The following is a 72089-nucleotide window of genomic DNA, read 5'->3' on the forward strand; positions in this document are numbered from 1 at the left end:
AGTAACTCAGTAATTAAATCAGCATGACTGAGGGGAAGAGGAGGCAGAAAGCGGAGGATGAACATAGAGAGACTTGTAGTTTTAATGGAAGAAGTATAGTAGGTAAGGCAGATGACCTTAGGGCTTGGAGTAGTACCTGGGAATATAACGTATTGACATTACTGAGACTTGGTTGAGGGAATGGCGTTATTGGCGACTAAATATCCCAGGACATTAATGCTTCAGGCGGGGTAGAGAGGAAGGGAAAAGGGGTGGATGACAAACATCACTGGTCAAAGAAGATATCACAGCTGTGCTGAAGGAGTGCACCATGAAAGATTCGAGCAATAAGGCAATATGGGCAGAGCTGAGAAATAGAAAGGGTGCAGTGACAATGCTGGGATTGTACTACAGGCCTCCCGACACCGATTGAGGTTCAACTATGTAGATACATCACAGAAAGATGCAGGAGCAACAGGATGGTGGTGATAGGAGATTTCATTTTTCCCAACATTGACTGGGATTCACTTAGTGTTAGAAGTCTAGATGAAGCAGAATTTGTATGGACCATCCAGGAGCGTTTTCTAGAGCAGTGTAGAAATAGTTCAACTCGGGAAGCGGCCATACTAGACCTGGTGTTGGGAACTGAGCCCGCCCAGGCATTGGAAGTATCAGTGGGGGATTACTTTGGGAATAACGATCACAATTCTTTTAGTTTTACAATAGTCATGGAGAAAGATGAGAGTGGTCCTAAAAGAAGAGTGCTAAACTGGGGGAAGGCCAACTATAGCAAAATTCGGCAAGAGCTGGGGAACGTGGAATGGGGACAGCTGTTTGAAGGGAAATCCGCATTTGATATGTGGAAGGTTTTTGAAGAGAGATTACTTCGTGTTCAGGAGAGATATGTTCCTGTGAAAATTATGAAGAGAAATGGCAAAGTTAGGAAACCGTGGATGACAAGTAATATTGTGAGACGAGCTAAGAGGAAACAATATGTGTACATAATGTCGAGGCGAATGAAGATAGAGGAAGTCTTGGAAGAATATTGTGAATGTAGGACCAATCTGAAGTGAGGAATTAAGAGGGCGAAAAGGGGTCATGAGATATCCTTAGAGAGCAGGATTAAGGACAACCTCAAAGCTTTTTGCTCATATATAACGAGCAAGAGGGTAGCTAGAGAAAGGGTTGACCCACTCAAGGACAAAGCAGGAAAGATATGCTTGGAGGCAGAGAAATCGGGTGAGATTCTTAATGAGTACTTTGCATCGGTATTCACCAAGGAGAGGGGCATGGAGAAGGGCATTTTGCTTCATCGTTTGCCACTGGAGTGGTTCCATTGTTTAAGAAAGGTAGCAAAGACAAGCCAGGGAGCTCTTAGTCAGTGAGCATAACATCAGTGTGAGGCAAGTTGTCGGAGAGGATAATGAGAGACAGGATGAACCAACATTTGGAAATTCAAGGTCTGATTAGAAATCGTCAGAATGGATTAGTGTGCGGCAAATCATGTCTGACAAATCTTTTAAATTGTTTCACAGCGGTAACCGCGAGAATAGATAAGCATAGGACAATGGATGATCTGTATATTGACTTTAGTAAGACTATTGACACGGTCCCATACGGGCAGGTTAGCCAGTGAGTTTAGGTGACATGGGATCCAGAGAGAGCTAGCTAATTGGATTCGAAATTGGCTCGATGGTAGGATGCAGAGAGTGATGGAAGAAGATTTTTTTCTCAGACTGAAGGACTATAACTAATGGTGTGCCACAAGTGTCGATGCTGAGACTTTGTTATTTACATAAACGTCCTGGCTATGAATGCATAAGGTATGATGCGGACCATAAAACATAGGTGCAGAAATTGAAATATTTAGTCCATCGAGTCTGCTCCACTATTCAGTCATGGTTGGTATGTTTTTCAACCCCATTCTTCTGCTTTCTCGCCATAGCTCTTGATCCCCTTGAGAATCAAGAACCTGTCCATCTTAGTCTAATATGTACTCAGCAACTTGGCCTCCACAGCGTTCTGTGGCATTTACTTCCATGGATTCACCACTCTCTGGCTGAAGAAATTGCTCTTATCTCCGTTCTAAAAGCTGTTTCTTTTACACTAAGGCTGTGCCCTCGGGTTCTAGTCTATCCTACCAATGGAAACATCTTCACAACATCTATTCTGTCCAGACTATTCAATATTCGGTATGTTTCAATTAGATCTCCCATCATCCTTCTAAAATCCATTGAGTATAGATCCAGAGTCCTCAAAGGTTCCTCATATGCTAAGCTTTTCATTCCTGGGACCATTCTCGTGAAAATCCTCTGAACACGTTCCAAGGCCAGTGCATCTGTTCTGTGATATGGGGCCTAAAACTGCACAACATACTCCAATTAATCCGAAGAAGGTTACTACATTTCCAGATGATACAAAATTAGGAGGTATCGTTGATAGCAATGAATGGTATCAGAAATTATAGAGGGATTTTAATCTGATGGGGAAGTGAGCTGTGGATTGGCAACTGCAATCAAATACTGGATAAGTGGGAGATATTACACTTCGGAAAGTAAAACAAAGATATTGTTTATACAGTAAATCGTCAGGTTCTGAGGAGTGTTGTGAAACAAAGGGACCTAAGACCACAAGTCCATATTTCATTGAAAGCGGCATCACGGGTAGACAGGGAAGTAAAGAAGGTATTTAGTATGCTAGCCTTCATTGTTCAAAGCATTGAATGCAGGAGTTGGGACACTATGCTACCATTCTGTAAGTCGTTGGTGAGGCCACACTTGCAGTATTGTGTACAGTTTTGGTCACCCTGTTAACCTGAAAAGAGGGCATAGATGTTTGAAAAGGTGGTTGTCAGGACTAATAGCCTAGAGTTATAGGGAAGGGGTTGATCAATTTCGTATATCATCCCTTGGATTGTAGGAGAATGAGAGGGTGGCCTTATAGAGATACATATTATCATGAGGGCCATAGATAGGATGAATGCATATAGTCATTTTCCCAACAGATGAGGGATTGGAAACTACAGGGTATAGGTTTAAGGTGAGAGGGGAAAGATTTAAGAAGGACCTGAGGGGCAACTTCTTTATACATAATGTTTTTGAAATGGAATGGGCGAGCAGAAAAAAAAGTGGTTGAGGAAGGTACAATAGCAACATGTAAAAAACATGATTAGATGCATGGATTCGAAGAGTTTAGCGCGATATGGTTCAAATGTGGGGAATTGGAATTAGTTGAGTGGGCAGCATGGTCAGCACAGACCATTTTGGGCTGAAGGGTCAGTTCCCATGCTCGATCACTCTATGACTCAATGACACTCCATTTCATAGTTTACTGTTATTTATCCTTCTGTCAGAAACTTCGCATGACGCATGAAATACTGTTTCTGATGAAAGCTTGCACCAATGACGTTCCCTGTCAGGGTCCCATTGCAAGCTTTCCACCATCACTTAGCATCTTAGTCAATGACTATCTTGGTTATGAACGCACTGAACTCCAATCCAGTCAGTCTCTTTATCTAAAATTATTGACATAGATTGCTAATACTTGATTACCTCACACTGACCCCAGAGGCACTCCACCAATTTTCAGGTTTCCAACCTGAAAACACATGTTTAACCCCTGCTGTCTATTTGCTGACAGTTTTCCAAGACTCCCCTGTTTATGTGTAGCAGACTTGAACGGTTGTATGACTTCATCCTGTGCTCAGTAAGGTCCTCAAAGAGTTGAATGACATAATCCTATTTCTATGTGGATGCGGAGAAGGGCAGAATAGCCTCCTGCTGTCTCAATGCACCGATCCTGACTAGCTGAATGGGATATTCTTCTCCCTCTGTTACCTGCGTTAAGGGTTTGAGTAAAAGAAGAACACATGGCTGAGGAGTAGCGGTTGACCATTCAGCCCTTTGAGCCTGTTGCACCATTCAGAATGCTTATTGTTAATGTGAGTGTGGCTGAACATCGCTTTGCTCTCTGTTTCCTTGTTCATCAATACCATCTGGAAGCCTACCTTGAATGTTTTCAGTAACACACTCCTCACTGCACATTAGGAAAAAGAACACCATGGATCACGCAATCCTAAACAGAAAGGCCATCCTTTATCTCAGTCTGAAGTGGCAATGCCTTATTCTCTAAGTATGTTCACCTCAAACCAATCACTAGTCGTTTGGAACGTAACGCTACAACAATTAGGAAAATATATCGAACATGCAACTGCTCAAATCTGACCACCTTTCTATTAACTCTCTTCAAACAAATACCTACCAAATTCAGCCTCCACTGAACACGCGGGAAGGCAATACCAGACAACACAGGATCATAAGAGCTTAGGAAAATGAACAAAAGGAGACAAATGAGATAATGTCTGCTGTCTTGGTTGAAAACAGCTGAAATATTTCTCAGAACTACTCTCTAGCTTTTTCCAACTGACTATTGGTCGCTTCTTAATGAAAAATGTATCTATCTCTGTTTTAAAGAAACGACTGTGCCTGTCTGTGTGTGGGGTCGACTGGTCGCATTGATTCCGATACATATAAACGTGATTATTTATTGTCAATATAAAATACAGTGAAAAATATGTACAATTACCGAACACAGGCACCTTTCATTTTTACTTAGAATACACCAAAAAAAAAAGAAAAAGCATTCACCTTTTCATTATCCACGGTTACAGTCTCTCTCCAGGCTACACCAGCCCACACCATGTCACTGTCAGGGGTACACTCTGTGCTACACCAGCCCACACCATGTCGCTGTCGGGGGCGGGGGGCACTCTGTTCTACACCAGCCCACACCATGTCACTGTCGGGGGACACTGTTATACACCAGCCCACACCATGTCACTGTCAGGGGGCCACTCTGGGTTACACCAGCCCACACCACGTCACTGTCAAGGGAACATTCTGGGCTATACCATCCCATACCATATTGCTCTCAAGGGGACACTCGTGGATAGAGTAGCCCACATCATCTCACCATGCAGTGCCTTCTATCTTTTGATTGTCGAAGGTGCAGATGTTATCTTCAAAAAGGTGTAGGTTAGGTGAGTTGCCCACGCTAAACTGCCCGTAGTGTTAGGTGAAGGGGTAAATGTAGGTGAATGGGTCTAGGTGGGTTGCGCTTCGGCGGCTCGGTGTGGACTTGTTGGGCCGAAGGGCCTGTTTCCACACTGTAATTAATCTAAAAAAAATCTACCTGCTTGGTAATGTTTTCTGTGAGGTCAGTAACGCCCATCATACACTTGCCCTTTTTTATGGAACAAACACGACCCTCTTTGATGTGTAGGTAGTCGAGGGTATACCGGTTTTGCTGGGAAGATAGATGTAATTCTAAGAGCATGGTCTTACCCCATGCCAAGTCCAAGCGGTCTCCTTACCCAACCGGGTTGGACCACAAATAAGATAATTTCAATTTTGATGGCTAATAATTCCTGCAGATCCTCCTCAGGAAAAGCTACTGAGAAATGTGTAAGCCACAAACTGGGCTTTACTGTTACCCAAAGCCTTATCACCACTCCAATGTGCGCAGAATAAAGGTGAAACTGAACGTTTGGTGGGAAACCCCAGTCCCATTCCCGGTAGTTGGGCAGGGAACAGTAGTTATGAAAACTGCCCCGACAGCTTCAGCAAAGGGATTACCTATTTCATTAAGGACAATGAAGTTAGTCGCTTTGTCTTGGCAGAAAAAAAAATAATATCTGGGTTTAGTATAGCTAATGGATGGGGCTTCCCAATAAGAAACAGGCCTGTCTTTGTGACTACCCTGGAAGTATGGGTAGTCCATAGCTGCAAAATGTGGTCGCACTGGGGACTTAGGGCAAAAGCTGTTCGATAAAAAGTGGTGGGTCTTTCAGTAAGAGATGTGATTATTGTCCCAAACTGGTTCCTTCCATCACATAATTGAGAAGATGGACGTGCCATTAGGGGTCCCATAGTAAAGTGTGTGCCATTACCAATACCACAAAGAGCCTGAATACCCGCAATAACAGAGACACACTCCTTCAGTAGGCAAATGCTTGAGATGCGAGGTGCCACAGGGAAGCAGTAGCGGTTGCTACATTGGATCAAGGCGTATGGAATAAACTTAGTTACATTCACGGAAGTGCATCCCCATCCTGTACAATTGTAACAAATTGGATAGGTTTCCCCGGACTTATTAGAGGAATTCCACAGGCAGCTAACAGGTGGGGATAAGTAATAACCAAAGGAAACGTTATAGCTGGTAATGACCTTACAGATATTCCATACTCCGGAGTTGGGACTCAGGAGGGGGAAAAGGTTCAAAGAGTTCTTTGTTGATGTGAGGGCGTAACAGACCACTCCATGCTGGCCGAATATTTTATGGTGGCTTTGCAAAAACAAATTGTTAGTGAAGGACGATATCTCCCCCTTTCTCTTTTGCAACATGCCAATTTAGGCCTCTTTGAGAAGAGGCGACGCTTACCAGGACCGCCCAAAGCACAACTGAAATCAAACTGGCACAAAACACCCTGACAGGGTAAAGACCATTGAGATTTGTTCTGTAAATGAACTGTACGATCTTCTTGGTGAAGTTGACCATTGCGACAGTCATTCTTGGGAACATTCTATTCAGCGAAGGAATCAGTTTCTCGAGGCACGTAAGGACATCTTTTTGGCATAAACGGTACACAGTTTCTCGTTGCTCAGGATCACACGGGTAAGCAGCCCCCTCTTCAGCACTAATGCCGGCGACAACGACTCCACATAACGGGGTAAGTTCGATCTTCAGCATAATGGTTATTCTGAATCAAGGTTTAGCATATGCAAAACAGAAGAAGAATTGTTATTTGAAACATGCAGTTATTTGAAACATAGTAGTTTGTTACCAACTGATTCCAGTTCCTCTCCCAATTCCTCATCATCTCCATCTCCAACATCACTCCCCCAACCCCCCGGGAAGGGGTTCATCTGATGACCTAGGAATGATGAAGTTGAACCCAGGCGGAATGCCCGGCGACTTTAACAGCAGTCAGGGTGGTGAGGAGACCCTGAAATGGCCCTTGCCATTGCGGTTGGAGGCTGTGGCTTGTCCTATTCTTGATGTGAGTGAAAGAGTCTGGTTCAACAGTTAGAATATAGTGGAGGGAGGGGAGTTTCTCATGAGCAGCACAGTCCTTGGAGTGAACATCTCACAAAACTTTGGTCATAGAAAGAACACAGGATGATATATCCTCAGTCATGTAAACACAGGAATAGGGGAGGAAGCATCATTCCAAGGCAAGAGGACAGCTCGGCCTTGGATGATTTCGGCTGGGGACAAGCGAGTTTTCCTCATAGGAGTGGTGGAACAATACCAGAGGTAGCAACCGAACCCAGGAAAGACCCGTCTCAATAGTCCATTTGGAAAGTTTAATTTTCAGACTCTGGTCACTATGCTCCACGAGCCCTGCAGCCTGTGGACAATAAGCACAATGAAGTTGGTGGTGAAACCCAAAATGAGAGCATGATCCCTCATTAATACTTCCAATAAAAAGAGGGCCGTTGTCAGAAGGTAGACAAACGGGAATACTAAAGCGGGTAATAATCTCCTTGAGTAAAATATTTACAACAATTTATAGCAGTAATGTTGGAAGTGGGGCAAACTTCAACACATCTCAGAAAAAAAAATGACTCAAACATACTTATAGTGCTGATACCTTTGCACCTCAATGAAGTTTTCAAACAGTTTTTGACAGTTGGCATTAGTTTGTCAGTAGTCGTTTCACCCTTGTCAGAGCTTTCAGTCTGGTTCATCATGTTAGGCACAATCATAAGATGGCCGTGAGAAACCGTTGTTATGGCCTCATCAACAGCACAGTTACCAATGTTGACAGGGGATTGGCCAGTGATATGCGAGTACCTGAAGAGGGAAAATCACTGCATTTTTCCAGAATTGAACAAAACATTCACAACTCTGGAAGCTTATCGGAAGTCAGTGTAAATATCAACACGGAGGCCTGTCCCAAAGACGCAGGTACAGATCAGGACAAAAGGGCAGAAAAGGGAATCTGAAAAGAAGCTGTTTCCAGGACGAAGCCATGGTCATCAATTATTGTGTCGCACGAGAAGCGAATACCTATACGGTCAGTAGAAGAACTACCATCAGTGAACATATTGATGCCAGTGTCCGCGATGGGGGCATGGGAAAGTTCTCAATGAATTTGGATGTCCTTATTGATGAGGAGAATTCAGTCATGATCTGGAGTGTGTAAGAGTGATGGGGGATATGCAAGGAAATCGGCAGAAGTAATGGTGGCACAATACCTAAAGCTCAGCTGGGGGTTGTTGAGCAGATAACCCTCCTAATGGTTTGGGCAAACAGCGATCAAATGTAGAGTTTGCAATTGCCTCAGCTGGGCGATCACCAGATTGGAACTGTAGACGACAATATCCTGCTGAAGTGTAAGGGTTTCTGTGGAGTGTAATCTAAGGTAAATAGCAGTGAGAATCTGAGTACAACGGGGATATCCTAAGGCAACAGAGTCAAGTTTAGTAGAGAAATAGGCAACCGGGCAGTGGGGATCTCTATGTAGTTGATTGAGAACTGAGGAAGCACAGTCATCTAGAATCGTGCAGTAAAGGTGAAAAGGTCTGTCATGGGGTGGGAGGTGGCGGACGGGGTCATCCCAGAGCTGGGGGTTATGACAAGGCATGTTTAAGTTCGTAGAGTTTTTGCTATGCCTCTGAGGACAGCTCTAAGGTACTTTCATTGGAAGTAAAGGGGGTCAACATCTGAACGAGGAGGGCAGCGTTAAGGATCCATTGTAGGCAGAATTTGACCATACCCAGCCACGGACGAACCTGTTTCACCGTTATTGGGACCGAGAAGTTGACGATACGAGTAATATGGATCTGCTCAAGGGAGTGCAAAACAGCTGACAGTATGATACCTAGAAACTATACGTGGCATTGTACAACTGAGATGTTTCCGGGAGAGACAACATAACTCAGGCGTTTCAGATAGTTCAGGAGGAGGACAACATCGGAGTGATTAGATCCTTCATCTAGACTGGCAACAAGGAGCTTGTCTAATATTGGATCAGTGCAGAATTACATGTGAGGGTGAGAAACAGCAATTGTTTCTATAATATCTGAGAGAAAATGGTCGGAGAATGTATGAAGCCCTGAGGTATTCGAGTCCACATCAACTGCTGGCCATTAAAAGTAAAGACAAATAGGTGTTGACTGTTTTCATGAAGATGCAGAAAGAAAACAAAATGTTGCGGATCGACAACAGCAAAAAACTTAGCGTCTGAATGTACCAAGGCCAGAATATGAGCTGGATTTGGGGACCAGGGCATGATCAGGCTGTGCAATAGCATTGATAGCTCTTTAATCTTGAACCAGTCGATACTGGTCTGCGTGCCAGAATTTTGGACAACTCCTTGCAGTCCCTGATTCCTTATTATTTCATTTCACAATGTATTCTTATCAGGACCTTTTCGGCTGGACTTGGACAATAGAGAGCGAAGGGTCGAGTCAACCACGTTTGAATGTGAGAAAAACCAAATGGAGAAAATGCTCACGCCTGGCCGGCCAAAACTCTGAATTCAATAAGGGGGACTGAAGGCTCTTACACCATTGTCTGCAAGCTGTCCATACCGAATCCGAATCACGACACCAGATGATGATCTGGACCCCCGACAATGTCCCTTGGTTCCGCGATCTATCAATAAATACCCACAATTGGTCTGGTTGTTAAGACTGTACTCTTTTTTTCATACAGCCGAGTACAGAGTGTGTAGAAACACAGAGTTTATATGCTTCCGTGTTCCTTGGTGTAACTGTGCTTAAAGCTGAAAACAAATACTTTTATATACTTTTATAAAAGAATGGTACAGGCCATGATTGAGTAGGATATCCAGACAATTGCTAATCAATACTCGATATTGCTTTATGTGACAGTTTCTTGGTCCAATGATATTTCCTGGGAACCAACTTTGTTTTCTAACACTCCGGTCACTCTTGTATTACTAACTGAGCCATTGCACCTGAACCCAAAGGCCGGTTAAAACTGTATTATCTAGCTGAGTTATTTCTATGCTTTAAAGGGCATGTTGTCTGCTAATCACGACTGAAGCAGACTGTGTCTAGTCACTTATACAGAATTAGCAGTCAATAACATAAAAGCCAATATCTGTGGCTTTAACAGAATTGTCAATTTGCAGCCTAGAAGCCATTTTGTCATGTTATTTGCACCGAGAAGCCATCTTGTTGCCACGTCGGGTATGAAGAGCATCTGTTAAACAGTTGCCCCTGACTACAACTGGTCACCTCAGCCTGTATTCAGGTGTCAGATTATCACCTGTCCAAGAAGCTGAATGGCCTCCTCCTATCCGTCTGTAATAGGCCTGAGACAATAACTGACACAGCAACCCATGGATTATGAACAGCTGGTAAACTGTATCGAATGAAGATCCCTCCCTTCTCAGTTGAAGAAACACATACAACGTAATGTACTCCAGGTGCCCTCTCAGGAACACCTCATATAGCTCCAGTAACACTTCTGTCTGTCTTGAATAGTTCCCTTTGCAAAACTTACCAAAATACCATCTTTACACTAATTCAAGTGGGAATATGCTAGTGTGAGCTGTTTGGCCTCCTCCTATCCCTCTGTAGCAGGCACTTTGGGAGAGAATTGCTTCCCCCGTTCCTGAGTAGCCGTCCCAATGCTTTGTCTCAACGTTATGAAAGGATGTGATAACCCAGGAGTTGCCTCACACAAAGTCATTTGGCAATAAGTATCGTACCTTTGGTAAAAGTCTCTCGAAATTTCCCCACCAGTCATTTTTGTAGCTGCTTTGTTATTTTATCCCTGCCTCCTCTTACAAACAGGGTGGGACATATGCAACCCTGCAGTGTTTCAGCAATACACCCACATACAAGGAAAAACGATTAAATAAATTGAAAGATTTATGGTCCACCGTCAGTAACGCTCGTCCATTCCATCCAGATGGAGTAAATGCTCACTGTTATTGTGATATGAAAAGGGATGTAACGAAGGGGTTAACTGAGCCTGTTTGTTCAGTAACTGTGATTAATGCCAATCTCCGTGGATTCTAATTATCCCAATGGAGAGTTCCATCTTTTAATGATAAGTGAGCTCCATTCAATGCATTATTCCATTGTATGGGTGGAAGCATCACCAGCGGTACTAACAGCGATTAGCACCTCCAGAGAGAAGGGGAGGAGAGATCAGTACCGGGGAACGTTAGACTGGAATGTTCCAACAATGGATCAGGATCTGCGAAAAGTATTCTTCAACGTTCCAACAATGGAACGGAGTTTATACGATGATTTTTCCTTTTTTTCTACATATTATGATCGGTTGTCATTATCATCGCGGATCTATTTTGCTTTTTGCATTGTTCAATACTTTTATTATCCTCTCCTGTCTATTGTTGGCCTCCCTGGTAAGTCTCACTCTCCAGATATTTTTTCTATAAGTTTTTTGGGGTTCTGTTCGTCGAGCTGGGAATTTGTCTTTCAGACGTTTCGTCCCCTGTCTAAGTGACATCCTCAGCGCTTGGGAGCCTCCTGTGAAGCCCTTCTGTGATGTCTCCTCCGGCATTTATAGTGGTTTGTCTCTGCTGCTTCTGGTTGTAAGTTACAGCTGTCCACTGCAGTGGCCGGTATATTGGATACAGGTCGATGTGCTTATTGATTGAATCTGTGGATGAGTGCCATGCCTCTACGAATTCCCTGGCTGTTCTCTGTTTGGCTTGTCCTATAATAGTAGTGTTGTCCCAATCGAACTCATGTTGCTTGTCATCTGCGTGTGTGGCTACTAAGTCTTCATGGATGCGGATCGTCAGCTGTCTTCCGGTTTGTTTACATAGGTCAACCGTTTTGTGCAGTCGTTGCATGGGATTTTGTACACTACATTGGTTTAGCTCCCTCTGGGTATCCGGTCCTTCGTTCTGGTGAGTTCTTGTCTGAGAGTGGCTGTTGGTTTGTCTGCTGTTACGAGTCCTAGTGGTCGGAGTAGTCTGGCTGACAGTTCGGAAATGCTCTTGATATATGGTAGTCTGGCTGGTCCTTTGGGTTGCGACAACGGAACAAGGACATGCCGCAACCCAAATGGCTAGCCATACTACCAAACATCAAGAGCTTTTCCGAACTGTCAGCCAGACTACTGCCACCACTAGGACTCATAACAGCACACAAACCAACAGTCAATCTCAGACAGCACCTCACCAGAACGACGGGCCCGAAGGACAGCTGGAACTGACAACCGGAAGCAGCAGAGACAAACCATTATAAACGACGGAGGAAACATCACAGAAGTGCTTCACAGGAGGCTCCCAAGCACTGAGGATGCCACCTAGACAGGGAACGAAATGTCTGCAACATAAATTCTGAGAACAGAACCACAACAACGAGCACCCGAGCTACGAATCTTCTCACAAACTTTGATTTTTTTCTATAAACCAGTCATGACTGCATTACTGTTCTTTCATATAATATCCACTTCTTGCCACCATCATTGTTCCTGTTGAGAGTCTGAATCCAGATATTCACTCTGCAGACTACTACAAACTGCACCAGTGAACTTGTTCAATTACTTTCTCCCTCCTTGATCCTGGCAGTGTTGCTCATGGCTCTCCATGATAAACAACTGAGTTTCAGCGGTGAGCCATTGGCTCACTACCCTTGCTATTTAAATATTGGGCGTCACTGCCTTCTATTTCGGTGACAAAGTCCGTTTTCTTAATCTGACTCCATACCATCCCTGTCAAAGAGCTTTTTAAAGTACATTTGCGGGGCTTAGACATCGCTGACTGTCCAGTATTGATATCCCGATTTGCCTTTGAGAAGGTTGTGGTGAGGTGCCTTCGTCAATCGCTGCAGTCCTCTCGCTGTTGTTTGAACCATTGCAGTATTTCAGTCGGGAGGGAATTTCAGGGTATTGGCCCAACGACTGTGAGGGAATGGCAGTAGTGCCAGAAGCCTGGAGGAGAGCAAATGTTATCCCCTTGTTCAAGAAGGGGAGTAGATACAACCCTGCAAATTATCGACCAGTGAGCCTTGCCTTGGTTGTGGGAAGAGCATTGGGCAACTTGACAAGAGATAGGATTTATAAAAACCTCGAGACGAATAAGTCAATTCGGGATCGTCAACCTGGTTTTGTGAACTGCAGGTTGTGCCTCACAAACCTTATTGAGTTCTTTGAAAAGGTGATCAAACAGCTGATTGAGGATAAAGTGGCTGATGTAGTGTATATGGATTTCAATAAGGCGTTTGACAAAATTCCCACGGTAGGCTATTGCAAAAAATGCAGAGGAATGGTATTGAGGGCGATTTAGTGGTTTGGATCAGAAATTGACGAGTTAAAAGAAGACAGAGGGTGGAGGTTGATGGAAATGTGCATCCTGGAGTTCAGTTACTGATGGTGAACCGCAAGGATCTGATTTGGGGTCACTGTTATTTGCCATTTTTATATATGACCTGGATGGAGGCGTAGGAGGATGGCTTAGTAAATTTGCAGATGACACTAAGGTTGTTGGAGTTGTGGATAGTGCGGAAGATGTTGCAGTTACACAGCGGCATAGATAAGCTGCACAGCTGGGCTGAGAGGTTGCAAATGGAGTTTAATGCGTAATAGCGTGAGGTGATGCACTTCAGAAGGAGCAACAGGAATAAAGAATAGTGGGCAATTGGGAAGATTCACGGTCATGAGGATGACCAGAGAGATCTCGGTGTCTAAATACATATACCCCTGAAAGCTGCCACTCAAGTTGATAGAGTTGTCAAGAAGGCATAAGGTGGGAGGGGGGATTCAAGATGGTGGCAGTTTAGGAGGTCTGCCCTGCTGAGCTGTTCACCAGAACCCAGACAAAGTGGGGCACTCACTCTCCCTTTATTATCCATTGTGGTCGACATCATTAGTTCTTCATGCCCATAATTGCGGTGTGTGAGTTTAAAGTTGTTAGAAAAATGAAGAAAGAGAAAGAGACTGCGAGGATAGCAACAAGCAGGATACTCTCCTGCAGCAAGGGATACGTCTGCGGCTGCATTACCAACCTCAGCGAGCGCTCCTGGGGACTCAACTGCGGAGCAGAGTCTTGCCTTGGTGTTTGTGAAACTCTGAGAGAAGATCGATTCTGCGATGGAGGACACCTGGGCCAGGCTTGAACCGATCCCAGTCGTGCTGCAGAAGCATGGCCAGGAGATCGAGCATCTCAGGCAGCACATCATGAAGGTGGAACAATGGACTGCAGCCTCTGAAACTGCGGTGGAATCGTTGGCGTGTCAGGTCCAGGCCCTCTCACAGCAGGTACGGGCTTCGGAAGAGCAGGTCCATGACCTCTAAAATCAAGACTGTCGGACAAATATCTGCCTGGTCGGGAAGAGGGATGCCAGTTGGTCAGCTTCGTGGAGCAATGGCTCCCACAGTTGTTGAAGCTGGGATTCAGGTCAGGCCGGGTTCGGGTGAGTGGGCCCACCGGTCACATTGCACAGGCAGCGCCCCCACCCGGCCCTAGTGTGACCCCCGCTGTTACAGAGGTACGCAAACGGTGCTGGAAGCTTCTCGAGCGATGGGGAAGCAGCCACAGGCTCTGAAAAACAAAGGTTCTCCGATTATGTTTTTTCAAGTCTTTTCTGCGATCGTGATTCGCAAAAGGAAGGTCTCTGATGAGTTAAAAAGGTGGCAGAGTGACTTGAATATCCAGTACTCTGTAAGTTATATGGCAATATTACAATTCAGCCATGGAGGTCCGTGTTTAATTTTGACTCACCTTAAAAGGCAAAGGACTTCCTGGACACCTTATAATAGACTGGCTGATTCAAATGATATGGACAATAATGTTTGCTTTATTTTTTCTCTGTGGTTTACCTGTTCGTCCTTTTTATATATTTTTTCTCTCTCTTCTCCCTTCTCTCTCTCCTCCCGTCATCCTTTTTTTATTGTTATCATTTCCTTTTCATTTCTCTCCTTTGATATGGGATGGGGCTATGGTTGGGGAAGTCGGGCGCGGGGGGGGGGGGGGGGGGGGGGCGGGGAGCTGCTTTGTTTTTAACCAGGATTCTCAAGAGTGAAAGCATGGGTATAGTGGGTTGACTGCCCACTTTTAATTTTCTTGTTATAAGATGTTGTGTGGGTTTGGGGCACAGTTTCAGCTGTAAGGAGCCATGAAGGGGTGAGTGGGTAGTATGAGCGCCCATGTGGACAATGGAGCAAAGTCTACTTTCATTTGTGTAATATATTGTTCTGTTGTAGACGTAGATGTTAGAAGTTTTGATCTGGTAGTTTTGGAAGTTGTATTTTTAAATTTAAACAAACTATTTGCTGTTTTCCCTCGGCACGCTATGAGTGGGGTGCGTCGTCCAGGGGGGTCATATACTATTTCAGACGGCTATGATTAACCATCCAGTTAAATGGTGCACCTGGAATGTTAAGGGGAGTCATTCACCAAATAAGAGTAAAAAGATGCTTTCAAGCCTGAGAAAAAAGAGGGTTGATGTCGCCTTGATGCAAGAAACACATCTAACCAGTAAGGTGCACTTTACGTTACAGCAGGGAGTAAAAAGAAGAACAAAGAACAAAGAAACTTTACAGCTCAGGAACAGGCCTTTCGTCCCTCCAAGCCTGAGCTGATCCAAATGTACTGTCTAAACCTGTCAGTCAATTCCTAAGCATCTATATCCCTCTGATCCAAACCTACTCATGCACCTGTCTATACGCATCGTAAACGAATCTGCCGTGCCTGCCTCTACCATCTCTGCTGGCAACGTGTTCCAAACGCCGACCACCCTCTGTGTGAAGTACTTACTGCGTGTTCCCCCTTAAACTTTCCACCTATCACCTTGAAAGCGTGACCTCTCCTCTCGTCATTGAATCCTTCTCCCTGGGAAATCCTTCACCCTGTCTCTATCCACCCTTCATGATTTTATAAAGCTCAATCAGGTCCCCCCTCAATCTCCTTATTTCGAATGAAAATAAACCTAACCTACTGAACCTCTCTTCATAGCCAGCTCCTTTTATACCTCGCAACATCCTCGTAAACGTTCTCTGCACGCTCTCCAAAGCGTCCACATTCTTTTGGTAATGTAGTGACCAGAACTTTACAGAGCAAATGCGGCCGAACCAATGTCTTATACAATGTTAACATGACTTGTCAGCTCTTATACTCAATATACCGTCCAATGAAGGCAAACATGCCTTCTTGACCACTCTATTCACCTGTGCAGCAACCTTCAGGGTACAATTGACCTGCACTCCCAGATCTCTATGCCCATCAACTTTTCCCAAGGCTCTTCCATTCATTGTATAATTTTCTCGAGAATTAGTCATGCCTAAATGCATCACCACACATTTGTCTGAATTGAAATCCATCTGCCAATTTTCCCACCAACTCTCCAGCCTATCTATATCCTCCAGTATTTTCTGACAGTCCCTTATGCTTTCTGCTACTCCACGAAACTTCGTGTCATCTGCAAACCTGCTGATTGTACAAACAGTGCCCTCCTCCAGATCATTTATATATATTACAAACAATAGTGACCCCAACACTGAACGCTGTGGAACACCACTGGTCACCTTTCTTCATTTCGAGAAACTCCCTTCAACTACTACTCTGTGTCTCCTGCTCCTCAACCAGTTCTTTATCCATCTAGCTAGAACACCCTGCACAGCATATGACTTCATTTTCTCCATTAGGCTACCATGGGGAATCTTATCAAACGTCTTTTAAAATGCGTTTGATAAGATATCAACAGCCCTTCCTTCATATGTCGACTTGGTCACTTCCTCAAATATCTCTATTAATGTGGTAAGACATGATCTGCCACACACAAAGCCATGTTGCCGAACACTGATAAGCCCATTCTTTTCTAAATATAAATAGATCTATCCCTCAGTACTTTCTCCAGCAACTTCCCCACCACCCTCAGGCTCACTGGTCTTTGGCTACCCGGAATATCCTTACTACACGTCTTGTACAGGGGGACAACATAAGTAACCCTCCAGTCATCCGGCACCTCACCTGTATTTCAGGATGCCACAAAGATATCTGTCAGGGCCCCAGAGATTTTCTCTTTAATCTCCCCCAGCAACATGGGATAGATCCCATCCGGTCCTGTGGTTTTGTCCACCTTAATAACTTCTAGCCTACCCAACACATCTTCCCTACTCATGTCAAAGTGACCCAGAGTAACCAAACCTCTATCTCTAATCTCAACATTCATCATGTTCCTCTCCTCAGTAAACACTGATGCAAAGTAATCATTCAGAATCTCAACCATTCTCTCAGGTTCAGCACACAGTCTTCCTTCGATATCCTTTAGTGGACCAATCCTTTCTCTAGTTACCCACTTGCTTCTTACATAAAAAATAAAATGCTTTGGGATACTCCGTAATTCAGCTCGCTAAAGCTACTTTATGACCCCTTTTAGCCCGCTTGATTCCTCGTTTAAGACTTGTCCTACTCTTCCGATATTCTTCCAGGGCCCGTTCTGTTCTTAGCTGCCTAGACCTTATGCATGCTTCTATTTTCCTCTTGGCTAGTCGTCCAATTTCCTGTCATCCATCGATCACGAATATTGCCCTTCTGATCCTTTGCTTTCAACAGGACATGCGTCTCCTGCACGATCTTTAACCTATCTTGGAAAGCCTCCCACATCTCAAATGTGGACTTCCCATCAAACAGCGGTTTCCAAACCACATTTCCGAGCTCCTGCCTAATTTTGGTATAATTGGCCTTGACCCAGTTTAGTAATCTTCCCTTAGGACTACTGTCTACTTTATCTAAGAGTATTCTAAAACTTACAGAATTGTGGTCACTGTTCCCAAAGAAATCCCCCACCACAACTTTTACTACCTGACCTGGCTCGTTCCCCAGCACCAGGTCCAATATGGCCCCTTCCCTCATCGGACTATTGACATTCTGCTCTAGAAAACTCTCCTGGACGCTTCTTCCAAATTCTACCCCATCCAGATCTCTGATGTTCAGTGTATCCCAGTCAATGTTGGGAAAATTAAAATCTCCCATTGCCTCTATATCGTTCCATAATCTGTTGAACTATTTGATCATCTACCTCACAGTCACTGTTGGGAGGCCAGTAATACAGCCCCAACAATGTAACTGCACCCTTCTTATTTCTCAGCTCCACCCATAATGCCTCACGACCCAAGATCTCCAAAGTGAGCTCCTTTAGCACAGCCGTGATATCGTCCTTGATCAACAATGCAATTCCACCACCAACCCCCCCATTTTACTTCCCTCCCTGTCTTGTCTGAAGCGTCTATATCCTGGACCATTTAATTCCTAATTATCATGCCCTTCCTGCAACCAAGCATCTGTGATTGCAATAACGTCATACTCCCGGGCACCAATCCAAGCCCTAAATTCATCTGCCTTACACAAGATGCTACTCGCATTAAAGTAGATGCATATCATGCCACTGGTTTTTTGTGCTCATCTGCTCTCTGCCTACTCTTCCCTTTATTAATGTTATCTTCATTAATCTTACAGTCTCCAGTCTCAACCTCACTGCCGACTTGTTTTCGCTTCTGGTTCCCAGCCTCCTGCAACATTAGTTTAAACACTCCTCAACAGTAGTAACAAAAACTCCCTTAAGGACATTGTTTCCGGTCTGGTTCAGATGTCGACTGTCCATTTTGAAATGGTCCCATCTTCCCCAGAACTGGTCCCATTGTCCAACACATCTGAACCCCTCCCTCTTACACCATCTCTCAAGCCACGTGTTCATCTTGCCTTTTATTTTTTCATTTCTATGCTGGCTAGCACGTGGCACTGGCAGTAATCCCGAGGTCACTACCTTTGAGGTCCTTCTCTTTAACGTCTCTCCTAGCTCCCTGAATTATTCGGTCAGGACCTCATCTCATTTGCTACTTGTATCGTTTGTGCCTACATGCACCAAGATAACTAGCTGTTCACCCTCCCCTTTTAGAATGCCCTACAGCCAATCGGTGATATCCCTGACCCGAGCACCTGGGTGGCAACATATCATCCGGGAGTACCGTTATCGGCAACAGAACCACCTATCTACACCCCTCACTATAGAATCCCCTATGACTATGGCCCTACGGGTCTTTTTCCCGCCCTTCTGAGCAGCAGTGCCCACTGCGGTACCATGATCCTGGCAACTGCCACCCTCTCCTGGTGAGCCAACTCTCCCAATCTTATCCAAAACAGCATACCTGTTTGGAGGGAGACGACCGCAGCTGACAAATGCACTGCCTTCCTACTCTTTTCCTGTCTTTTGGTCACACATTCACTATCTCCCTCAGCAACTCCAATTGCGGTGTGACCAGTTCACTAAGTGTGCTATCTACGACTGCCTCCACATCGCGAATGCTCCACGGTGAGTCCATCTGCAGCTCAAGAGCACTCATACGGTCAAACAAGAGCTGCAGCTGGACACATTTCTTGCAAGTAGAAGAGTCAGGAACGTCAGACACGTTACAAAGCACCCACATCAAGCAAGAGGCACATGACACGGGTCTGAGGTCCTTTATTCAGGAAGGTCCTTCATTCATTCCTGAAGAAGGGCTTATGCCCGAAACGTGGATTCTCCTGATCCCTGGATGCTGCCTGACCTGCTGCGCTGATCCAGCAACACATTTTCAGCTCTGATCTCCAGCATCTGCAGACCTCACTTTCTCCTTGAGGTCCTTCATTGTAAGCTTAGCTGTATATGAACTAACTAAACCCAAACAATGCACTTAAATATATGAAAAAGAAATAAAAAGAGAAAATAAAAGCCTTGCCCTACTGAGTCTTCTCCTTCCGGTTCGGAGGGGGGGGGGGGGTGCGGAGGGTGATACTGTACGTGTAGTATCTCGGATTTAGCCACTGCACAAATATAAATTAATCCCATCCCTTTCCGGCAGCCCTTCCTTCACTTCACCTTCTCTCCTCGCCGTTTGGTCTGAGTGTTCAGACGTGTGTTTTTTTTCTCATTCTTTAATTCGAAATGCAGAGGGGTAACTAACTCATCAAGAAGAATCTTCCATTTCATCTGTGAGACCAAATTAACGTTGAATATGGGCGTTTTATGATTTTTAAAGATTTAATACATGGAGGTTCGTATGGGAATTTGAATGTTTGCTGCGTCCTGCACAATCCCTCAGATTTGTGACAGATGCACTTTCGAGGTTGATGGCCCTGGGGGCACGTCATACAGTATTAGGGGGAGATTTTAACCGACTTATTAACCCCGAAGTGTTCAGGATGCCTTGGGGGCTTGCGGGTATGTCCTGCAATCCAGGCAACTGGTGGACCTGAATAGGGCGCTGGGGTTGGTGGGTGTGTGGAGTTATCTCCATCTTGACGGGAGGGCCTTCAACTTTTTCTCTCAGCCACATAAGTACTGTACGAGGATTAACATTTATTTGTCTTGTTGACCTTTTAAAATTCGGTGCTGAACTGCAGAATTGCGAAGAGATCCATTTCTGATCTTGCAGCAGTGTACATGGAGGATAAGGTCCCTGGTGATGGGACAGGCTCACGGCACTGGCGCACGGCTCCTTTCTTCCTGAAGGATAGCAAGTTTATTGAGTATTTTTGGGAGAACTTAATTTTTTTTTGGCACATTAATTTGGGTACGGCCAGTAATCCGTTGGTGCTCTGGGAAACTGCCAAGGCCTATGCTAGTGGTTTGATTATTTCTTACTCGGCGACCCAGAAGCCACAGAAGGCAGAGTAGCAGCGTATGCTCGAGGCTTGCCTGAAGGCAGCTCAGACAGCATACTGTAAACAAGTTACAGCAGATTACAGCCCTCAGGGCTACTTTGAATGCTGTTTTTACCCAGACAGCAAAAAGGGCAATCTCCTTTGTGAAACAGAGATTATTTGAGGATAGTGATGAACGGGGTATATATCTAATATACCTGGCCAGAAAGAATAATGTCCCATAATCTATCACATCTATTAGAGAGAGTGCAGGGACCCTTACTTGTGATACCAAAAATTACATTCGAATGTAACCAATTAATTTTAATCATGCCCAGGATACAGGAAACCACTAGAAGCTGAACTTTATTAACATCTGGGAACCAATCAAACTATGAGAATGTAATGTGTCATGGGGAGTATATAAACCTGGTATTTTGAAAATTAGTGGGAAAATTAGACAAAAAGTTCTATCCAATATAATTTTTTCATGTAAAACCTACTCACAGTAAAAGAAAACAGAAAGAAGGTGACCCAGGGAGATCAGTAGCTGGAAGGCTGCAGACAGCGGGGAAGACAGAGAGTGTGCGGTGTTGAGATTAAGTTAATATAACATTTAATGAGTGTGTTAATGGAACAGCGTATTTTCAGAGTTAGTAGTCAGATAGTAAGCACTTAAGAAAAGGGGGTCTTGTACTTGTGAATAGTTGTTTAGTGTTTACTGTTCGGGTTCATAAAATATATTGTTATTTTTCTTTGAATGGTGGAATTTGACAGTTCTGTGTCACTCATGTTTGAACAGATTACGAGGTGAGGTGAGCTTTTTTTTAGTTTGGTTTTTATGAACGTAGGTTTTCGACATCGATGTCCTGACAGTTTGGGGGCTTGTCATCCAGGATTTGGACAGATGTAAACAGATTAGGGGTACAAATGGTCCCAGCGGATTCCAATACTTGGCAATTACTGTCCTAGATCTTTAAATAAAACTTAGGTCAGAAACTTTGCTTCACTTTGGTTACTTATGAATGATTAAATGAAAAGTTAAAGAAATGGGTCTTAACATTGCTAAAGAGGTTCTGGGGTTTGAAAATGAATCCCAATTTGTCAAGAAAGTTTAGAAAGACGGAGGAAGGTTGTACATTTAGAATTAGAAAATAGGTTAGAATTGGGTTTAACCAGTGGCAAAAGGAAAGCTGAAATTGCAATGGTGTTGATCAAGCACTTCAGTGTATCAGAGAAACTGACAGTGAGTGTAGCAGAGGTCGAAAAAATAGACTGTAAATGTAATAACTGGAGTTAGAAGATTAAAAAGTGAGACAAAAAGAAAGAGATGAGAAAGAGGAAGCGAGGTAGAAGAGAAAGAGAAAGAGAAAGAGAGAGGAAAAAATGCTAAAATATTGCCATATTTTGACAAGGAAAATGTGGCTGTCTCCATTATTGCATTTGAAATATTGTGTAGACAAATGGAATGGTCAGAGAATGCTAGTTCAGACGAAGCTAGTGATGTATCAGCGTTGTCAGATGAGGGGTCAAAAGATTATGCAGATGTCAAACAGTCTATTTTACATCTGAAAAATGTGTTGCTGGAAAAGCGCAACAGGTCAGGCAGGATCCAAAGAGCAGAAGAATCAACGTTTCGGGCATAAGCCCTTCTATTAAATGCCTAGGAGTTGGTACCAGAAATATATAGTGCGCGGTTTAGGAACATAATGATTGAACCAGGTCAGAATTATGTTGAGTTTGAAAGAGTTAAACATAGTCATTTTGATAGATGGACATGGGCCTTAAAAATAGACAAGGCATATCAGGCTCTGAGACAGATCATTCTGCTGGACGAATTTAAAAACTCACTTCCAGAGATGATCAGAGTTCATGCGAATGAGCAAGAAGTTCAAGAAGTGAGAAGAGTGGCAGAGATGGCAGATCAATACGTGATGGTGCATGATCTGCAATTTAGCTTCTGGTCGCATTTTCCTCCTGTGAGGGATAGAAATTGGGAGAAGGGAAGATCCTACTCTACAAAATAAAGATTGAGTGCACATTGGGAATACTTTATTTAATTTAATATTGAAGTCCAAGAGAGTTGAAAGGAGGTGAAAGGCCTCAGGTATTTTCACAATACCGGAGTGGAATATCTCGAATTACAGTGCCGGTGGTTTAAGAATCGCATTGAGAAAAGATGCCTTCACTGCAATAAGTGGGATACACAAAGTCACAATGCTAGTCGTTGAAGAAAGGCGCTGTGGGAAAAGATGTGGTAGAAGCGTCTAAGCCAGTGGCATTAGTCCAAGTAGTAAAGGAAGCCCCAATAAAAGTTGAGGAGCGATAGAAGAGTGCACAGCCTAGTCAGCGGCTGGGTATGGAGTTGTAACCTGATCTCTATAACGAATTCACTTCTGTGGGGATAGTTTACTCAGGAAGAACAGACGAGAAGGATAACAATGTATAATTTTGTGAGATACGGGATCTGCTCAGTCTCTATTATTCAAAAATTCTGGCGCTGGAAAAGCACAACAGGTCAGGCAGCATCTGAACATCGACATATTAGGCACAATCCCGTCATCTGTAAAGTGGTGAGGAGGGGAGGAGAAGAGGGTAAAATATAAATAGGAGGATAGAGGTGCGGGTGGGGGGCAGGTCAGTGGTAAGGAGATAGGAAAATGATGATGTGAGTGATCGTGATGGCTCGGAGAGGAGGGTGCAGTGATCATGTGGGAAGGAAGATGGACAGCCAGGAGAGTTGAAGAAGGCGATGCGGAGTTGAAGGGATGAGGTTGGGAGAGGGGGTAGTTGGAAAATGGTCAAGTCGACGTTGATGCCGTGTGGTTGGAGGGTCCCACTTGTCCTACCACCTATCCGCTTCATCCTACCCTCTGACCTATCACCATCACTCCCCACCTGCATCTACCTATCGCCTTCCAAGCTGTCTTCTTTCGAGATCCACCCCCACACATCTGCGTATCTCTCAGAATCATTTCTCCTCATCCCCCTGTTTCCTTATGAAGAGGTTATGCCTGAAACTTGGATTCTCCTGCTCCTTGGCTGCAGCTTGACCTGCTGTGCATTTCCAGCGCCACACCTTTCAACTGTGATCTCCAGCATCTGTAATGCTCACATTCTCTCAGCCTCTAAAAGTAAGTGAAGAAAGCATTTGCACTCTTTCTGACATGTTACCTGAGGGAGTGATCATTTGTGGAATGGGGACAGAAATGTAGTGCTCCCCTGTGTAAGATCAGGTTGGAGATCCAAACCAAGGTTGGGGACGTAAAAGTGGGAGTGAGTGACAGACCGCCAGTTTCAGAAATACCGTTTTATTCTTGAGAACAATTTAGCAGGATCCAAGGTGGGAGTGACAACTTTTGTGGTGGAGATGTGAAAGGAAGACCTGGGAATTGTGGAGTTAAAAGACAAATACCCAGGCATTTTCCAGACTGTGAAATAACAAGATCTCACTGTCATAGGTTACAGCAAGAAGCAAAAAGTAAAGGGAAAGACAAAGGAGTGGAAGTTTCATTAACTGGCCCACTGCTTCATGTTGTAGTGCAGGAAAAAACATGAACAGGCACAGTGTCAGGCAGAGGTGTTTAGTCCTGAAAGGCTAATGGCATTACAACAGAAATTTACAAAAATTAATGCATACACAGAAAAGGAATCAGAATATGTTGTCGAGCGTTAGCAACTTAAACATCGAATCCTAAATGAAAATGGATACCACGGCAGGTTAATGCAGAGGAGAAATGGACCAAAGTTAATAAGATTGTTTTGGCGGTCGCATACAGACAGGAAGTGTTACGGGTATTACATGAACTACCTGCAGGAGGTCACCTGGAAGACTCCGGCTAAGGTCAAAAGCATTTCTATTGGCCTGGAATGCACAAGGACGTGTTTACTCTTTGCTGTATGTATCATACATGCCGAATGGTAGGTAAACCACAGGCAGGAATAAAACCCAAGACCTTTGTTGCCAGTTCTTGCGTTCGACAGCCCTTTCATGTGGGTTATGATTAGTTGTGTAGGTCCCCTTTCTAAAGTAAACTTATAAACCAATATTTGCTGACCGTAATGGATGTGTCTGTCAGATTACCAGAAGCAATTCCATTACAGAGTGTTAAGGCAAATAGGGAGGTGGAGGGGTTGGTAGCTTTCTTTACTCAGTACGGGCTGCCCAGAGAGATTCCGTCAGTCCAAGGGAGTCGTTTCACCGCTCGCCTGTTTCAGTAAATCATGGGTAGCTTAGGCATACAGCACTTCAAATCAAGTGCGTGCCATCCTGAATTGCAACGAGCATTGGAAAGTTGGCATCAGATGCTGAAGACCATGTTAACAGCGTACTGAAAGAATTGGCCAAATGATTGCGATAAAGGTGACCCATTAAATTGTTTGTCATTAGGGACGCCCCAAACGAATCTACTCAGTTTACTCCCTTGAGTTGATATTCGGACATGAAGTTAGAGGTATATTGGAATTAATTAAAGAGAAATTAACAGGACAGAAGTCGGAGATCTCACACTTGGATTATGTCTCTGAGGTGACGGAGAGATTAACAGAGTATGTGACTTAGCTAATCAGCACCTGAAGAAGGCACAGCATACAATGAAGCATGTGGCAGGTAAAAACTATGAAATTAGTGTCCCTTTCCAAATGGAGAAAGATTAGGGTCAGGTAAACTATGTGGTAAAGATGCTGGAATAAAAATATGGTAGCAGGTATGTCATGTGAATACGTTGTAATCTTACTAATATTGGGATAAGGACCTGGGGAAACAGGTGTTAATTACTGCCCCACACAGTGAGGAATCAAAGACAAATGTCATGAGGTTTGATGTGACGCAAAATCCTTTAAATAACAAGGAAGTCCTTGAGGAGTGTGATAGGATAGCGAGCTAACTATTGCAAGAGCAATGAACCCAGTTGATTGTTCATTGCAGCAGTACGAGGACATTTGCAGAACCAAGATGGGAGGACTTACGCTTTTGTGTATGGGGTGGAACTAGAGAATGCTGTTCTAATAAACAGCATCCCTCCACAGGCTTAATCCTCACAAAGCCACCGAGGCCCAGAAGGAAGTGGATGTGATGCTCAACGAATATATAATTGAACCAAGTCAGAGCGAGTTGGGTACGCTGTTTATGTTGTTCCCAAACCTGATAGGGCTCAGTGATTTTGTGTGGACTATCAGAAGGTCAACGCTGAAACAAAATCAGACTTCTATTCAATACCAAGATTCAAAGACTACATACGGAAAGTTTGACAAGCCACACACATTTCAAAGTTGGACTTACTGCATGGTTCTTGGCAGGCAACTTTATCAGAGAAAGTGAAAGAAGGTTCTGCGTTTGTAAACTTAAATGGGCTACATCAATTCAAAGTGATGCTCTTTGGAATGAATAACGCACCAACCACATTCCAAAGACTCATGAACAGAGTTGTGGCCAGATTAACAAATTATGTAGTTTATCAGTTAGATGCAGTGATCTTTAGCAAGTCGTGGAAATATCACATGTTACAGTTGGCAGAGCTCGTGGAACGATTACTAGAAGGAAAACTGATAATAAATGAAAAGAAAACAGAATTTGAGAAGGCAGAGGTGACGTTCTTCGGACATTGCAATGGACATGGACGTTTGACCTCATGGAGCACAAAGACGAAGGGCTTTGAGATATTTCCACAACTATCCTCGATGAAAGAGGAGCTTCGATTTTTGGGACTGAGTGGATTCCATTGGAACTTTGTTCAAAACTTTAGCATCGTTGTGGAACTGCAAATGGATTTACTAAAAAAGGATGCAAAATGTTGGTGTATAGAACAATTCCAGCAGGCATTTGAGAATTCAGATTCAACATTAACCACCGCATCAGTTTTAGCTGCAACAAATATTTTGAAACCCTTCAAAATTGCGATTGCTGCTAGCGATATAGTGGTTGAAGATGTATTGATGCAGGAACATGATAATGGAATGGAATGGTTAATTGGCCTACCTGTCAAAAAAACCGAACATCCATCGGAAAGAAAATGCTCCACTATTGAAAAAGGATTATTGAGTTTCGTACTGGGCTGACAATACTTGATTGTTTATGTTACAAACGGATTAGCGGAGATGCATGTATAAAACTACAATCCTTTTGAATTTTTGTAAGATTTAAAGACTAAATTATGTGAATATTTCATTGGAGTCTGACGTTATCGACTTTTAACTGCCAAAATATACATGTAGTGGGCCGCACAATTGTGATAGCAGATGTGTTATCGCAGATTTAAAGGGAAAAGTGCAGATTAGATTTGACATATTGCAATATTACATATGGGCACAGAATTAATATGAAAGGTACAAGTTAGATTAATAACTTTTGCATTTCATAGTTTTGCGATTCAGAACTACAGGAAAAGAAATGAAGCCATCTTTTCATTCTGATGTTTCATTTCGTTTTTCTGAAAAGGGTGGGGGTGTTATGCAGCTGAAAGCATGTCTGGTCACTTTAAGACAGAACTGATTTTGCTGAATATAATGTACAGCCAGAGCTGTCAGCTAATGGTAAGGCTTTTCCAAATGTAACAATTGGCTGGCAAATGGATACCTGAGTTTTGCTTGCTGTTTTAAATAATGCCCAGGATACCAGAAGACAATGGAATTTGAATATCATTATCCTGACACGTAGAAATAATTAAATTATGAGAATTTAATGTGTCGTGAATAGTATATGCACCTGGCATTTTGAACACCAGAAGGAGAGTAATAGCCAATGAACAGCAGAGCAACTGCTGTAGAGCTGGAGAGGTAACTAGTCACCTAAAACACTCTCTAAGATACCTTTTCCATGTAAAACCTAGTTGCAGTTAAAAACAAAGGAAGATGACCCATGGATATCAGCAGCTGGAAGAGTGAAGACAGTGGAAGAGACAGAGACTGTGTGGCCTTGAGATTAATTGAATGTAATATCTCATATGTGGGTTATAGGAACAGCATTTTTTTCGAGTTGGAGTCAGATAGACATCAGTTAAGAAAAGGGGGTCTTGTATTTGTGAATAGTTGTTGTTAATGATGACTATTAAAGTTAAGAAACTAAATTGTTGTTTTTCTTAAATAGTGACATGTTGGAGTTTTGTCATTCATATTTTAGCAAATTACGCGGCAAAGTGAGCTTTTCTGGGTGTTTGCTTTAATTAACAGAGGGATTCGACCTCCACGTCGTAAATGTCCATTCATGTTAACCCCATTTCCTTGCACTTGGTCCATATCCTTCGAGTCCTTTCCTACCCATATATTTGTCCGAATGCCTTTTAAATGTTGTTAATGTACCTCCCTCAAACGCATCTGCTAGCAGCTCTTTACATGTACGTACCAGCCTCGATGTAAAACGTTGCCCTACAAGTTCCCTTTTCTCCTTCCATCTAACCTTAAACTGATGCTCTCTTGTCCTTGATTCTCCAAACCTTGGAAAAAGCATTCACTAAGAGCATTCACCATATCCATGCCCCACATGATCTTATATATCTATTAGTTCCCCATTCAGTCTCCTCTGCTCTCAAGCAGAAGTCCGAGAATGCCCAAATTCTCCTTTTAACTCAGACCATTGGGTTGTGGCAACATCCTTGTAAATTTCTTCTGCATTCTTTCTAGTTTAATAACATCCTTCCTCCAACAAACTGTCAAAAACTGAACACAATACTTCAAGTGCGGCCTCGCCAATGTCTTGTATATTGCAACATAACTTCCCAACTTCTATACGCAATGACCTGACTGATGAAGGCCAGTGTGCCAAACGCTTTTGTCTAACTGTGACTCCACTTTCAGAGAACTGTGAACGCGAACTTCAAAATCTCTTTGTCCACTACCCCCCTTAAGGCCCTATCATTCACCATGAAACATCTACGTGATTTGACTTTCAAAAATGGCAGACCTCACACCTATCTATGTTTTATTCCATTTGCCAGTTCTGGACCCACTTCCCCAGTTGATTAGGGTATTGCTGCATTTTATGTTTACCTTCTTCACTATCCACGATACTGAATATTTTAGTGTAATCTGCAAATGTAATCACCGTGCTTGTAACAATCATTGATAAGAGATAACAAACAGTAATAGGCCCAGCACTAACCCCTGAGATTCTCCACTAGTTAACTAATATCCTTCAGGTAAGGAAAGTTCCATCCTTACCTGGTCTGGCCACCATGTGACTCCAGGCCCATAACGATGTGCTTGACCCTTATCTTCCCCGTGGGCAATTAAGATAGGCAATAAATGCTGCCTATCCAGCAATGCCATCATCCAGAAAATGAATAAAAAAAAGTTACAGGCCTCCAGTCCTACAAGCAACCTTTCCTTCCTAACATCATGCCAATTGTGTACATCATGTTGTTCACAATCCACAACAGCAGCCACAATACCTTCATTCTGAAACAGGTAGCTATTCCCATCAGCTTCTGCATTCCACAGTGAACACCATGCTGTCTTCTCGGAGATGAAAGATGCCTTGTTCAGATTTCACACAAAGCATTTCACTTCCCTCTTCACGGCGAAAAAAACATGTTAAAGTCCCACGCGTGTATCATGAGCAACGGAGCCACCTGGAACAACATGGAGCAGACTGTCTGTGCAGCCTCTGCTCCACTTGGTCATCATGTTAGAGCATCAATTAGGAGACAGTGAGGACTGCCCATGCTGGAGATCAGAGTCGGGAGTGTGGTGCTGGAAAAGCACAGTAGGTCAGGCAGCATCCCGGGGGCAGGATAATTGCTGTTTCGGGCATAAGCTTTTCATCAAGAATCAGATTGATTACCTCCTTCTGTCTTTGTGTAAGAGCATTGAGGGGCTGAACGGTCTCCTCCTGCAATCCCTCTGTAAGTGGCGCATGGAGCAGAATGGCCTCCTCCTGTTCCCGTGAAAGTGATTCAAAGGGCAGAGGGGCCTTCTCCTGTTCCTGTGTTAGTGACTTAATGAGCTGAATGGCCTCCTCCTGTTCCTGTGTAAGTGACTGAATGGGATGAATGACCTCCTCCTGTTCTTGTGTAAGTAACACAAGGGGCTGAATGGCCTCCTTGTGTTACTGTGTAAGAGACTCCAGGGGTTGAGTGGCCTCCTCCTGATCCTGTGTAAGGGACTCCAAGAGTTGAATAGCTTCCTACTTTCCCTGTGTGAGAGACTCCAGGAGCTGAATGGTCTCCTCCTGTTCCTGTGTAATTGACGCAAGGGGCTGAATGGTTTCTTCTCATCCAATTGGACAGGGGCAAGGGCCTGACTGGTTACCGTGGTTCCTGATTAACAGCTCGATGTGCCAACTAGTGTGACGATGCTGCAGCTTTAAGATGTTCTTTTGTCTTCGTTTCTTTTAAGAGAGAGATTGAACGATCGTTATCAAGCTAGGTTTATTTTAATGCAGACTGAATGGGTGTGGCCAGCTAACACAGATTAGGATCTCTGGGTTTTTGTTTCCCAGTAACGTCAGAAACAATTGAGGACTCCACAGATTTATAAGCTTCACTGACTACCCTCTGGCTACTACTCTGTCTGAAAATTATTTTTACTGTATGCTGCTTTATTGTTTCCCTCCTGGAGAACTGTATGTGAGAATTTGCTTTTTGTGCTAAGTGATTGTGTTTATGGGATCTAAATATATTGGTACTGTTAGTTAGTAATAGGACTATATCTACTATTCTGTTAAGTTTTTGAATCGTGTTGTTATTCTAATTTCCTTTTCTTTAATTTTATTTTAATGATAGTGACAAATAAACTGTTTTGCTTATCATCGAGTAGTTTCACCAATCACATTACATCTGACCCAGTTGTTATATTTGCCTTTAGAATAACATAATGCTTGGATTTAAAATACCACATCAAAATATTTTTAAGGGACTCTGACCTGGTCCATAACACTGGACTCCTTGCTTCCTGTGTAATAGGCAGGAGGGTCTGAATGGGGTATCCCTCTTCTTGTTCAGTAGTTCCAATGGACTGAATGGCTTCCTCATATTCCTGTGAGCTTGAGATGCTGAATGAGTTCCTCCAGTCCCTGTGGGATTAAGCAGCATCTCGCAGTACTGTTACGTGAATGCTACATATACTTTCACAGTATATTGTCCAGGTCGTGCTGCACATGGGCACAGACTGCTTCAGGAGCTGTCGGGGGGACACAATGCTGGGAACATTAAATAATCTTCAAGAAACATCCCCTCTTCTGACCATATGATGGGGAAATGAGATCGATGAAGCAGCTGAAGATGTTTGTGAAGAGGAAACTAACCTAAGGAGCTCCCACAGAGATGTCCCGTGACTGAGATATTGGACATCCACACATCACAAACACCTTCCATTTTTTGTGATTAACTCCAACCAGTGCGGAGTTTATGCTGATTCCCAAACAAATTCAATTGTGTTTAACTCCTTGACGTCATCCTCAGTCAAGCACTGCCTTGATATCTGGCCCAGTCACTGTTTTCTGAAACTTTGTGTTCACATCATATGTTCATAGCAATAGGTCATGGTAGAGGAGCAGGAGGTACTTATTTCAAACAGAGTGTATTGAATGTCAGCAATTCGCTTTTCCATCATGTTAGGAGAGCTAGATGACAAAATATTTAAAGAAGGGGTAGATGGATTTGACCTGACAGGGAGTTAAGGGCTATGAAGATTTGGACATTGAGGAGGATTTCAGACCAAGAGCAGATCAGCCATGATCTTAGTGAAGGGCAAGGCAGGCTTGAGGGCGATGAACGCCCTGCCCTTGTTTCTGATGTTCTCACATTCTGTTATTGGAAGGTTCGTGAGTGTTATTTTCCTGGAAGGGCAGTTAATGGATGTTGCAGTCAGCGATGTGAGCCATCTTTGGGTGAGGTATGGGGACTGTATTCACAATTAATCTGGGTCTACAACATGACCAACAAATGAAGCACAATTTGCAGAGAGGGGAAGCTCTGTAAAGAGAGATGAGGGGCTTCTTTCATACCCAGCTTGGGTTTTCAAATTACATTTCCCAAATCACCTCAAACCGTGTGTGAAAATACTGAGGGTCTGAATGGTCTTCCCTGTTTCTGTACACCAGGTGATAACAGTAAGTGGTCTCTAACTGTTCCTGTCTAGCAGGTTTGACGGGCTAAATGGAACACAGGAACATGGGACTGAGGAACAGGCGTGGGTCATTAGATACTTTGACCCTTCTCCAGCAGGCACTAAGATTGCAGCTGATTAGGTTGTGGTACCAGCCCCACTTTCCTGTCTGCGTCCCATTATCCGTGACACAATTCCCTGTCAAGTGTTTAACGAACTCAGCATTGAATCAACGTGGACATAAAGGCACAGTAAACTTCCAGTGAAGAGAATTTTGACTTGAAAGGTCGTTTCAGGATTTCTCCTCATCCCTCTTATAGGCTCAGAGTGTCATACAGCACGGAAACAGACCCGGTAGTCCAACCTGTTCACTCGGACCAGATAACCAAATCTGATCTAATCCCATATTTCAGCATGTGGCCAGTATCCCTCGTCTTTCAGACACTTTTTAAATGTGCAATTATACCGCCTTCACCACTTCCTCTGCCAGCACTTTCTGTACACACATCACTCTCTGCATGAAACATTTGCCCCTAAGGTCCCTTCGAAATTATTCCCCTCTTGCCTTCAACCTATGCCCTCTTGTTTTGGACTCATTATCCTGGGAAACAGACTGTGAATATTCATGCACACTTTTATTTCAGCTTGCACACATTGCTGTGACGAGAAACAATGAGGGAGAGAGAGTGTAGTATAGGCCACTCCGTCTCGGGCAGATCATGTTTTATTCCTCCCTGAGTTGAATCACACAATAATATCATCCTCACCCAAACTGGACCATGTGACGTATCATTAAACATTGTCCAAACTACGACTACATTACAGTCCCTGCTCCATGGAGGTACATCGTTGCTGCTTTCTCTTAGCAGAAAATAATCAATTTGAAATGTGTTTATATGTGCCTGCGTCATTTAAAACGTTTAAATGTTTATGTATTCAGAGTACCTGTGTGAAAATGAAGGCATCATAATTTTTAACAAATGCAGAATTTGCTGCAAAAACTCAGCAGATCTGTCAGCATCCAGATGCCTTTCAACTGTTGCAATTGTACCAACCTTCACCACTTCCTCTGATCACTCATTCCTCTGCATGAAATGGTGCCGCTTCGACCTCTTCCAAATCTTTCCCCCCTCACTTTCAACCAATGGCCTCTACGTTTAGACGCCCCTACCCTGTGAAGAAACCTTGACTACTCACCCTGTCCATGGCTGTTATGAATTTATAAACCTCTACTGCTGCGAAATGTGATTTCAACCAACACGAATGGCTGTGCTCTCAGTCTTCCCTGGGCCTAAATTCTGAAAGTCAATACTGACACCTCTTCCTTCTCCATTAAGACACAATTGTAACCCAATTTTCATCAGTTTGTGTAGATGTATTATGAGACAGCTCTGTGGGATTTGTACCTGAAACTTTGTACCCGGAGATACGGACACAAGCACCATTCAGCAGTAGTCCCTAAAGCTGCAACATTATTCTCCTATGTGTTTGTTCATCAGCCTGTTCTGACATGCAGTGACACACCTCCACAACAGGCAGGACCTGAATCAAGACCGTTTGGTCCAGAGCTAGGGACAACTCCACAGAAGTTTGGATTTGGAATCAAATCCAGGAATGTGGCTTAGAGGCACGGGTACTTTCTACCACAAGATCTAAACTATGCCCAGGCTTTGGATCACATTTTAAATGTCAGTTTTCAGCTCGGTATGGATTTCAAAAAATCTCATTAACACAACTGGACTACACAAAATGTTTGTCATTGTTCAACAAATGCAAGGTATTTCACTCAATTGTCAGATGTTGAGTACACGTACTGTGCCATCGAGATAAATCATAAACATCATTAACTGCCATTATCTGCAGTCTGCAATATTAGGGAAATTAATCCTGCAGACATACTCGAAGGGTCTCGAATAGATATTTATTACTAAACACCAAAAACAAAGAAAGAGCATAATTTCTGGCCCCAAAGCACCGTATTACCCACCAATAACGTGTGTGACAACCCTCTTCGTAAAACCATGAAATGATACCAAGCCGCTGATTACTGTCCAGCCTCACGTCCCCACTGATTATGTCTGCAATCTGTCCCTTCTCCCACTAACCGCACAGGAGAAACCAAGCTCAGGGTCTTTGGAAAATCAAGGTCGGAGTGTGCAGGCATCCTGGAGAGGTTGAGCATTTTAAAATTGAATGGCGAGGGTGAGGAGGCAGTTATATTACACACTGGGCTAAGGGGTGGCAGATGGAGTTTACTTTGGATTAATATGAGGTATTGGATTTGGTAAACCAAAAAAGAGTAAGATATATACAATTAAAAGTAGAGTACTTGGCAGTGTTGGAGAACCGAGACCGAGGCCGTCTGGTATGGTTCATTAAAATTTGCATGACATATAGATAGTGTGGTGAAGGTGGTTAACACACTTGTCTTCATAAATCAGACCTTTGAATATCGAAATTTGGACGTCAATGTTGGGGCTGTACAGGACATTGGTGAGGTCTCTTCTGGAATACTGTGTCCAGTCTAATCATTCTGCCAGCTCATTATATATGCACACCACCCTCTGGGTGAAAACGCTGCTCCTGAGGTCGCATGCAAAGTTTTAACCATTCACTTTAAATCTAAGTCCTCTTGTTTTGGTCTTAGAAAATACCTTGACTATTCACTTTGATATTATTGACCTTGACATTATTAAGCTGGAGATGGTTCAGAAGAAATTAACCTGTATGTTGCTGGGAATGGAGGGACTGAGCTATAAGGAGAGGCTTGGTAGGCTGGAACTTTTTTCACTGGAGAGTATGAGATTGAGGGGTTGACATGACAGATATCTATAAAATAATGAGGGGTACACAAAAGCTGAAGAGCCGATGTTTTTTCCTTCGAGTTGGCGATTCAAAACTGAGGGATATTTTATGTCAGAGGAGAAAGGTTTACGAAAGTCACGAGAGGTAATTATTTTAGACAGAAGCTGGCTTGCGTGTGGAATGAACTTCCAGAGGAAGTGGTGGAAGTTTTTGCAGTTACAACGTTTAAAAGACGTTTAGATCAGTACATGGATTAAAAAAAAAAACTATTTGGATGGTGCTGTGTGCAACTGCCCTCTCCCTCCCCCTCTCTGAACGAATCCCTGTTGTTTTTCACCCTCTGCCAATTCCGGTGCAGTGGCGTGGGGAAGCCAGGAGAGGGGGGCATTGCATCACTTTAGGCACCCCAGAGACTGCCAGACCTGCCCCACAGAACGACACACAGATACATACACGGGAATGGTTAGGACCCGTCGTGAAGCTCATCTGGTAACTTAAATGAAACATAAAGAAGTGCTCAATTCGCCTCGTAAACTGGTAAAATATGAGGGACAGAGAACTCCCAAATTCCACTGTTTAAATAAAAACTTTTTATATTTTTTCACTCTGAAAGTGAATATTTTACGTCAACTATTCACAACTCTGAGACACTCTTTCTCTGAAACGCTTACTACCCCACTCCAACTCTATAACGATATACGCTTTCAATAAGACACTTTTTAACACCACATCAATGTAATTTTAAAAAAACGCAGCAGCTGTTGTTTTTGTGTCTTCTTCCGGCTGTAGATCTCCCTGGGTCATTTTCTTTCTCTTGACTGCGGATATGTTTCATATGAAAAGGTACCTTTGATAGAGAATGATTCATTATCGCTTGGATCTGTGTTGATGGCATTTGCTCTGTCTGCAATATTCAAAATGCCTACATTTTAAATATCCACAACAGCAGATTATCTCATTGGTTTGATTTTTGAAAAGCAATAAATTCAAACTTGGTTTGATTTTGGTATGCTGGGGTAAAATTTACACTAATTCGTAAAATTCGAGTTGTTGTCCAAACAGCAACCAACTCAGGGATGTATTTCACAGACAAATGTGACATATTTTCAGTTGCCCTTGACTGCCTGGGTCTGCCATCCTCTCATATACACAGGCACTTGTAAGCTCTGAGTTCAGAACAGCATTCATTCTCTCTTAAAGGGACAGTACACACTTTCAACTTCATCACATTAATACAATGTTGTCAATGAAAATAAGCAGAGCCTATCCGGATTTCTATTGCTTCATGGTTTGTCATTTTTATTCCCTTTGTTTGGTGTGTGTCAGGAGTTTTGTTGCTCTGTTGACAAAATCTCATTATTCGACTCCATCCGTGGGAAAAAACAGTATTTCACTTGCTCACACTCATGCATGTGGCAGGATTTCAGTTGTTTCTTGAGGACTGTGACATTATGACAATATCAATGCTTGTAAATGGCACCAAACCTGGAAAAACTGTGAAGTCTATGGAGGACAGGGTGGAACGCTAACAGGACAATGACGCGTTGGTGTAAGTTTCTGACAGATGGGGATCAATGCGGAAAAATGTGAGGTGATGCAATTTGGTAGGAAGGACATTGAAAAACAGTTTAAAACTGGCTGTACCGTTATAAAGGGGCTGCAGGAGAAACGAGTCCTGCGTGTATATGAGTACAGATTATTGAAGATGTCCAGGACAAGTGGGGAGAGCAGTAACTATCACAGATTAGTTTCAGTATCTGAGCTGTTTACAGGAGGAGGTGTAGGAGGGAGTCTAGGTGTTCCCTTCCTGGGAGGTGGTGGTGACGATGTGTTATGAGCCCACCCTCCTGCCCATCGAGACCGTGGAGATTCCATTTGTACCAGCTCAACACAAAAGGGAGATGGCATCAGGGCCACGGCTTCTAAGTTGTGTCCGGGAAACAATACTGCCTGTGGGTTAAAAATGAGAATTGCACTTCACTGAACATTGCGCCTTACTCGGTCGGTGGGACGTGGATGTTTCAGAATCTCCACACGACGTTTCTCAGCCCTCTCCGGCTCCAACCAGGGTCCTCCTCACATGGCGGGGGAAGTAGGGGAGGGAACGGATATCGGGCACTCCACCACCCGGCTTGGACCTTTCTGTCCTATTCCAAACTGTTTCTCCTGGAATGGGAGGAACGGAGGTTGGGAGTGGGTGGCCCTGCTGTAGGTGGGGGACAGGGTCATGGTGAGGTGTCCGGAGAGAGTCAGTCCATAGTGTTGCATCCATGCAGTATTATATCCATGCAGTTTTATTAATGTGGGGAAATGGAGGGAGGGAGAGAGGAAGTGGGAGAGGGAGAGACTTGTTCGGGGGTTGATGCTATAACAGATATACAGTGAGTGTGAGGGAGCGGAGAGAATATGGTGACACTTATCCTGGCAGAGCGGGGGAGGTTATTGATGCTTGTCCTGTATTGCTGGACACTTCTTCAGACCGCAGATACTGCACTGAGCTGGATGCTGAGCTCAGACCATGCACTGTGGGTCTGATGGTGTGGCCCCCGCTGAGAAATGAAAGGCCCCACTCTATACTAGCCCATCTACTAGGACCTCCGTGCTCCTGTCGACAAACCGTGGTGCAATTGCCCCTTATCCGCCATGCTCGGGGTAAACTGTGCAGAGCAGCTCCAAACTGAGAAAGCTCAACCGTGTGCCCATTGGCCTTTTAATGATGGCACCAATGCCAGGGATCACGGAATATCCAGGGACATTCGGGTGATGTTGAGTACCTCCAGCCATGATGGGTGGGAGAATCGGGCTGGTATTGAATGAGGGGCACCATGGGGTGGGGTGGGTAGTTAATGAGGTGAGTTCGATACGATAGCACCAGGAAACTAGCTCGGCCTTGTGCGGACAATCCCTGTCACACTAAAGGAAAATCAAACAAAGATAAATTATTGTTAGCATCTGCCCAATGAGTCATAGATTCTGTTGAAACTAATTCCAGTTATAAAGATGCAGAACACATGCACATCTGATTGCACACCAAAATCCCTTTTCCCCATCTTACGTGGGAAGACTGGCTCCTGTTACAGGATGATATCGAAGTGTCTACATTTCAGCATTCTGAAGCATGAGAACACATTCTTCTATGACACTGTCTCTCAGTCTCCCCCTCTCTGTCTATACCCCAAACCCCTCTCATGTGGTGATATTTAAACTGAATCCCCTGCCATCTCTCTCTGGCAGTGACGTTAAAATCCACAGCACCCACTTGTCATGGCACAATATAGATATGGATCTGGAAATGGGTGTGAGCTGTACGTCCTGTCACTTCCAGCATGGGCTGCAAGTTACCCCACGCTGGGCAAGGATCTAACACAGTGTTACTGATCAATGCACTGGGGTGGGGTACACAGTCCTACATGCTGGGAGGGTAACTGCTACTGGTTTACAGATTAATTCACGGGAGATCACTGCACAGTTCGCTGTGCTGGTCAGACTATCTGGTTGAGGTTTATAGATAATGCAATGATGTGGCTTGTGTAGCTCCTTATGCTGGATGGATATTTGTTTCAGGTTCACACATTAGTGCTCTGCTGTGGTCTGCACAGCTTCTCGTGCTGGACAGATATCTAATCCGGGTTAAAAGATCAATGCACTTCTGTGGTCTGCACTTCTCCGGTGATGTACAGATATCTACTCTGGGTTTATAGGTCACTGCACTGCTGTGGTCTGCACAGATCACCGCGCTGGACAGATATACGGTCTGGGTTTACAGATCTGATCTGTGCAGTGTTCCACTCTGGACAGATTGCTGGGTTGTACTGAGCAGTACACAAGCCTGGTCTACACAGTGTTCCACGGTGAACAGATATGTCCTCTGGATTTATGGTGTCTGGGCCGGTTATGTGAGGTGGATTGAGAATGTGGTAAATGGAACCATTTCAGCTGATCTGACAATGCCTTTAGTTCCCATTCCTGTGCTTGGACCCTCCGTCTCTCACCCCATTAATGTTACTGTGTGCTCTGGCAGAGTACATCATGTTGGTGGGGTGGAGAGGGGGGAAAGGTGATGGACAGGTCAAGGAGTTCCCCGGAAATTTCTGTCCGAAACATTCAATAACTGACTTTCCCCGGAACGTTCTGTCCCTGACATTCTATAACTGCCATTCCACTGAACGTTCTGTCCCTGACATTCTATAACTGCCATTCCTCGGAACGTTCTGTCCCTGACATTCTATAACTGACATTCCCCGGAACGTTCTGTCCCTGACTTTGTTTGTGAACGGCCAGACGTCAGTAAATTGAACAAACGATAAGATCCCGAGGGAAGAGATCCCGTTCTAGGGAGAAGGAGACACTGTCCCGAAGGCCCCTCAGGCAGTTAAAGGGGGAAATACGTTTACCTGTGTTTACATTTCTTCACGACACAGGATCGACCACAATTTAGACCAAAATACAGAAATTCCCAAACTCCATTTATCTTCAGGAAACTGGGAGAGAATCCTTCAGGAAAGCAACGTTTCCACCCTCCGTATTAGGAACTGGGAAGGAGTGACCTGTGTCTGGTCTCGAGTGATCGAGTGTGTGGGAATCTTCTCGAAACTATCTGTCCTTATAGATGTGTCTCTGTGTGTTTGGGGAGAGAGGGAGGCTTCCTTGCGGTTTACGTCGCATTTTTGTCATTAATTCTGACCTGCCCATTTGTTTTTCCTGCTCCAATTGTTTTAATAAATCCCTGAATACAGGGGCACATTTGAAAATCTCACTGGGTCCCCAATAAAACGGGTCCCTTTGCCTCCAGGCTGATGGATAATGGGTTTGTTTTCCTTCCTCACAGTTAACGTAGTGACCATCTACGTCCTGCTTTATAAAGATTGTGGATTGTCTCCATGTGTCAGACGTTACCTGGGGGCCATGGCAGCGGCGGATCTCCTGGTTATTATCCTCGACCTGATCCTGAGACACATTCCCATTGTTTATCGGGAACAGTTTTATTTCCTGAGGGACTCCGTCCCCGTGTGTAATATCCACGCCGTCCTGCTTTATGCAGCCACTGACTGCTCTGTCTGGTTCACCGTCACTTTCACCTTTGATCGGTTTGTGGCCATTTGTTGCCAGAAGCTGAAAAGTAAATATTGCAGTGAGAAGACGGCGGCTGTGGTTCTGGGAGCAGTGACTGTGCTGAGCTGTTTAAAGAATATTTCCTGGTATTTTATGCTCACGGCTCGGTATTGTCTAGAGAACCGCCCCTGGTTTTGTTTTGTAACAGTCGCTGTTCAATTATCCAGTGTCTGGGTCACGATAGAGTTCCTCCACCACATTCTAACCCCGTGTGTCCCATTTCTCCTGATTCTGCTGCTGAATGTTCTCACCGTCAGACACATTGTAGTGACCAGCAGAGCCCGCAGGAGACTCCGCGCTCACACCAATGGGGACGCTCAGTCTGACACAGAAATGAGAAACCGAAAAAAATCCATCATTTTACTGTTTGTGATCTCGGCCAATTTCATCCTGTTATGGTCAACGTTCATGCTGTATTCTATATGGTACCGGATGTTGTATATTGGGTATCAGACTGCGTATCTCAATGACTTTGTGCGGGAATTGGGCTTCATGCTGCAGCTCCTCAGTTGCTGCACAAACACCGCGATTTATGCCATGACCCAGACTAAGTTCAGGCAGCAGCTGAAGAATGTGCTGAAATATCCCTTCACCCAAATCCATCCATCCATCAAATTCCCTCATTAATCAATCCATCTGGGATTTTCTCATTTCAGTTCAGTGTTTCAGCGATGGAGCAGCCTGTCGCTATGGTAACAGACTGAGGGTAGCGATGGTTTGTCCATCCTTATCCCACATGGGAGTGACAGGGAAACATTTCAATGTTTCTCACAACTAAGGGGCCAGTGAGATAAGGCACCATCCCACTGACTGTATCCATCACTTCCATTTGTAAACAATAAAAATGTTCATTAAAGCATGCCGAGCAGCAGAGTGACCGATGTTGTTGTGTGTCTTTGTGTTGGAGAAGCTGAGCTGGAGAGAGAAAGACTCAGCCCCAACTCCTGGTTCTCAGGGACGGGGAGGGCACCGCGCCCTGAGCTCAGGAGCTGGGTTTAACTCCCTCTGTTCTTACTTTCCCTTCTGGATCTCCCACTCCAACTTGGCTCTCAGCAGAATTCACCTTGCTCCCTTTGTCCCTCTCCCTCCATATATCCTCCCACTCACACACTGCACTGCTATTTCTCTCTCATTTTCCCATTTACACACTCAATTCCACTGTCGTTCCCTTCCCCAATCCCATTCACTCTCTCTCCATCTTGCGATCATAACCTCCCAATGTTACTGTCTTCCTCGAATCCTTCAGTGCTGGGGGAACAGAAGAGTGCTGTCGATCTTCAGGCCGATGTTAGGGAACAGAGATTGTGACGGCATGTCAGGTCATTGACAGGGCAACTGTATGGAGCTTGGGCGAAACGCCATTGCTCGGGGACATAGTGGGTGTGAGAACACGAGCCGTTATTAGGGGGTAACAGGTGGAGTGGCACCGTAGGCTGTGGTTGAGACACAGGATATCAAAAACATAACACATTGTGTGGGTCTGTGTGTGAGGTTGGTGGAGATTGTGGGGGTGAGCGTGAGAGTGAGAAGGGTGTAGGACAGTTTGTGTGATGGGACTGGAGCTTGTGGGTGTGAACGTGACGGTGGGGGCGGTGTGGGGCAGTGTGTGTGATAGTGGAGGAGTGTGTGTGTGTGTGTGAGCGTGTCGGTGTGGGTGAAGAGGGCCATATGTGGGATGGTTTTGGAGTAAGTGGGTGTGAGCGTTAAAGTGAGGGGGGTGTGAGGCAGTGTGTGTGATGGTGGTGGAGTGTGTGGGGGTGAGCGTGACAGTGAGCGTGTTGTGTTGCAGTGTGTGTGATGGTGGGGGAGAGAGTGTGGGTTAGCGTGACGGTGCGTGTGTTGTGGGGCAGTGTGTGTGAGAATGGTTCATTATGTGGGGGTGAATGTGAGGTTAGGGAGGTGTGGTGAAGTGTGTATGATGGTGGTGGAGTGTGGGAGTGAGAGTGACGGTGGGGATCATGTGGGGCAGACTGTGTGAGGGTAGTGGAGTATGTGGGGGTGACGTTGACGGTGAGGGTGGTGTGGGGCACTGTGTGCGAGGATTGTTCATTGTGTGGGGTTGGGCATGATGGTGGGGGAGGTGTGGCCAGTGTGTGTGATGGAGGTGGAGTGTGTGTGGGTGCGCCTGAAGGTGAGGGTGGTGTGGGGCAGTGTGTGTGAGGATAGTTCATTGTGTGGGGTTGAGCGTGATGGTGGGGTGGTGTGGGGCAGAGTGAGTGATGGTGGTGGACTGTGTGGGGGTGAGTGTAACGGTGGGGTTGCTGTGGGGCAGTGTGTGTAATGGTGATGAAGTTTGTGGGGTGAGCTTGACGATGAGGGTGGTGTCGGGCAGTGTGTGTGAAGGTGGAGGACTGGGTGGGGGTGACCGTGATGGTGAGGGTTGTGTGGGGCCGTGTGTGTACGTGTGGTTCATTGTGTGGGGATGAGTGTGATGGTGAGGGTGGTATGGGGCACAGTGCATGTGATGGTGGTGGAGTCTGTGGTGTTGAGCATGACATTGAGGGTAGTGTGGGACACTGTGTGTGAGAGTGCAGGAGTGCGTGAGAGCGTGAGCGTGATGTTGAGGGTGGTGTCGCGTAGTGTGTGTAATGGTGGTGGAGTTTGTGGGGGCGAGCGTGACTTTGGGTGTGCTGTGGGGCTGTGTTTGTGATGGTGGTGGAGTGCGTGGGGGTGAGCGTGATGATGAGGGTGGTGTGGGGCACAGTGCGTGTGATGGTGGTGGAGTGTGTGGGGGTGAACGTGACGGTGGGGGTTGTGTGGAGCAGTGTGCGATATGGTGGTAGAGTGTGTGGGGGTGAGCGTGACGGTGGCGTGGGGCAGTGTGTGTGATGGTGGTGGAGTGTGTGGGGGTGAGCGTGATGGTGAGGGTGGTGTAGGGCAGAGTGTCTGATGGTTGTGGAGTGTGTGAGGGTGAACGTAACGGTGGGGGTGGGGTGGAGTGGGGCTGTGTGTGTGATGGTGGCAGAGAGTGTGGGGAAGAGCGTGAGGGTGGGGGTGGTGTGGGGCAGAGCGTGTGATGGTGGTGGTGTGTGTGGGTGAGCGTGACGGTGAGGGTGGTGTCGAGCAGTGTGTGCGATGGTGGTGGAGTGTGTGGGTGTGCGCAACGGGGTGGGTGGTGTCGAGCAGTGTGTGTGATGGTGCTGGATAGTGTGCGCGAGTGAGCGTGACTTTCGGGGGGTGTGGGGCAGTGTGTGTAATGGTGGTGGAGTGCGTGGGGGTGAGAGTGACGGTGGGGGTGGTGTGGGGCAGGGTGTGTGTGGGTGGTGGAGAATGTTGGGGTGCGTGTGACAGTGAGGGTGGTGTGGAGCAGTGTGGTTGAGGATAGTGGAGTGTGTGCGAGTTTGTATGATTATGGGGTTGGTGTGGAGTCGTGTGTGTGATGGTGGTAGAGTGTGTGGAGTTGAGCGTGACAGTGGGGGTGGTGTGAGGCAGAGTGTGTGATGGTGGTGGAATGTGTGGGTGTGAGCATGACGGTGGGGGTAGTGTGGGCCGGTGTGTGTGAGGGTGGTGGTGTGTAGTTCGGTAAGCGTGACGGTGGGGGTGGTTTGGTGCAGTGTGTGTGATGGTGGTGGACTGTGTGGGGCTAAGCATGACAGTGGGGGTGGTGTGGGGCAGTGTGTGTGAGGGTGGTGCCGTGTGTGGGGTTAAGCATGACGGTGGGAAAGGTGTGGGGAAGTGTGTGTGAGGATGGTGGAGTGTGTGGGAGTGTGCATGACGCTGAGGGTGGTGTGGGGCAGTGATTGTGGGTGGTGGATTATGTGGGTGTGAGCATGACTGTGTGGTTGGTGTGGGGCAGTGTGCGTGATGGTGGTGGAGTGTGTTGGGGCGAATGTGATGTTGGGGGTGTTGTGGGGCAGTGTGTGTTGGTTACCGAGTGTTTGGGGGTGAGCATGTCGGTGAGGGTGGAATGGGGCAGTGTGTGTGAAGGTGGTGGGGTGTGTGGGTGTGAGCGTGATGGTTGGGGTGCTGTAGGGAAGTGTGTGTGATGGTGGAGGAGTGTTTGGGGGTGAGCGTGACGGTGTGGGTGGTGTGGGCAGTGTGTGTAATGGTCGTGGAGTGTGTGGGGGTGAGCGTGATGGTGTGGGTGGTGTGGGGCAGTGTGGGTGGGTGGTGGAGTGTGTGGGGAAGGGTATGAAGGTGGAGATGGTGTGGGACACTGTGAGGGACAGGCTGAGGTCAGTGTTGGACGGTGGGGAGGGTCAGGCCTGAGGAAGTGTGTGGATGGCGGTGAGAGTCAGGCTGTGCGCGATGTGTGGATGGTAGTAAGTGAGCAAGACGGTGGGGGTGGTGTTGGGCAGTGTGGGTGATGGTGATGGAGTGAGTGTGAAGGGGTCAGGGTGACGGGGATCAGTGTGACTGTGATGGAGAGAGTGTGAGGCGGTCAGGGTGACGGTGATGGATTTAGTGTGAGGCGGTCAGGGTGACGGTGATAGAGTGAGTGTGATGGGGTCAGTGTGACGGTGATTGAGTCAGTGAGAGAGGGTCAGGTGGACAGTGATGGAGTGAGTGTGAAGGGGTCAGTGTGACGGTCAAGGAGTGAGTGTGAGGGTTCAGGGTGACTGTGATGGAGTGAGTGTGGTGGGGTCAGGGTAATGGAGATGGAGTGAATGTGAGGGAGTCAGGGTGATTGAGGAGGAGTGAGTGTGAGGGGGTCAGCATGACGGTGATGGTGTGAGTGTGAGGGGTTCAGGGTGACGCTGAGGGATTAAGTGTGAGAGGATCAGGGTGACAGTGATGGCGTCAGTGTGGGAGGGTCTGCCGACGGTGATGGAGTGAATGTGAGTGTGAAGTGCTCAGGGTGAGGCTGACGGAGTGAGTGTGAGGGTGTCACGGTGATGGTGATGGAGTGAATGTCAGAGGATCAGTGTGACAGTGATGGAGTGCTTGTGAGTGGGTCAGGGTGGTGGTGACTGAGTGAGTGTGTGAGGGTCAGTGAGACGGTGATGGTGTGAGTGTGAGGGGCTCAGGGAGACAGTGATGGAGTGAAAGTGAGTTTGTCATGGAGACGGTTATTGAGGGAGTGTGCAGGGGTCAGGGTGACAGTGATGGAATTAGTACGAGGGGTTCAGTGAGATGGTAATGGAGTCAGTGTGAGGTGGTCAGCGTGATGGTGATGGAATGAGTGGGAGGGGGTCTGGTTGACGTGGATGTAGTGGGTGTGAGTGGTTCAGTAAAACGGTGATGGAGTGAGTGTGAGGGGGTCAGGGTGACGGTGATGGAATGAATGTGAGGCGATCATGGTGACGGTGATGGAGTGAATGTGAGGGGGTCAGGTTGACGGTGATGGAGTGAGTGTGAGGGGGTCAGTGTGACAGAGATGGAGTGTGTGTGGGGGGACCAGATGGAAGATGATGGAGTGAGTTTGAGGGGGTCAGTGTGACAGTGATGGAATGAGTGTGAGGGGGTCAATGTGGCGGTGATAGAGCGAGTGTGAGGGGGTCAGGGTGACGGTGATGGAATGAATGTGAGGGGATCATGGTGACGGTGATGGAGTGAATGTGAGGGGGTCAGGTTCATGGTGATGGAGTGAGTGTGAGGGGTTCAGTGTGACAGAGATGGATGAGTGTGAGCCGGTCTGGGTGACAGTGATAGACTGAGTGTGAGTGGTTCAATGTGACGGTGGTGGACTGAGTGTGAGGAGGTCAGTGTGACAGTGATGGAATGAGTCTGAAGGGTTCAGGGTGACGGTGATGGACTGAGTTTGAGGGGACCTGTGTGAAGGTGATGGAGTGAGTGTGAGGGGTTCATTGAGACAGTGAAGGAGTGAGTGTGAGGGGTTCAGTGTGACGGTGATGGAGTGAGTGTGCAGGGGTCAGGGTGACAGTGATGGAGTTAGCATGAGGCGTTCAGTGAGATGGTGATGGAGTCAGTGTGAGGTGGTCAGCATGATGGTGATGGTGTGAGTGGGAGGGGGTCTGGTTGACGAGGATGGAGTGGGTTTGAGTGGTTCAGTTAGACGGTGATGGAGTGAGTGTGAGGGAATCAGGGTGACGGTGATGGAGTGAGTGTGAGGGGTTCAGTGTGACGGTGATGGAATGAGTGTGAGGGAGTCAATGTGACGGTGATAGAGTGGGTGTGAGTGGTTCAGTAAGACGGTGATGGAGTGAGTGTGAGGGAGTCAGGGTGACTGTGATGGAGTGAGTGTGAGGCGTTCAGGGTGACGGTGATGGAGTGAGTGTGATCCGGTAAGAGTGACGGCAATGGAGTGAGTGTGAGAGATTCAGGGTGACAGTGATGGAGTGAGTGTGAGGGGACAGTGTGAAGATGATTGAGTGAGTGTGAGGGGGTCAGTGTGACAGTGATGGAGTGAATGTGAGGGGACCAATGTGACGGTGATGGAGTGAATGTGAGGGCTTCAGTGAGATGGTGATGGAGTGAGTGTGAGTTCCACATGGTGATGGTGATTGAGGGAGAGTGAGTGGGTCAGGGTGAAGGTGATGGAGTGAATGTGAGGGGATCATGGTGACGGTGATGGAGTGAATGTGAGGGGGTCAGGTTGACGGTGATGGAGTGAGTGTGAGGGGGTCAGTGTGACAGAGATGGAGTGTGTGTGAGGGGACCAGATGGAAGATGATGGAGTGAGTTTGACGGGGTCAGTGTGACAGTGATGGAGTGAGTGTGAGGGGGTCAATGTGGCAGTGATGGAATGAGTGTGAGGGGGTCAGTGTGACGGTGATGGAGTGAGTGTGAGGGGCTCAGTGTGATGGTTATGCAGTGAGTGTAAGGGGATCAGTGCGATAGTGATGGAGCGAGTGTGAGCCGGTCAGGGTGATGGTGAGGGAGTGAAAGTGAGTGGTTCAGGGTGACGGTGATGGATGAGTGTGAGCCGGTCTGGGTGACAGTGATTGACTGAGTGTGAGTGGTTCAGTGTGACAGTGATGGACTGAGTGTGAGGAGGACAGTATGACAGTGATGGAGTGAGTCTGAAGAGTTCAGGGTGATGGTGATGGAGTGAGTTTGAGGGGATCTGTATGAAGGTGATGAAGTGAGTGTGAGACGGTCTGGGTGATGGTGATGGAGTGAGTGTGAGGGGTTCATTGAGACAGTGATGGAGTGAGTGTGAGGGAGTCAGTGTTATGGTGATGGAGTGAATGTGAGGGGTCATGGCGACGATGATGGAATGAGTGTGAGTGGGTCAGGGTGACGGTGATGGAGTGAGTGTGAGTGGTTCTGTGTGATGGTGGTCGACTGAGTGAGAGGGGGTCAGTGTGACGGTTATGCAGTGACTGTAAGGGGATCAGTGAGATAGTGATGGAGCGAGTGTGAGCCGGTCAGGGTGATGGTGATGGAGTGAATGTGAGTGGTTCAGAGTGACGGTGATGGAGTGAGTGTGAGCCGGTCAGGGTGACAGTGATAGATTGTGTGTGAGTGGTTCAGTGTGACGGTGGTGGACTGAGTGTGAGGAGGTCAGTGTGACAATGATGGAGTGAGACTGAAGGTTTCAGGCTGACGGTGCTGGAGTGAGTCTGAAGTGTTCAGGGTGACGGTGATAGAGTGAATGTGAGGAGTTCCGTGTGATGGTGATGGAGTGAGTGTGAGGGGTTCAGTGAGACAGTGATGGAGTAAGTGTGAGGGGTTAGGTGTGACGGTGATGGAGTAAGTGTGAGGGGGTCAGGGTGACCGTGATGGAGTGAGTGTGAGTGGTTCTGTGTAAGGGTCGTGGACTGAGTGTGAGGGGGTCAGTGTGACGGTGATGGAGTGAGTCTGAGGAGTTCAGGGTGACGGTGATGGAGTGAGTGTGAGTGATCAGTGTGCTGGTGATGGAGCGAGTGTGAGCCGGTCAAAGTGACGTTGATGGAGTGAGTGTGAAGTGCTTAGGGTGAGGGTGATGGAGTGAGTGTGAGGATGTCAGGGTGATGGTGATGGAGTGAATGCGAGGGGATCAGTGTGACGGTGATGGAGTGAGTGTGAGGGGATCATGGTGACGGTGATGGAGTGAGTGTGAGTGGGTCAATGTGATGGTGATGGAGTGAGTGTGAGGTGTTCAGTAAGATGGTGATGGAGTGAGTGTGAGAGGGTCAGCGTGACGGTGATGGAGTGAATATGAGGGCGTCTGGGTGACGGAGATGGAGTGAGTGTGAAGGTGTCAGGATGACGGTGATGGAGTGACTGTGGGGTGTCAGTGTGACGGTGATGGAGTGCGTGTGACGGTGTCAGGGTGACAGTGATGGAGTGAGGGGTGTGAGGGGGTCAGTGTGACGGTAATGAAGGGAATGTGAGGGGTTCAGGGTGACTGTGACGGAGTGATTTTGAGGGGATCATTGTGATGGTGATGCAGTGAGTGTGAGCCGGTCAGGTTGACTGTGATGGAGTGAATGTGAGTGGTTCAGGGTGTCGGTGGTGGAATGAGTGTCAGGGGTTTACTGAGACGGAGATGGAGTGAATGTGAGTGGATCAGTGTGACGGTGATGGAGTGAGTGTGAGTGGTTCAGTGAGACGGTGAAGGAGTGATTCTGAGGATGTCAAAGTGACGGTGATGGAGTGACTGTGAATGGTTCAGTGTGACTGTGATGAAGTGAGTGTGAGGGGTTCAGTGAGTCGGAGAAGGAGTGAGTGAGAGTGTGTCAGGGCGACGATGATGGAGTGAATGTGAGGGACGGAGATGGAGTCAGTGTGTGGGTGTCAAGGTAACAGTGATGGATTGAGTGTGAGTGGGCAGGGTGATGATGATGGAGTGAGTGTGAGGGGGTCAGTGTGACAGTGGTGGAGTGATTGCGAGGCGGTCAGAGTGAAGGTGAAGGAGTGAGTGTGAAGAGTTCAGGGTGACGGTGATGGAGTGAGTGTGACAGTGTCATGGTGATGGTGATGGAGTGTAAGTGACGTTCTCGGGTTGACTGTGATGGAGTGACTGTGAGCTGGTCAGGGTGACCTTGATGGTGTGAGTGAGAGGGAGTCAGGGTGACGTTGACAAAATTGAGTGTGTGGGGATCAGTGTGACTGTGATGGAGTGAGTATGAGGGTGTCAGGTTGACTTTGATGATGTGAGTACGAGAGGGTCAGAGTGACAATGATGTAGCATGTGTGAGTGGGTGAGTGTGACGGTGATGGTGTGAGTGTGAGGGGTTCAGGGTGACGGTGATGGAGTGAGTGTGAGAGGGTCAGGGTGACGGTGATGGCGTCAGTGTGGGAGGGTCCGGAGATGGTGATGGAGTGAGTGTGAAGTGCTCAGGGTGAGGGTGATGCAGTGAGTGTGAGGGCGTCAGAGTGGTGTTGATGGAGTGAATGTGAGGGGATCAGTGTGACAGTGATGGAGTGAATGTGAGTGGGTCAGGGTGGTGGTGATTGAGTGAGTGTGTGAGGGTCAGTGAGACGGTGATGTTGTGAGTGTGAGGGGGTCAGGGTGACAGTGATGGAGTGAAAGTGAGTTCGTCATTGGGACGGTGATTGAGGGAGTGTGAGCGGGTCAGGGATACAGTGATGGAGTGAGTATGAGGGGGTCAGTGAGATGGTGATGGAGTCAGTGTGAGGTGGTCAGCGTGAAGTTGATGGTGTGAGTGGGGTGGGTCTGGTTTACGTTAATGGAGTGAGTGTGAGGCGGTCAGGGTGACGGTGATGCAGTGAGTGTGAGGGGGTCAGTTTGACGTTGATGCAGTGAGTATGACGGGTTCAATGAAACGGTGATGGAATGAGTGTGAGGGGGTCAGGGTGACGGTGATGGAGTGAATGTGAGTGGTCTGGGTGACAGAGATGGAGTGAGTGTGAGGGTCTCAAGGTGATAGTGAAGGAATGAGTGAGGGGGTAGGACGATGGTGATGGAGTGAGTGTGAGGGGGACAGGGTGAGGGGAATGGAGTGAGTGTGAGAGGGTCAGGGTGAGGATGATAGAGCGAGAGTGAGCGGGGACAGGGTGACGTTGAAGGAGTAAGTGTGAGAGGTTGATCGTAACTGTGATGGAGTGAGCGTGAGAGGCTCAGTTTGGCAGTGATGGAGTGAGTGTGAGGATGTCAGCGTGAAGGTGATGGAGTGAGTGTGAGGGTCTCAGGGTGACGGCGATGGAGTGATTGTGATGGGGTCAGGTTGACGGTGATGGAGTGAGTGTGAGGGGGTCAGTGTGACAGAGATGGAGCGTGTGTGAGGGGACCAGATGGAAGATGATGGAGTGAGTTTGAGGGCGTCAGTGTGACAGTGATGGAGTGAGTGTGAGGGGGTCAATGTGGCAGTGATGGAATGAGTGTGAGGGGGTCAGTGTGACGGTGATGGAGTGAGTGTGAGGGGCTCAGTGTGATGGTTATGCAGTGAGTGTAAGGGGATCAGTGCGATAGTGATGGAGCGAGTGTGAGCCGGTCAGGGTGATGGTGAGGGAGTGAAAGTGAGTGGTTCAGGGTGACGGTGATGGATGAGTGTGAGCCGGTCTGGGTGACAGTGATAGACTGAGTGTGAGTGGTTCAGTGTGACGGTGATGGACTGAGTGTGAGGAGGACAGTATGACAGTGATGGAGTGAGTCTGAAGAGTTCAGGGTGACGGTGATGGAGTGAATGCGAGGAGTTCAGGGTGATGATGATGGAGTGAGTTTGAGGGGATCTGTATGAAGGTGATGAAGTGAGTGTGTGCCGGTCTGGGTGATGGTGAAGGAGTGAGTGTGAGGGGTTCATTGAGACAGTGATGGAGTGAGTGTGAGGAAGTCAGTGTTATGGTGATGGAGTGAATGTGAGGGGTCATGGCGACGATGATGGAATGAGTGTGAGTGGGTCAGGGTGACGGTGATGGAGTGAGTGTGAGTGGTTCTGTGTGATGGTGGTCGATTGAGTGTGAGGGGTCAGTGTGACGGTTATGCAGTGACTGTAAGGGTATCAGTGAGATAGTGATGGAGCGAGTGTGAGCCGGTCAGGGTGATGGTGATGGAGTGAATGTGAGTGGTTCAGAGTGACGGTGATGGAGTGAGTGTGAGCCGGTCAGGGTGACAGTGATAGATTGTGTGTGAGTGGTTCAGTGTGACGGTGGTGGACTGAGTGTGAGGAGGTCAGTGTGACAATGATGGAATGAGACTGAAGGTTTCAGGCTGACGGTGCTGGAGTGAGTCTGAAGTGTTCAGGGTGACGGTGATGGAGTGAATGTGAGGAGTTCCGTGTGATGGTGATGGAGTGAGTGTGAGGGGTTCAGTGAGACAGTGATGGAGTAAGTGTGAGGGGTTAGGTGTGACGGTGATGGAGTGAGTGTGAGGGGGTCAGGGTGACCGTGATGGAGTGAGTGTGAGTGGTTCTGTGTAATGGTCGTGGACTGAGTGTGAGGGGGTCAGTGTGACGGTGCTGAGTGAGTCTGAGGAGTTCAGGGTGACGGTGAGGGAGTGAGTGTGAGGGGTTCAGTGAGACAGTGGTAGAGTGCGTGTGATGATGTCAGGGTGAAGGTGATGGAGTGAGTGTGAGTGGGTCTGTGTAATGTGGTGGACTGAATGTGAGGGGGTCAGTGTGACGGTGATGGAGTGAGTCTGAATGGATCAGTGTGATGGTGATGGAGTGAGTATGAGGAGTTCAGGGTGACGGTGATGGAGTGAGTCTGAGGGGGTCAGTGTGACAGTGATGGGGTGATTCTGAATGGTTCAGGGTGACGGTGATTGAGTGAGTCTGACGGGTTCAGAGTGACGGTGATGGAGTGAGTTTGAGGGGATCTGTGTGATGGTGTTGGAGGGAGTGTAAGGGGGCCAGTGTTACGGTGATGGAGTGAGTGTGGGGCTTCACGGCGACGGTGGTGGAGTGAGTGTGAGTGATCAGTGTGATGGTGATTGAGTGAGTGTGAGCCGGTCAAAGTGACGTTGATGGAGTGAGTGTGAAATGCTCAGGGTGAGGGTGACGGAGTGAGTGTGAGGATGTCAGGGTGATGGTGATGGAGTGAATGCGAGGGAATAAGTGTGACGGTGATGGAGTGAGTGTGAGTGGGTCAGGGCGATGGTGATGGAGTGGGTGTGAGGGGATCATGGTGACGGTGATGGATTGAGTGTGAGTGGGTCAATGTGATGGTGATGGAGTGAGTGTGAGGTGTTAAGTAAGATGGTGATGGAGTGAGTGTGAGGGGGTCAGCGTGATGGAGATGGAGTGAATATGAGGGCGTCTGGGTGACGGAGATGGAGTGAGTGTGGGGTGTCAGTGTGACGGTGATGGAGTGCGTGTGACGGTGTCAGGGTGATGGTGATGGAGTAAGTGTGACGGTGTCAGTGTGACGGTAATGAAGGGAGTGTGAGGGGTTCAGGGTGACGGTGACGGAGTGATTTTGAGGGGATCATTGTGATGGTGATGGAGTGAGTGTGAGCCGGTCAGGTTGACAGTGATGGAGTGAGTGTGAGTGGTTCAGGGTGTCGGTGGTGGAGTGAGTGTGAGGGGTTTACTGAGACGGTGATGGAGTGAGTGTGAGGGGGTCTGGGTGACGAAGATGGAGTGAGTGTGAGGGGATCAGTGTCACGGTGATGGAGTGAGTGTGAGCGGTTCAGTGAGACGGTGATGGAGTGAGTCTGAGGGTGTCAAAGTGACGGTGATGGAGTGAGTGTGAGTGATCCGTGTGCTGGTGATGGAGTGAGTGTGAGCCGGTCAAAGTGACGTTGATGGAGTGAGTGTGAAGTGCTTAGGGTGAGGGTGATGGAGTGAGTGTGAGGATGTCAGGGTGATGGTGATGGAGTGAATGCGAGGGGATCAGTGTGACGGTGATGGAGTGAGTGTGAGGGGATCATGGTGACGGTAATGGAGTGAGTGTGAGTGGGTCAATGTGATGGTGATGGAGTGAGTGTGAGGTGTTCAGTAAGATGGTGATGGAGTGAGTGTGAGGGGGTCAGCGTGACGGTGATGGAGTGAATATGAGGGCGTCTGGGTGACGGAGATGGAGTGAGTGTGAGGGTGTCAGGATGACGGTGATGGAGTGAGTGTGGGGTGTCAGTGTGACGGTGATGGAGTGCGTGTGACGGTGTCAGGGTGACAGTGATGGAGTGAGGGGGCGTGAGGGGGACAGTGTGACGGTAATGAAGGGAATGTGAGGGGTTCAGGGTGACTGTGACGGAGTGATTTTGAGGGGATCATTGTGATGGTGATGCAGTGAGTGTGAGCCGGTCAGGTTGACTGTGATGGAGTGAATGTGAGTGGTTCAGGGTGTCGGTGGTGGAATGAGTGTCAGGGGTTTACTGAGACGGAGATGGAGTGAATGTGAGTGGATCAGTGTGACGGTGATGGAGTGAGTGTGAGTGGTTCAGTGAGACGGTGAAGGAGTGATTCTGAGGGTGTCAAAGTGACGGTGATGGAGTGACTGTGAATGGTTCAGTGTGACTGTGATGAAGTGAGTGTGAGGGGTTCAGTGAGTCGGAGATGGAGTGAGTGAGAGTGTGTCAGGGCGACGGTGATGGAGTGAATGTGAGGGACGGAGATGGAGTCAGTGTGTGGGTGTCAAGGTAACAGTGATGGAGTGAGTGTGAGTGGGCAGGGTGATGATGATGGAGTGAGTGTAAGAGGGACAGGGTGACGGTGATGGAGTGAGTGTGAGGGGGTCAGTGTGACGGTGGTGGAGTGATTGCGAGGCGGTCAGAGTGAGGGTGAAGGAGTGAGTGTGAAGAGTTCAGGGTGACGGTGATGGAGTGAGTGTGACAGTGTCATGGTGACGGTGATGGATTGTAAGTGACGTTGTCGGGTTGACTGTGATGGAGTGACTGTGAGCTGGTCAGGGTGACTTTGATGGTGTGAGTGAGAGGGAGTCAGGGTGACGTTGACAAAATTGAGTGTGTGGGGATCAGTGTGACTGTGATGGAGTGAGTATGAGGGTGTCAGGTTGACTTTGATGATGTGAGTACGAGAGGGTCAGAGTGACAATGATGTAGCATGTGTGAGTGGGTGAGTGTGACGGTGATGGTGTGAGTGTGAGGGGTTCAGGGTGACGGTGATGGAGTGAGTGTGAGAGGGTCAGGGTGACGGTGATGGCGTCAGTGTGGGAGGGTCCGGAGATGGTGATGGAGTGAGTGTGAAGTGCTCAGGGTGAGGGTGATGCAGTGAGTGTGAGGGCGTCAGAGTGGTGTTGATGGAGTGAATGTGAGGGGATCAGTGCGACAGTGATGGAGTGAATGTGAGGGGATCAGTGCGACAGTGATGGAGTGAATGTGAGTGGGTCAGGGTGGTGGTGATTGAGTGAGTGTGTGAGGGTCAGTGAGACGGTGATGTGAGTGTGAGGGGGTCAGGGTGACAGTGATGGAGTGAAAGTGAGTTCGTCATTGGGACGGTGATTGAGGGAGTGTGAGCGGGTCAGGGATACAGTGATGGAGTGAGTATGAGGGGGTCAGTGAGATGGTGATATAGTCAGTGTGAGGTGGTCAGCGTGAAGTTGATGGTGTGAGTGGGGTGGGTCTGGTTTACGTTAATGGAGTGAGTGTGAGGCGGTCAGGGTGACGGTGATGCAGTGAGTGTTAGGGGGTCAGTTTGACGTTGATGCAGTGAGTATGACGGGTTCAATGAAACGGTGATGGAATGAGTGTGAGGGGGTCAGGGTGACGGTGATGGAGTGAATGGGAGTGGTCTGGGTGACAGAGATGGAGTGAGTGTGAGGGTCTCAAGGTGATAGTGAAGGAATGAGTGAGGGGGTAGGGCGATGGTGATGGAGTGAGTGTGAGGGGGACAGGGTGAGGGAAATGGAGTGAGTGTGAGAGGGTCAGGGTGAGGATGATGGAGCGAGAGTGAGCGGGGACAGGGTGACGTTGAAGGAGTAAGTGTGAGAGGTTGAGCGTAACTGTGATGGAGTGAGCGTGAGGGGCTCAGTTTGTCAGTGATTGAGTGAGTGTGAGGATGTCAGCGTGAAGGTGATGGAGTGAGTGTGAGGGTCTCAGGGTGACGGCGATGGAGTGATTGTGATGGGGTTAGTGTGACGGTGATGGAGTGAGTGTGAGAGGGTCAGGTGACAGTGATAGAGTGAGTGTGTGGGGGTCAGAGTGACAGTGACTAAGTAAGTGTGAGGGCTTCAGCGTGACAGTGTTGGAGTGAGTGTGACTGGGTCAGGGTGACGGTGTGTTAGTGAGTGTAAGGGGATTAGTGTGATTGTGATGGAGTGAGTGTGAGGGGGTCAGGGGGACGGTGATGGAGTGAGTGTGAGGGGACCAGTGTGACGGTGATGGAGTGTGTGTGAGGGGGACAGTGTGACGGTGATGGAGTGAGTGTGACGTGGCCAGGGTGACAGTGATGGAGTGAGTGTGAGGGGTCCAGTGCGACAGTGATGGAGTGAGTGTGAGGGGTCAGGGTGACAGAGACCGAGTGAGTGTGAGGTGTTCAGGGTGACGCTGATTGTGTGAATGGGAGGGGGTGAGTGTGACGATGATGGCGTGAGTGTGAGGGGGTCAGGGTGAGGATGATGGAGTGACTGTGAGGGATTCAGTGTGACGGTGAGAGAGTGAGTGTGAGGGCGTCGGGTGAGGATGATGGAGTGAGAGTGAGTGGACCAGTGTGACGGTGATGGTGTGAGTGTGAGGGGTGCAGTCTGACGGTGATGAAGTGAGTGTGAGAGGGTCAGGGTGACGGTGATTGAGTGAGATTGCAGGGGTCATGATGATGGTGATGGAGTGAATGTGAGGGGGTCGGGGGTGACGGTGATGAAGGGAGTGCGAGGGGTTCAGGGAGACGGTGCTGGAGTGAGTGTGAGGGGGTCAGGGTGACGGTGGTGGAGTGAATATGAGGGGGTCAGCGTGATGGTGATGGAGTGAGTGCGAGGGGGTCTGGGTGATGGTGTTGGAGTGATGTGAGTAAATCATTGTGTCTGTAATATAGTGAGTGTGAGAGGTTCAGAGTGACGTTGATGGAGTGAGTTTCAGGGTGTCTGGGTGACGTAGATGGAGTGAGTGTGAGGGGGTCTGGGTGGCGGTGATGGAGTGACTGTAAGGGGGTCAGGGTGACAGTGATGGAGTGAGGGTGAGGGAAACAGGGTGACAGTGATGGAGTGAGTGTATGGGGTCACAGTGACGTTGACAGAGTGATTGTCAGGAGATCACTGTGACGATGTTGCAGTGAGTGTGAGGGGTTCAGGGTGATGGTGATGGAGTGAGTGTGAGGGGGTCAGAGTGACTGTGATGGAGTGAGTGTGAGGGGTATCAGTGTGACGGTGACGGAGTGAGTGTGAGAGGATCAGTGTGACGGTGGTGCAGTGAGTGTGAGGCGGTCAGGGTGACGGTGATGGAATGGGTGTGAGAGGATCAGTGTGATGGTAATGGAGTGAGTGTGAGGCGGTTAGAGTGAGGGTGAAGGAGTGAGTGTGAAGCGTTCAGGGTGATGGTGATGGAGTGTGTGTGATGGTGTCATGGTGACAGTGATGGATTGCGAGTGACTTTGTCTGGTTGACTGTGATGGAGTGAGTGTGAGCGGAACAGGGTGACTTTGATGGTGTGAGTGAGAGGGGGTCAGGGTGACGTTGACGGAGTGAGTGTGTGGGGATCAGTGTAATGGCGATGGAGTGAGTGTGAAGGTGTCAGGTTGACTTTGATGATGTGAGTATGGGGGGTCAGAGTGATGATGATTGAGCATGTGTGAGTGGGTTAGTGTGACGGTGATGGTGTGAGTGTGAGGGGTTCAGGGTGACGGTGATGGAGTGAGTGTGAGAGGGTCAGGGTGACAGTGATGGCGTCAGTGTGGGAGGGTCCGGCAACGGTGATGGAGTGAGTGTGAAGTGCTCAGGGTGAGGGTGACGGAGTGAATCTGAGGGTGTCACGGTGATGTTGATGGAGTGGATATGAGAGGATCAGTGTTACCATGATGGAGTGCTTGTGAGTGGGCCAGGGTGGTGGTGAATGAGTGAGTGTGTGAGGGTCAGTGAGACGATGATAGTGTGAGTGTGAGGGGCTTAGGGTGACAGTGATGGAGCGAAAGTGAGTTTGTCATGGAGACGGTGATTGAGGGAGTGTGAGTGGGTCAGGGTGACAGTGATGAGTGTGACGGATTCAGTGAGATGGTGATGGAGTCAGTGTGAGGTGGTCAGCGTGATGATGATGGTGTGAGTGGGAGGGGGTCTGGTTGACGTGGATGGAGTGAGTGTGAGGGGGTCTGGGTGATGGTGATGGAGTGATGTGAGTAAATGATTGTGACTAATGTGATGAGTGTGAGGGGTTCAGTGAGACGTTGATGGAGTGAGTGTCAGGGTGTCTGGGTGATTGAGATGGAGTGAGTGTGAGGGGGTCTGGGTGACGGTGATGGAGTGACTGTAAGGGGGTCAGGGTGACAGTGATGGAGTGAGGGTGAGGGGGTCAGTGTGTCAGTAATGAAATGAGTGTATGGGGTCACAGTGACGTTGACAGAGTGATTGTCAGGAGATCACTGTGACGATGTTGGAGTGAGAGTGAGGGGTTCAGTGAGACAGTGATGGAGTGAGTGCGAGAGGATCAGTGTGATGGTGATGGAGTGAATGTGAGGGGGCCAGTGTGACCGTGATGGAGTGAGTGTGAGGGGTTCAGGATGAAGGAGACGGAGTGAGTGTGAGTGGGTCAGTGTGACTGTGAGAGAGTGAGTGTGAGGGGATCAGTGTGACAGTGACAGAATGAGTGTGAGAGTATCAGTGTGATGATGATGGAGTGAGTGTGAGGGGGCCATGGTGACGGTGTTGGAGTGAGGGTGAGGGGGTCATGGTGACGGTGATGGAGTGAGAGTGACGTTATCTGGTTGACTATTATAGAGTGACTGTGATGGGGTCAGGTTGACTGTGATGGTGTGAGTGTGAGGGGGTCAGGGTGACGTTGACAGAATGAAAGTGTGGGGATCAGTGTGATGGTGATGGAGTGAGTGAAGGGGTTCAGTGAAACGGCGATGGAGTGAGTGTGACGGAGTCAGGGTGAGGGTGATGGAGTGAGTGTGAGGGGTTCAGTGAGATGGTGCTGGAGTGAGTGTGAGTAGGTCAGTGTGACTGTGATGTAGTGAGTGTGAGGGCGTCAGAGTGAGGGTGATGAAGTGAGTGTGAAGAGTTCAGGGTAACGGTGATGAAGTGAGTTGAGGGGGTCATGGAGCCGTGATGGAGTGAGTGTTAGTGGTTCGGGTGACGGTAGTGTGAGCGGGTCAGGATGACGGAGATGGAGTGAGTGTGATGGAGTGAGTGTGAAGGGGCAGGGTGATGTTGATAGAGTGAGTGTGAGCGGGTCAGTGTGACATTGATGATGTGATTGTGAGGAGATCAGTGTGACAGTGATGGAGTGAATGTGAGGGGTTCAGGGTGATGGAGATAGACTGAGTGCGAGGGGGTCAGGATGACAGTAATGATGTGATTGTGATGGATTCAGTTAACGGTGTTTGAGTGAGTGTGAGGGAGTCAGGGTGACGGTGATTGTTTGAGTGTGAAGAGGTCTGGGTGACAGTGATGGAGTGAGTGTGAGGGGGCAGGGTGATGGTGATCGAGTGAGTGTGAGGGGGTCAGTATGACATTGATGGTGTGAGTGTGAGGGGATCAATGTGACGGTGACGGAGTGATTGTGAGAGGATCAGTGTGACAGTGGTGGAGTGAGTGTGAGGAGGTCCGGATGACAGCGATGGAGTGAGTGTGAGGGGGCAGCGTGATGGTGATAGAGTGATTGTGATGGGGTCAGGATGACCGAGATGGAGTGGGAGTGAGGGGGTCAGGGTGACAGTGATGGAATGAATGTGAGGGGATCAGTGTAATGGTGACAGAATGATTGTGAGAGGATCAGTGTGATAGTGGTGGAGTGCGTGTGAGGGGGTCAGTCTGATGTTGATGGAGGGAGTGTGAGTGGTTCAGGATAACGGTGATGGAGTGAGTGTGAGGGGGTCAGGGTGACGGTAATGGAATGAGTGTGAGGCGGCAGGTTGATGGTGATAGAGTCCGTGTGAGGGGGTCAGTGTGACATTGATGTAGTAAGTGTGAGGAGATCAGTGTGATGGTGAAGGAGTGAGTGTGAGGGGTTCATGGTGACGGAGATAGAGTGGGTGTGAGGGGTTCAGTGTAACAGTCATGGTGTGAGAGTGAAGGAATTAGTGTAATGGTGATGGAGTGAGTGTGAGGGGATTAGGATGACGCTGATTGTGTGAGTATGAAGCCATCTGTGTGACGGTGATGGAGTGAGTGTGAGGGATTCAGAGTGATGGTGATGGAGTGAGTGTGAGGGGTTCAGGGTGACGGTGATGGAGTCAGTGTGAGTGGGTCAGGTTGAGGGTGAAGGAGTGAGTGTGAAGAGTTCAGGGTGATGGTGATGGAGTGAGTTGAGGGTGTCATGGTGAAGGTGATGGTGTGTTGGTGAGGGGGTTATGGTGTCTGTGATGGAGTGAGCGTGACGCAGTCTGGTTGTCGGTGATGAAGTGAGTGTGGGTTGTCAGGGTCACGGTGATGACGTGAGTGTGATGGGATCAAGGTGACGGTGATGGAGTGGGTGTGAGGGGTTTGTGTGACAGTGATGGAGTGAGTTTGAGGGTGTCAGGTTGACGGTGATGGAGTGAGTGTGTGGAGATCAGTGTGACGGTGATGGAGTGAGTGTGAGGTGGTCAGGATGACGGTGATAGAGTTGGTGTGAGGGCGTCAGGTTGACTATAATGGTGTGAGTTTGAAAGGTCAGGGTGATATTGACAGTGTGAGGGAATCAGTGTGAGGGTGAAGGAGTGAGTGTGAGGCGGTCAGAGTGACGGTGATGGCGTGAGTGTGAGGGAGACAGGGTGACAGTGATGGATTGAGTGTGAGTGGTCTGTGTGAGTGATGCGGTGTTTTCGAGGCAGTCAGGTTGACGGAGATGGAGTAAGTGTGAGGGGACCAGTGTGACGGTGATGGTGTGAGTGTGAGGGGTCAGTGTGATGGTGATGGAGTGAGTGTGAGGGGGTCAGAATAATGGTGATGGAGTGAATGTGTGGGGGTCAGGGTGATAGTGAACGAGTGAGTGTGAGGGGGTCAGGGTGACGGTGATGGAGTGAGTGTGAGGGGTTCAGGGTGACGTTGAAAGCGTGAGTGAGGGGATCAGTGTGACGGTGATAGAGTGAGTGTGAGGGGTCAGTGTGGTGGTGATGGAGTGAGTGTGAGGGGATCAGTATGAAGGTGATGGATTGAGTCTGAGGGGGTCAGGGTGATGGTGATAGAGTAAGTGTGAGTGTGTCAGGGTGACGTTGCGGGAGTGAGTGTGAGGGCGTGTGAGAAACAGAACTCACAATTCAATCAGCCAGAGCAAAGCTAAGGAAACAAGAACAATTTATTACAGTCTCGCAAGAACTGGACGCCTCTGCAATCAGATATGCGCGGGAAAATAACACATTAAATCATTCTAATTCAATTTGTTAGTTGCGGAATCACGCCTCCCTTTTCCCATCATATCATAAGCCAGTTACCTCACTTGTTATTTATTTTCTTATCTGGCCATCCTCCTGTCCTTTTTGTTACAGCTTGTTCTTTATTCCAGTTTCTCTTATCACACTATAAGGTTTATTGGAAAATGAAAGTTATTTCATAGCTTAAAACTATTTTCTTTAAAAGACCCTCTTTGTTCATTAAAGTCTTAGCCTTAAGCATGCTACAAGAATTCCGTGACCGTTTGTATAATGTTCCCCTTCCCTTCACCCCCACCTGCAAAAACAACATATCTAATCTCCCACAATTCCTCCTTTTTCTTTTTCTCTACCTATTGTTTTTGCACTTATTAGGTCTCCTTTAAGTCATTTTCTTATGTTCTGCCCTCTTACACCTTTTGGCGATGAGGTTCACAATCTTGCATTTTGCATCTGTGTTGTTTGTCCCTCCAACTCTGAAAGCTTTCTTTGACTTTCTCTTTGTTGCATATCACCTGCTGATTGTAAAAGCATCTAATGATTTATTTGGGTTCCCTCCCCAAGTGATGTCATCAGTAGGCTCATTACCCATTTTCGGACATTCAACCCGACTACCAGACCGACTAATATCAATAATCCATAGAAAGCTAGATTGACTATCCACCTTCCCCAAGTAGTCAATCCCCAATTCCTCCATTCCTATCTTTTTTTGTTCCGGTACTGATCACCGGCCTCCCTTATCTTGGCGATTTTGCCTCGCACATGTTTGGAGATAACAGTAATGTTAGAGGAGACCTCAGGTATGTACATATAACATTCCTCTCCAATTTGTGCACAGGTACTACCCTTCTCTGCTAGAATATAATCCAGAGCCATCTTGTTCTGAAGGGTCGTTAGTCTAGTGGCAATCATTTCGGTTGTTATGGTTGCCACTTAGGATTGGGTTTCAGCCAATGCATCGGCAGTACTATTGGCCAACTCTTCCAGGGAACCCACCAACATTTGCATTTCTACTCCTGCTCGAGCGGTCCCATACATTGGGTATCCAAGTCCAGAGGAGGCAATCTCCTTCGGTTACTTTCCGGGTTACCCGCCTTCCTCCCTGTTTACTCCGAGGTATTTTGGGGTCTCTCTCTAACAGCCTCAAATGGGTAATTATGTAGACAAGGTAGCAGCAGCCACTCCAGCCTTTCTGGCTTTGAGGCAGTGTCGGAACTGGATAGTCCCAGCACCCAATCCCGTTACATCCGCCATTCCAAACGTACTTCTCGCCGGGGATAAATGGGTAGGCCTTTAAACCGCACACCCAATATGTCCCATTCAATTCTTGGAGAATGGTTGTGGGAGTAGTTTGGCTGGTATAGACACAAGATGATTTCCTTAATCAGAAGGGTGCGGTATCATTCTGGTTACAGAAGCAAGTGGCATTTACTGCTCCTTTCGGGGGTTGGGGTAGTGTTGGGGAACTCTAAGGCCATCGATAGCACCCAGAGTTTTCGGGGCTGGTTGAGGGAACCATCCCACAAAGTTATAATTATCCCTTTCAAATCTCCAATTTATATCATTTGAGCCCGAGTCAAATTGTTGTACATCGCACACTTCTTCTTTGGTATGTGGTAGTACCGTGAGAGGAATTCCGGATTCCCCATGGTGTGAGATCTCCGCGCATACCCAACAGTCGGTATGCCCCTTTAGTTGAGCATAATTCTGACATAAAGCGATAAAATGATTTCTACCACACCCGTTGGCTGCTCGCGCCAATATTATCGTGACAATATAAAGCTGACCATTCATTTCAGCTCACAACCCTAACTGTCTATTCCCTAATCCTTTAAATATCAGGGAGGAGTGAGTCCATGCAACACTTACAATTGTCTTGGGATACAGTCTTTTTAACCAATTCTTAATAGTCTCTTATCTCAGTCCATTATTTTTGCTCAGGTTGATACTCAGAGAGTTGTCTGTAGGATGAGCCTGCCACTCTGCCGGAGGGGAAGGAGCGTCCTCCGGGCCCTTAACACGAGTGTGATGACTCCACACTTTTTCAGCAGTTCGGACGGCTGTTGCAGTAGTCAGGAGGGTTAGGAACAGTCCTTCCCAGGTTGGGTGCAGTTTGGCATCTTTCGAGGTCTTTATCAGAACCCAATCACCCGGTCGTATCCGATGTCCTGCGAACTCATGAGGAGGTGTCTGGGTCAACAGACCCTTCTTCCTAAGAACAGACAAAGAAGAGCCGAGCGCCACAATGTAATTCTTTATACACTTATCATTGAACTCTACTGTTGGTAATTCCCCTCTTCCACCCATGAAAGGTTATCCAAACATCATCTCATAAGAAGAGAGGCCTATATCACGTCTAGGCACAGTCCTAATGCGTAGCAACGCGATATGTAAAAAAATTATCCATGGTAATCGAGTCTCTAGGACTAGCTGAGACAATTGCTTCTTTAAGGTTGGATTCATTCGTTCCACCCGTCCAGGGGAAGGCGGGTGCCAAGGAGTGTCGAATTCCCAAGAGATTTCTAATCCTGCCATTACGTCTTGTAGGATCATAGAGGTAAAATGGCTACCTTGGTCGGAATCTATACTTTCCACAACTCCATACCGAGGAATTATATGTTCTAAAAGAGTTTTCACTGCACCCTTCGAAGTAACTGAGGACATTGGAAATGCCTCCACCTATCCAGTTAGGTGTTCCAGTAGGACTAATAAGTTGTTTTCTTTCCCTACTGGGGGTAAATCTGTGCAGTCTAACTGTATTCTTTGAAAAGGCCTTACCCCAGGGCTTCTTCCACCTCTTGCCCACACCAACCCACCCCCCCCCCCCCCCCCCCCCACCCCGTTACTTTCTCATTAATCTTTTGGCAAATCGGACATCCTGCGCATACCTGCTTGGTTAATGTGCATATTCCTTTACATCCGTACTTCCTTAACATTATGTCACACATAACTTGGGAGCCCCAGTGACTGCTTTGGTGCAAGGTGGTTAGGATGTTTCTCATAAATGGCTTCCTTAATAACTCCCTTCCATCCGGGAGGATCCATCTTCCTTGGGTTGTCTTAGTGGCCCCCATTTCCTGGAATTCCCTTTCCTCTTCTTCCGTGTACACAGCGTTAACGGAAGAGGACTCCACTATGGGCGTGAGAACCTGTATTTTTGTTACTGTATGGTTCATAGCTGCCTCTTTAGCTGCGTCGTCTGCTCGCCTATTCCCTCTTGCTTCCAGAGTGTTCCCCTTCTGGTGTCCAGGTACATGGACTATAGCTATTTTCCGGGGTAATTCCCAATTTTTCAACACTTGTCCTATCAACTCTTCGTGTGTCAATTCCATTCCCCGGCTATCAACTGGTCCACATTCTTGCCATTTTCTTTCAAAGGTATGTAGCACCCCATAGGTATAGTTAGAGTCGGTGTAAAATTTCCCATCTCGGTTCTCTAATTGTTTTAAAGCTTGGTTTAATGCATATAACTCTGGGCCGACCCTGTGTTTGGCAACCGGTCAGCCTCAGCTGTTCGATTCTCATTACCGTCCACTACTGCATATCCATTGTGTCTTTTCCTTGTACTACTCTTGATGACCCGTGTATAAGCAGTCTGTCCCCATCATGTAAGGGGATATCCTTCAGGTCCTGTCTAACTTTGGTTTGATACTCTATGGTATCCAGACAGTCACGTTCTAATTCTCGTTTGTCCAGACGTTCTCCCTTCCATAAGAAGGTAGCTGGGTTTAGACAGGTATCTGTTGCTAACACGAGGACATCTCTCTCCATCAGGATAGCTTTGTATTTTAAGATCCGTGAGTCTGTTAACCACCTCCCTGCCTTTTGGTTTAACACAGTTCTAATTGATGGGGGGTACTAACGACTAGCGCCCCTCCAAAAGTAAGTTTATGGTTTTCCTCTACCAATATGGCAGTGGCTGCTACTGCCTGTATACATTCAGGCCATCCTCCCGAGACAGGGTCCAAGATCTTGGACAGGAAGGCTATGGGCTGTCTCTTTCCCCCTCCTTTCTGGGTTAACAGTTCTCAGGCTGCTCCATCATTTACTGTCACAAAAAGGTGGAATGGTTTATCTAGGGAGGGAAGAGCCAACACCGAAGCTTGTATTAGACTACGCTTCAGCTCATGTAACCCTTCCCTTTCCTCTTCTATTCAGTGCAGTCTTTCATGTTCAGATTCTGTCAATTTGCAATATAACCCCTTTGGTTTCAGGGAGTATGCATCTATCCATAATCTACAATAGCCCGCCAGCCCCAAGAACTTCGGTAATTCTCGTTTCGTGGTCGGAAGGGTCAGTTCTACTATCCCTTTAATTTTCTCAGGGTTAATGCGCCTAAAGCCCTTACTAATAAGGTGTCCCAAGTATTTCACCTATTTCTCTACATATTGCAATTTATTCCTAAATACTCTTAAACCCTGTTGCCCTAGGAAATTTAACAGTCTATTGTTGGCTAAACTCACGTCATTTCTCTTTTGTCCTATAAGTAAATCGTCCACATATTGTAACAATGACGTTCCCCGAGGCATTTTGTTTTTCCAGGACCTGTTCCAGTACTTGCCGGAATAGATTTGGTGATTCTGTGAATCCCTGGGGAAGTACCGTCCATCGGAACTGTTGCTTTCTACCAGTGTATGGGTTTTCCCATTCAAAAGCAAACATGTGGCGGCTTTCTGGGGCCAGAGGACAAGCCCAGAATGTATCTTTTAAATCTATTACACTAAACCAGCGGTGGTTACACGGTATTTTGCCTAGCAAAGTATATGGATTAGGTACCACCAGGAGTCGTGTTCGAACCAATCGGTTCAATGCCCTAAGATCCTGCACCAATCGAAAGGTTCCATGTGGTTTGCGGACGGACGGGCAGTATTGGGGTATTAAAGGGCGACATACATGGTTCTAACAGTCCAGTTTTACCAAAGAATCTATAATTGGTTGCAGATCTCTACAGCCTTCCAACGATACAGGATATTGTCTAACCCGAACCGTCTCATCTTCTGAGTCAATGTAATCACCAACGGAGTAATATTTAGATGCCCTGTGTTATCCGCTTTCACCCACACGTCAGGGCTGATTTGTTTTTCTACACTAGGTGTTAACATAGCCATCGTTACAGTTACTGCACTATCCTCCATCCCAGTTTTTAAGCCCAGCAATATCATCAAATCCCTACCTAATACATTACTTCCAATGTCAGGAATATATAGTAATTGTCCTATCGCTTCCTCAACATTTCTTCTAATTCGGGTTGGTTCAAAAATAGGCACCAAGAATTCTTCGCCTTTTACTCTGGAAACCTTAAGATACTCCTTAGTCAATTTAAAACCGGTAGGTCTAAAACTTAGGGATGACTGTGCTGCTACCGTGTCCACCAAAAATACTGCCTCCCCCATTTCAGGTCCCACCTTTAAATTTATCGAAGGCTCCCGGTGGGTCTCAGGAGGAAGGAACCCCTGACTCCCCTAATCTTCATCGAAGGTCATTAAGGAAACGGCTCCCCTTTCTCGTGCTGATTCCAGGCATTCCCCTTTAAAATACCCCACTTCCCCGCAGTGGTATCACCCTGCCTGTTGCCTCCTTTCCCGGGTATCTGAACCCTGTCTTTCGTGTCCTCCCCTATCATTCCTGTTATCCCTTGATCCCATTCTCCTTTTTCTTATTTCTTCTACTGCCGCCACTATCATTTTTGCTTTGTGTTTCTGCTTCTCGTCTTCCCTTTTCACATACACCTTCTGTGTCTCACGTAATAGTTCGTCCATCTGTCTTTCACTCCATCCATCTAATTTCTGTAATTTCTTTTGTATGCCCGGCCATGATTTAGTTATAAACTGGACCTTTAAGAGTCCCTGTGCTATCGGATTATCGGGATCCATTCCCGAATACTTCCTTGTGGCCTCCTTGACCCTTTTAAGAAATGCAGAAGGGGTTTCATCCTTCTTTCTATAGTCGTACTTCAAAGGCCTTAACAAAGTTTTGTGATCTAGGTCCCGCCTCTTAAATTCCTAATATTACCATTTCTTGTAGATCCCGCATTGACTCTCGATCTTCTCTGTCATTATTTTCCCAATGAGGGTCAACATTTGGGGATTTCTGTTCTGCTGGGGCCCCTTTTTCCCCCACTGGGTGCTTCTTTTCCCATTCCTGTAAAGCCGCTCTCTTAATCATACCTCGTTCTTCCACTGAAAATAACGTTCGGAAAATTGCCATCAGTTCTCCTCAGGTATATAAATTAGGCCCTAGGAATTGATCTAATTGTTCGGCCAGTCCAACTGGATCCTCTATTAAACTTTTCATTTCCTTTTTGAAGACCCCAACTTCACTGCTCGTTAAGGGGGCATTTACATATCCGATTGCACCTTCTGCAATTGGAAACTCTCTTAAGGGACATAATTTTACATTTTCCATTATCTCTGCCCCTCCTTTACGTGTGGTGGCTCGAGTGATTCTGGGCCCCCTAGGTTCTGCATCTTTTAGTTCAGAGCCCGTTTCCCTTTCTGTGTCTAGAGTTGGTTCGACTTCGGGAGCAGTAGGCTTGTCCCGGGAAGTAGGATATGGGGGCGGCAAACACGTTAAGGGTTCCCATTGTGGCTTCGCTTGTTCATTCTTTTTCTGTTCTTTCCCTGATTCCTCTGTATTCAAAGAATATAGTTTTACTCCCGTGCTCCCTATCCAACAAGCCACATAATCGGACTCTTTTTGACTGTACGGTTCTTTTCAATTGACACATATATTAAGATCTTGACGCATCGGACCCATATTTGGGCCAAAAAAATCAGGCGCCTTAATACTTTCTCTAGTCCAGACGAAACAACAACAATTTATCATTGTAGTGAAATTTCCATAATAGAAATCAGATTCAAAATAGTCCCGCTCCTGGAAACAAAGCACAAACATTCAATCACCAACAAACAAATGTGCATTCAAACCAAATCACAAAGGGTTAAACTTTCTATTAGCTGTACAGCTCTTTCTCTCTCTCTCTCTCTCTCTCTCTCTCTCTCTCACACACACACACAGACACCTGCAGCAAATACCGCTGCCCACGGTTACCCGGATATATCTTTTATGACCTTTCCTTACCCGGGTCTTGTGCACAAGAGTTACCCGACTGAACCCACCACATCTGCTCGTCTCGTTTCCAGGGTCTCCCAGTCCAGATCGTACTCGACCAAACCGCGAACGGCAAACTAGAGAGTAGGAGATTGCCAAAATCGGTGCAATGCACCTTCCCCGTCGTCCCAAGAGTATCGAGCGGTCGGAGTCTCGGATCCCGGACGAGCCCCCAGTTGTGAGAAAGAAAACTCACTCACAATTCAGCCCGAGACAAAGTTTTGGAAACAAGAACAATTATATTACGGCCTTGCAAGAATCGGACGCCTCTGCAATCAAGCAAAAATGCTCGCATAACAACGCATGTAAGCTTTCTTTGTTCAGTTTGCAAGTTGCTGAATCACGCCTCTCTTTTCTCATTGGTCTAATCTCATCCTATCATAAGCTGGTTACCTCACTTGTTTTTCTCTAATTTTTCTGATCTTGCTATCCTGCGGTCCTTGTCCGTCTTTGTTCCTTGTTTTTTTACAGCCTATTATTTTATCCAGTTTCTCTTATAACACCATAAGCTTATTGTGAAATGCCCCTGCTGCTTCTTTTGTAGTCAGCTACAGCACTTCATAGTTATTTCTTAGCTTAAAACTATTTTTTAAAAAACCTTCTATATTCGTTAGAATGTTATCCTTATGTGTGCTACATGCTCCATGAATTCCGCGACCGTGTATATAATGTCCCACCCCCGCAACACCCCACCCCATCTGCAAAAACTACATTCCTAACCACTACCACCTGCAGAAACTACATTTCTAACCTCCCACATAGTTAACCTCCTCTGCACTCCCTCTAAGGCCAGTATATCCATTCTCAAGTAAGGAGATAAAAACTACATGCAGTACTCTAGGTGTGGCCTCAACAGCACCCAATAGAGCTGGAACATAACCTCTGCTTTTAAACACAATCTCTTCAGCAATGAACGACACAATTCCATTTGCCTTCTGAATTGATTGTTGCACCTGGTGACCAACCTTCATGCAGAATGATACTCAGGTGCCTCTGCCTAGCAAATTATGCAACTTTTATAAATTTAAGTAACAATCTTTTTTAATGTTACTCCAACCAAACAGTATGAATTTACATTTATGAACATTCTATTCGATACGCCAGACAATTTCCCGCTCACTCAATGTATCTATGTGCCTCTACAAAGTTACACAGTCGTCCGCACACTTTATCCTCCTACTCGTCTTGGACACATATGCAAATTTTGACACCCTATATGTGGTCCCTAACTCCAAATCATCTTTATCAATTCTAAATAATCGCAGTCCCAACGCTGATTCCTGAGGCACACTACTAGTCACTGATTGCCTGCCAGAATAATATTCATTTATCCCCATAATTTGCTTCCTGTTCGGCAACCAATCTTCAACCCATGCTAATATTCTACCCCTAATGCCATGCACCCTTATATTATGCAACAGCCTCTTGCGCAGCACCTTGTTGAAGGCCTTTATGAAATCTAGGTACACCGCATCCACTGGGTCACCGTTGTCCATCTTGCTCGAAATGTCTTCATAGAATTCCAAAAGATTTTTCAAGCATGACCTGCCCTTCATGAACCCATGCTGTGTCTGTCAAATGGGACAATTTTTATCGAGATTCCCTTCTATTTCTTCCTTAATAATAGACCCAAGAATCTTTCCTACTATGGAGAATAAGCTAACTGGTGTATAATTCCCCATGTTTTGTCCAACTCGTTTTTACAACAGTGGCGTCAACTTTGCTGTTTTTCATTCTGCTGGGACGGCCACAGAGTCCAGTGAATTTTGCAAAGTTACTGCCAGTGCATTTGCTATTTCTCCTGGCATCTCTTTTAGTACCCTGGGATGCATTCCATCAGGGTCAGGGGACTTTTCTATCATTAGCGCAATTACCTCCCACAGTCCAACACTAACTGTAATAATGATAGTTTCCAAATCCTCACCTACCTTTGTCTCTTTGTTAATTACTGGCAAGATTTTAGTGTCTTACACTGTCATATCTCACAACAAAATGTTCTTTCTCTTTTTCAAAACGAGCAACATTTACTGTAGCCACTCTTTTCTCGTTCAATGTAAACTTTTTCTATCTGTTTTTATAGTCTGTGCTAGTTTATTTTTCTCATGGTCTATCTTACATTTCTTTATAGCTCTTCTGTGGCTTTCTGTTGAGCATTAACGTTTTCCCAGTTCTACTTTCATGCTGTTTTTGGAAACTTCGTATGCCTTCTCTTACAAATTGTTCGCTTTCCTTCGAGACCCATTGCACAGTATGCTTTTTCTTACAGTCCTTCCTTTTCACTGGAATATACCTTTGCTGAACCCTTTGTAAAGTGTCTTTGAGAATCTTCCACTGCTCCTAAACTGTCCCACCATAAAATCTTTGTTTCCAGTCTTTTTAATCCAGGTTCTCCCTCATTTTATTTTATTTCCCTGTGTTTAAGCACAGGACCCAGGTTTTAGATTTTATCTTCCCACTCTCCATATGTATTCTAAATTCAACCATACAGTGATCACTTCTTCCAAGAGGATCCCTAATTCTGAGGTCATTAATTATTCCTGTCTCATTGCACAGGGCCAGATCATGGATAGCTTGCTCCCTTGTGAGTTCCGTTTTATATTTGTCAAAATAAAACTATGATGGATACATTTAATGAACTCAAGGCTACCTTGACTGACCTGGTTCGACCAATCTACATGTAGATTAAAATCACCCATGATAATAGCCGTACCATTTTTACAGGCGTTAGTTATTTCTTTGTTTGTTGCCCATCCCAATGTGACGTTATTATTTGGTGGCCTATACACTACGCCTATCAGTGACTTTCTTATTAGAACTTTGAATGCATCATTCCTGTTTTTTCCCTAATGTACGGCAATAACAACAACTACTTGCATTGTATGGAATCTTTCACAAAACATTGAATAAAGAGAATGATTTTAAAATAAATCTTAAAAGGAGGTCAGAGAAGGTTACGGAGGCTATTCCACAGATTTCTGGCCTTGACAACTCCAGTTGTGGAGCGATGCAGGTGGGGTGGTTTGGAAAGGGAACGTGCAAAGGGGAAATGGAGGAGTGCAGGTAGTGCATAAGCTCTTAAGGACAGAGGAGCTTCCAGACTGAGTCTGTCTGTCACAGACAGTATGGCCGCCTCATGGAGTTTGAAGCACTGCAATGGGTCCATGCATGTCATGTTAGTCAAGGATAGTATATCTGTGGCTAAGAGAAGTTTAGATGAGGACTGGTAGTTATCGCTGAGGTTAGAAACAGGAGAGCAGAGGTCACACTGCTTGGAGTTATGTTCAATGCCTCCGCAGAGTTCCAGGGAGGTGGGAGAGAGGATTATCAAAATTATTCTGGGGAGGAGTGAAAGGAACAGGGTTGTCATTATGGGGTTTTAACTTCCCCAACATTGAATGGTAATGGTATAACTCTCGAGCTTCGGATGGATCATTTTTTGTCCAATATGTACAGGAGGATTTCTTGACACAGTATGTCGACAAGAGGGGAGGCCACATTGGACCTGGTGCTTGGAAATGAACCAGATGAGGTGTTTGATTTCGTTGTAGGTGAGCACTTGGAAAGAGCGATCATAATTCAGTTACGATTAGTTTAGCGATGGAAAGGAATAGGTAAATGCCACAGATCAAGAGTTATTGATGGGGCAAGGACAATTATAATGCGATTCAGCCAGAATTAGGATGCATGGAATGGGGTAGCAAAATGCAGGGGATGCAGACTATTGAAATGTGGAGCTGGTTTAAGGAGCAGTTATTGCGTGTCCTTAACAGGTATGTCCCTGTCAGGCAGGGAGGAAGTGATAAGGTAAGGGAATCGTGGTTTACTACAGAAATTGCATCCCTTGTTAAGAAGAAGGAGGAGGCTTATGTGTTGTTGAGGCAAGATGGTTCCGATGAGGTGATGGAGAGCTACAGATCAGCTAGATGGGATTTACAGAGAGTTAAGAAGAGCAAAGAGAGGACACGAGCAGTCTTTACAGAATAGAATAAAGGAGAACCCGAAAGCTTTCTATTGGTATGTGAGGAATAAAAGGAGAGAGTAGGAATAGTGCCATTCAAAGACAGTAGTGTGAAATTGAACGCGGACCCTGTGAAGGTCGGAGAGGTGCTAAACGAACATTCTTCATCGGTTTTCACTCAGGAAAATGAGCATATTGTAGAGGAGAAGAATGAGGTCGGAGATATTAGACGAGAAAGGATCGAGGTTAGTCACAAACAGGTGTTATCAATTCGAGAAGGAGTGAAATTAGACAAGTCCCCTGGGCTGGATGGGATTTATCCGAGGATTCGCTAGGAAGCTAAGAAGGAGATATCAGAGCCTTCGGCTTTGATATTTGAGTCGTCATTGTCTACAGGTTTGGTACCAGAGGACTGGGGGATTGCAAATGTTGTCCCCTTGATCAAGAAGGGTAGTAGAGATGACCCAGGTAATTATAGACCAGTGAGCCATGCTTCTGTTGAAGGAAAGGTATCCGCAAGGATTATAAGAGATACGATTTATAATCATCTAGCAAAGACCAATTTGATTTCAGATAGTCAACATGCTTTCGTCAAGGGCTGGTCATGTCTCACAAACTGCTGAGTTTTTTGAGAAGGTGACCAAGCATGTAGATGAGGGGAGGTCTGTTAACGTTGGATGCATAGACTTCAATAAAGCCTTTGATAAGGTTACACATGGTAGGTTGTTGGAGAAAATGCAGAGACATGGAATTGAGGGTGATTTAGCAGTTTGGATTAGAAACTGGCTTTCTGAAAGAAGGCACTGAGTAAAGGTTGATTGAAAATATTCAGCCTGGAATCCGGTTAGTAGTGGTTTGACACAAGGATCCGTTTTGGGACCACTGCTGTTTGTCATTTTTATAAATGACTTAGACGCAGACATAGGTGGATGGATCAGTAAATTTGCAGACGACACTAAAGTCGATGGAGTAGTGGACAGTGTGGAAGAATGTTGCAGGGGGACTTGGATAAACTGCAGAATTGGGCTGAGAGGTGGCAAATGGAGTTCAATGCAGCTAAATGTGAGTTGATGCACTTTGGGAATAATAACAGGAAGGCAGATTACTGGGTCAATGGAAATATTCTTGGTAGTGTGGGTGTGCAGACGGATGTTGCAGTCCGTGTACATAGATGCCTGAAAGTTGCCACCCAGGTGTATAGTACTGTTAAGGCGGCACACGGTGTGTTAGTTTCATTGGTAGAGGAATTGAGTTCCAGAACCGCAATATC

This window comes from Chiloscyllium plagiosum, unplaced genomic scaffold (genome assembly GCF_037043375.1).
Source record: "Chiloscyllium plagiosum isolate Xiang-an unplaced genomic scaffold, Cpla_swu_hap1 HiC_scaffold_48, whole genome shotgun sequence".
In the NCBI taxonomy this organism is placed as follows: domain Eukaryota; kingdom Metazoa; phylum Chordata; class Chondrichthyes; order Orectolobiformes; family Hemiscylliidae; genus Chiloscyllium; species Chiloscyllium plagiosum.